Source organism: Natator depressus, chromosome 10, assembly GCF_965152275.1.
Source record: "Natator depressus isolate rNatDep1 chromosome 10, rNatDep2.hap1, whole genome shotgun sequence".
Lineage (NCBI taxonomy): Eukaryota > Metazoa > Chordata > Testudines > Cheloniidae > Natator > Natator depressus.
In genome coordinates, this window is record NC_134243.1 from 65,258,989 (window position 1) to 65,331,077 (window position 72,089).

The window sequence follows — 72,089 nt, forward strand, 5'->3', positions numbered from 1 at the left end:
CCGCCACATTTGAGCTTCAGCCCTGTCTTTAGCCCGCCACTTACTCTCTTCAGCCCGCCACCTCTCCTCCCGGTCATTTTGTGCTTTCCTGCACTCTGACATTATTTGCCTCCACGCATTCGTCTGTGCTCTGTCAGTGTGGGAGGACAGCATGAGCTCAGAGAACATTTCATCACGAGTGCGTTTTTTGTCTTTCTAATCTTCATTAGCCTCTGGGAAGGAGAAGATCCTGTGATCATTGAAACACATGCAGCTGGTGGAGAAAAAAAAAGGGACAGCGGTATTTAAAAAGACACATTTTATAAAACAATGGCTACACTCTTTCAGGGTAAACCTTGCTGTTAACATTACATACATAGCACATGTGCTTTCGTTACAAGGTCGCATTTTGCCTCCCCCCACCGCGTGGCTACCCCCTCAACCCTCCCCCCTCCCTGTGGCTAACAGCAGGGAACATTTCTGTTCAGCCACAGGCAAACAGCCCAGCAGGAACGGGCACCTCTGAGTGTCCCCTGAAGAAAAGGAGGGACATGATAGAGGTATATAAAATCATGAGTGGTGTGGAGAAAGTGAATAAGGAAAAGTTATCAGAGTAGCAGCCATGTTAGTCTGTATTCGCAAAAAGAAAAGGAGGAGGGGCACCTTAGAGACTAACAAATTTATCTGAGCATAAGCATAAGCTTTCGTGAGCTCCGATGAAGTGAGCTGTAGCTCACAAAAGCTTATGCTCAAATAGATTTGTTAGTCCCTAAGGTGTCACAAGTACTCCTTTTCTTTTTAAGGAAAAGTTATTTATCTGTTCCCATAATATAAGAACTAGGGGCCACCAAATGAAATTAATGGGCAGCAGGTTTAAAACAAATAAAAGGAAGTTCTTCTTCACTCAGCGCACAGTCAGCCTGTGGAACTCCTTATCTGAGGAGGTTGTGAAGGCTAGGACTATAACAGGGTTTAAAAGAGAACTAGATAAATTCATGGAGGTTAAGTCCATTAATGGCTATTAGCCAGGATGGGTAAGGAACGGTGTCCCTAGCCTCTGTTTGTCAGAGGGTGGAGATGGATGGCAGGAGAGAAATCACTTGATCATTACCTGTTAGGTTCGCTCCCTCTGGGGCACCTGGCATTGGCCACTGTCGGCAGACAGGATACTGGGCTGGATGAACCTTTGGTCTGACCCAGTATGGCCATTCTTATGTTCTTATAAAGGAAAGGGGACCGGATACTTAGTACTTAGTACAAATCATATCTGAAACGTGTAAAAAATGTACAAAGCAAATAAAAATACGGGTTCCTTTTATTACACTATTAGGGCAAAGTATGATTACTGACTATAGCACAAAAGGCTGTGAAAATAAGGCATCTGGGAAGTCTATGAAGACAACGAGGACTTGTCTATAGAGGGGAAGCACACTACCTAGGCCACAGGACATCAGCTGCAGCAATAGTGTACACACAGGACAGCTGTGTCCTATTTCAATTCACACCATTGTGTACACATGATGGGGGCCTGGTGGGCACAAAGTGCATAGCATTCTGGGTGAGTATCCCATGGTCCTTTGTTTGGGTGCTGAGCTGTGGGCACTCTGAAATTTTTCTTGCTGTGCATGGTAGGATACATAGTAGAGGCCAGTGGAATTTTAAGACGTGGGGTCAAACTCCAAAAGTCCAATGACTCTGCTCCCTCTGGCCCGTGGTTCCTCTCTTTCCGGGCAGACAAGCGCCGTTCTGAGCAAAATCATCATTTTTGAATTTGCGGTCAGGCTGACTCTGATTTCTGTTACACTGATGGCCTGATTCTAACTTCACACTGCTGTTACACTTGGCCAACCCCAGTGATTTCATTAGCGTTACCCGTGAGTTGCACCGGTGTCAGAATCAGGGCCAGAGTTTGCAGCCATGTTACTTCATTGATTTCAGGCATTACTGCTGATTTGCATTGCTCTAAGGAGACCGGGTTTACGATGGTCAGCAGAAAGTTGATAAAAATGTTAGTGTGAGAGAGCAGGAGAGGGCAAAGGGTGGGATTGGAGAAGGAATTTTGTGTTTCAGAATACTTACAGAGTAAAGGATTCAGGGACATGAATGTGTATTGCTGAATTGCTCCAATACCATAATTTGAAAATTAAGATCTTGCTTTTTGAGCACAGTCTAATGTACATGCCAGCTGTAGGGGCTCAGACAAGGCCAAGTGAAGCTTCTATAGCAATCAGGCAGATTCTCTCTTCCTTTCTGGGACCCCAAAGGAAAAGTGCTAGCTCAGTGACTGCAAATTCATTCAACCTGACTTCAGCTGTGCTTACAGCGTGTCTGGCCACTCCTTCTGAAGGGTAGCCAAGTACAGTAGCTAGTTCTGCCCTCAAGCTTAGAGAGTGCTAGTGTCAGCACTGAGCTTGGATACTGCACAGGTATGTTGGAAGAGCCACCCTCCCCAAGCACGCCCAGGCACAGACAACCCAAAGTTAGCACTAGTCCTTACAGATAATAATAATCAGCTGTCTAGAAAACAGAAAGCCTCCGTCAGCTCATTCATTGGCAAATCCACCAAGAAGCTCCCCAAATAACTGTAGTAATAGTTACAGGAGTGCATGCCCAAACTGCCACAAACTACAATTTCTGGAACTGCTTCTGTGTCAAGGAAAATCCAACACTATTTCTTAGTCTCCACTCCTGTTCAATAATTTTGTTTGGGATATGGGGGGGGGAGGGGGGAGGGATTTGTCAGATAGTTGCTCAGTGCATATCGTTGAAGCTGTATGTAGATTAATTGCTTGGACAGAACTATGCACTGCATCCAGTCAGGGAACAGCAGTCCAGACTAGCACAAGGATTATGCACCACCTAAACCTATGTAATCTCTCAAAATAAGGCTCACATGGGATCATAGGCACTGGAACTAGGAATGTTGGGGGTGAAAAACAATTAGCAAATGAGAAATGAAACAGTGTCTGGTCCACACACGATTTTGGAAAGGACAGCCAGGATCAGGGGAGAAGGGTTCCAGGTAACCAGGCATATGGCAAAGCATGAACAGAGGTAAGCCATGGGGTCTGAGGAGTTTCCCAGGGACTCATTGCAAATGCAGGGGATAGGGAATTGTTTGGCAAATGTGTGCATGTTAGAAGCAGAAAGCCAATAGACAGCGAGAGGAGCAGTCTTAAGTGTGGCCCTGAAAGGGTGCAGAGAGGGAGAGAGCTCCTTGGGGCACAGGACTGACTGGAGAGGCAGGCTATGGAATTGTGAGCCTGATGCTGTTTGTTTCTACTGTGTTCTACTGTGTTCAGGGAAACAGGATTTTATTTACAAAGAATGTACAGAAACAGGATTGCATCAAAGAAGTACTTGACTCATATCATCAGTTTCTTCTCTTGAAGGAAACAACTTGGCAAGGCTCTAAGTACTGGCTTACTGCTCAGGTCAAAGGGACAATATAATGCGGAAGAAATATTGACACTAAGAATACTAAAATATAAGGACTGCAGAGTTTAAAGACAGTACATTCTCTAGTTCATCCTAAGCTCTCATGCATGCATAAAAAATTAATGAAAATCACATGCCTACTTGTTTTATATTTTTTTCTACCAGGAAGAAAGTGAAAAATGGACTTTTGTCTCATTCTCCATAGCAGAACACATAGGTATCTCAAGTGGGGTACCGCAGAAATGGGTGCTTCCAAAATTAGTGAGCATTTTTGAAAATATGATCCTTAACCTATTGGTCTCTGAGGGTATGTCTACACTGCAATGAAAAACCTCTGGCACCGAGCCTCAGAGCCCAGACAGCTGCGTGGGGCTCGGGCTGTGGGGCTAAAAATTGCTATGTAGACACAGGCTCCGCCTGGAGCCCGGACTCTGAGATCGTCTCCCATCATGGGGTCCCACAGCCCAAGCTCCAGCCTGAGCCAACTGCACTGCAGTTTTATAGCCTCACAGCTGGAGCCCCAGGAGCCCAAGTCAGCTGACCCATACCAGTAGGATTTCTATTGCAGGGTAGACATATCCCGAGGGCCCAGTCCTACTCCCCATGAATTTTGCTATTGATTTTAATAGAAGCAGGACTGAACCTTTAGTTTCCCCCTCTGCAAATTAGCCTAAGTATATTAGCTTACCACGGGGGGCTAGGGCAAGGATTAGTTAATAACATTTGCACCGTACTTGGAAGAGGCAGAGTGCTAAGTACAGTATTATGGTTATGTGACAGTGATTATCAGCCTGATCCAATGCCTGTTGAAGTCACTGCAGATTCTCACTGACTTTAGTGGGAGTGGGATTAGGTGGCAAGAGCTCAACCCTTATTTATACTCAACCTTGGACATTAGAACCTGCCTTATTGACAGAGGACGCATTGTCTAGGTAGTTTATTCACTGCCCTTCCATACTCTGCTCTAGTGCAGGACTCGCTCTGTTTTTACTTCAGGGGGTGATTTTAGTTATTACTAATTTCAATGATCCGTAGAGGGCTTGTTGCGTTAGCACTCCGGTGCTTATTTACAGAGTTAGTTACATTATCCACATATAACTAGGATAGGAAAAAATGAAAGAAAAGCTAAACCAATGAATTAACCCTTGCATCATGCCCCAAAGTTTGCTCTGGTGAACTGCTCACTGTTTTATCACAAATAAAATTACTGTTCTTTGCAGAAAGCACCGTGTCATATTTAACTTCCAGCAGAATGGTCACCAGAGTGGAGCAAATAGTGCTTTAGTCAATACTGTACTTGAAGGGCTCTGTGTCCAGCAGTGGAGCTGCCCCTTCATATTGCTCTCCTGTGTTAGAGCCTTGGTGGGAATTAAACTCAAATCCTACAGGCCCAGAAGTGAAAATGCTGCCAGCTAAGCGGTACAGATAACCCCTAGGCTCAAAATAATGCAGTTATTTAATATAGTAATGATCCACCAGGGGTCGCTAGAGGGCAACTTATGCTAGGCAGGTTTCAGAGTAGCAGCCCTGTTAGTCTGTATCCGCAAAAAGAACAGGAGGACTTGTGGCACCTTAGAGACTAACAAATTTATTTGAGCATAAGCTTTCGTGAGCGACAGCTCCTCACTGTATTTTCCACTGCATGCATCCGATGAAGTGAGCTGTTGCTCACGAAAGCTTATGCTCAAATAAATTTGTTAGTCTCTAAGGTGCCACAAGTCCTCCTTTTCTTTATGCTAGGCAGTTTATGTTAAGGTAGAATTCAGGACATATGCAATTAAGGGGATGGTGTGGGGACAGAGAGCCCCGGGAAGCTATAAATTCCCTACATCTACTTACCACATGAAGCTCTTGGCTGGAACTTTCTGTGGAAGCTCCTAAGTGGAAGAAAGCTGTGGTGTCAGCCTTCTCTCTTGTATTTCTTTCCTTAACTGGCTTGGTCGGGGGTCCTTACATTTGCCTGCAGATTGAACAAAGGTTAAGTCAATTTCAAGTTATTTTTAATGTCCAGTTTGGAATTGGCTTTCAGATAATTTATGGCTGTGAGTAGTTCTTCCTAAAAGAAACTATGTTAGCCATAATGAAGTTCATCTCAGAAACCTTAGAGGTAACTGATATGAAACCCTAGCAGCCCAGTGATAATGTTCTCACTGCCATATGAGAGGTGCCAGCTTTAACCCCTGGCACTGGACTAAGACTGCATTCCTGGCACAGAGCCTCTTGTGCCTTGGATGGGCAGGAATGAGATTGCTGCAGAGTTGGTGAGCTCCTTTAGAAAGGGGAGGGCAGTTTCCTTCCCCCGAAGAGTGTGATCACAATACAAGGTGATAAATTGTGGAAACCTTGTTTGAAGCCACAGGACAGCCAGGGAGAAAATATAATACTGGCATTATCAGATACCTCTTGTGCTAATTTAGTGTAATGTTACAGCTTGAGCACATGGCAGTTTTAGCTTGGTCTATCTGTTGTGGCACTAATTCACCTTGCAGAATTCCCCCTATTGTTGCAAGATGGTGGCCTTGCTTTGCTACATGTGTCTGATTCTAGGAGTACAATTTTTTTTATGAATCAGGAGATGTTAATCATTTAGACAGAACACTGAGAAGAGGTTTGCCCAAACTGATCCTTTCAGCAAGATTCCACTGTACTATGACAGTTTGAAATAGCTATTGAAATTGATGGGGCCAGGTTTTTAAAACAGCTCAGCTCATTTAGACACCAAAATAAAGGTCTAGATACTCAAAAGAGCTCAGCACACCAGTTACTGAGTTCTTTGAAAATCTGCCCATAAATGTCACAGTCAGAGGCGCTGCATGCTGAGCACTTTTGAATAGCTGTTCCCAATGTGGACAATGACCTCTTTTGAAAATCAGGCCTCATTCTGTGTGGTATAAATATATCATTAAGATAGTTTGACAGTCGTTGCTTTAGAGAATGTGTATTACCCAAATCTTAGCAACAATTCTTGGTTGACTGTGTTAAAAAAAGATCCTACCTAGGCAGGCCTAGCAGTATTTTTCTTATAAAGATATTTTCATTAGGTTAATTAGGGTTTGAAACTGTAATTTTGTTATAGATACAGAGCCAGAGTCACTCCAGGACTATACCAACAGGCACTAGGCTACATACAGGTGTAGGAACCCCAGTGGTAAAAAGTCCCACCATAGAGTCTATGGTAATGCAAGGCACTTGCAACTGTCTCGGGACCTTCATGTGTGTGGAGAAGCCCCAATTGTGGTAGATTGGGGAGGTCTAGGGCAGCTGACGGTACATGGATCAGAGCCATCCACATTGCAGAACTTAAAGCTGCCCTCCTCCAGCAAAAGTCATCCTTGTCACTTTTTCCATTGCTGTCAATAAAGGCAGATGACATCTGACACGTGTCCAGTACAATGTTATTTTTGAACTGAGACCAATGTTAGGGCCTAATTCTGAGCTTCTTACTCAGGCAGAACGCCCACGGAAGCTAATGAGAGTTGTGGCCCAGCAAAGTGTTCTGGATCAGACCATGTGTGTAATTTGTTTCCAGCCTACAATCAAAGCAGGCTTCTATTTTAGCTTAGGTAACTTTTGCAAGGAGCAGTAATATTAACCATAGTCACAGAGGCTGCCAGCAGATCATCAAATAATGGAACTGATTTATCAAAGTACGGTATTTTCTAAGAAAAAGAAAGGTGGGGCGGAGAAGGCTTTAGTCTCACAGCCAGATTTACTGAGCTGTAGCAAACCCTATTGAGACAGCTTGTTATAATTCCAATTTAGTCATACAGGATGCATGGTCTGTGGCAATTAATGGGTGTAACAGGCCTGTGCATCATCAGAGTATAGTGCTAAAGTACCATGGGTTCCCATTCAAGGTAAAATTCCCTATCCTATCAAAGGAAGGAATTATTCAGCTGAGTGCGTGTTACTGGCTCTGTTCCTTCTCAGGGCCCTATGCTCCCACCCGCCAGGAAGTGCAGAGTGGAGCAGAGATGAATAGATGAGGCAACAAAGCTGCCAGGAGTGGGGAGAGTGGTGGTGGCTCTGCCTTCCTAGAAGCCTGCAGTGGCCCCTTCCAGGGTACTGTGTATGTTCAGTACTGACGGGGTATGTCTACACTGCAGTGTAAGTCCAGGGTTTGAGCTCAGGCTCAAGCCTACCTCCTCCTTCTGTTTACACACAAATCATGCTGATCCAGGGCTTGGACCCAGGGTCCCAAGTCTCCATGAGGGTGGAGGATCTGAGACTCAGTGAAGCTGGGACCCAGGGCTCAAGCCCTATTATTTTGCAGTGTAGACACAACCCCACTGGACTTGTGCTCTTGGAGTCTCCCAAAAGTATTCCACAATCTCTCGGGCTGACTTCCTTTGTCCTCCAGACAGTCAAGTTTCATGGACAGTCAAGTTTCCCACACTGCATCATGTAGAGAGGCCACATTTTGGGAGGGCACTAGGAAGTCTGGGCTATGAGTGGTCGAACTCAGGCCCACATAATTCAGCATAGGTACTTGAGCCACAGGTTGGAACCCAGGGTTCAACAATTCCTAACCTGGGATTACAAATAAGTGGAGAGGCTCAAGCCCTAGGTTAACAAGCACAGGTCTGCTAATGCTGGTCTTACATTGCAGTGTAGACATACCCTGTGGCTCAGTATAAGGGAATCGTATCAGGATGGGAGGAGGAAGGAAAAAAGCTGCTCTTTGTAGCATGCTCCCCAGTGGAAATAGGGGAAATACTTCTGGTGCTTTGTGCTGTCCCCTCCCAGCAGTGGAGGAGTAGGTCTCGGGCTGAGTGGGGAGCCAATGGCAGCATGGTTCCTCAAGAAGGGAACATGTATTGCTCCTCTGCAGAGTAGTACAGAGGTTGTGTTGCCAGAGCTGCAAACTCCTGCAAAGACTCTTCCAATAGGAGGGATGGTGATTTGCTTCCAGCTCACTGGTTAAAGGAAGATAATACCATTTTCCTGGACTCCAGCTGCTCTCAATGACACTGCTGTAATTCTGGACTAACTCCACTGACGTCATTCTGTATTTACTCATGAGTGAGAACAGAATTTGGTCCACTAGCCATATTCTTTACCCAGCGGCTCCCCAGCTTTATTGGGTCACATCTGACCTTCTTAAAAACTTGGTGTGCAGTGACTGGGTAGAACATCAAGCTCATTTCCCCCCAAGTGATACACATGCTACAGTTTGGGAATCCTTGAGTCCACTTAATGGGCACATTATGGAAAGGCAAATAATTCCCATGAATACCCAGCAGAAAACAAATCTGAGCACTTTGCAAATTTTAGACCCAAACATGCTGCGGAGTATGTCAGAAAGAGGATATGTATGAGATTTTATGGGATTTCAAATGTCCCCGCAGCCATGAAGTTCTCTTGGCAGCCCTGACAGAAAGTATTGTTGATACTGTACTGGCCACTGGAAAGTGTAGGCAGTTCATGTTACTGGGAGCATGGGAATGTTGGTATGAATGAAATATATCCCACTGAGTGACTTGCCTTCTGCTGTATGATCTGCCTGAACGTTTCAGCAGTCGGTACTGTAGTGTGGTAGAGGGTAAAATGTCACATATGATCACAAACTCTCTTCGTGTTGGAATACACTCCATCTCTGTCACCTCGCCCTGTAGTAGAAGCTAAACCAATATTTACATGTTTTTTAGAAATAATGTTTACATATATGCACATATATTAATATTGAAATTGATACACAAGTTTGAAGTATACATCTTGAAATGTGCTTTATATGCATGCTTTGGTTATATTTAATAATGAAATTGAAGAGGTACAATTATAAGGCAAAAAGGTCTGAAGAAGTAAAGCAATAATTGTATAAAATATAAAGTAATACAATTAGAGATATCTTTATCATACTACTGGGATGAGTTAAGAAAATTTTAACTTACTGCTACATAACTTGCATGTAAAACACCTGCAAAGGAGTCATCCCCTATAAGACAGGAGAAGATTTAACTAGTTTTTCTCCTTTTTACTTCTTAAAGATAAGAAGGAAATTATAGTTTTTTCTTTATGTAATTTAAACCTTCTAGAATGCAAGGTGAGAAATATTTTGCCTTCTCCAACTGGCACACATGCTGGTTTGCCTTGAAAAAGTACGGTAAAGTTTTTCAGCTCTATTTTTCACTTGTATTTTTAATAAATTACAATAAAAGAAGAGCTCTTTTTCTCTGATTTTCCTTTTTATATGCAGGGTAGTTGTAACATGTCTGTCCCAGGAGATTAAACAGACAAGATGGGTGAGGTAATATCTTTTATTGGACCAACTTCTTCTTCAGAGCTCTGTGTGGCTCGAAAGCTTGTCTCTCTCACAATAAAAGATGTTACCTCACCCACCTTTCATTTTTATGAGTGATTAAGAACAGGGAAGTAAAGAAGTTTCTCTTAAGGTCCCCGTGAAGCCTACATAGTATTATTTCCTATATGGCTTTTGAGCAAGGTTTTATATTACATAATGCTTGGATCAAATGGGAATCCCGTTCCATGGATTTTGAAACATTTAAATAGGAATGCTTTTTAAAGATTGTGTTTTCATAAGAGTCACAGATAAAATATATTAAATTAATATATTTGGTTTTAAATATTGCATAATAGAATACATGCAGTGATTATTACTAAAATGTATCTTTACCTATTGAAATATGAGGCTAAAAGGGAAATTGCTTAAACTGCAATATTGAGATTCTGAGATACATTTTGAGCAAACTTGGGCATCCCAAAGAAACAATTAAGGATCTTCAGGAAATTTGAAACTAGATCTTAAATATACAAGTAATTAAAGCAAAAATATGTTATTGTTTTTTTTAACTGCTAATCCTGAAAATTCAACCTGGAATCTGAGAGTCAGGCAGAGTTCTTTCATCTTGCGCCATATCTCCAATAGTAAAGGTTCTACAGGCCAAATTCTGTCCCAAGTGACATGTGTTCAAACCCTCAGGTATAATTGGCTGGAATTTAATAAACAATTACAGTGACTATGCACTAAAAAGACTTGAACCCCCTCACAGTGGTGCTGGCTCTGCAGGGCTAAGAGAAGAAGAAAGCTGTACAATATGATGGAATGCAGGTGGAGAAAAGTTCTGTTAAGTAAGTAGGTCCCATTTTCATAGTAAAGCATTTTTAAGTTGTTCAGCAAAAGAGAGTGTTCTCAATCTTCTTGAATACTAAAAGCCACTTAGCTCAATTTAAACTTCTAAAATAAATGCATATAAAAACATGACTAGTTGAGACAAGACGATTTGACACCAGGTTCTTTAAATTAGTAATACAGCAAAAATACTGGTCAGACAGGCTCATCTGTTGCTTGGCCTTTCACAGCAGGCGCCACAGGGCACATCAGGCATTGCAACTGTAAATGGTTACAGGTGTGCTCACCTGCTATGGTGCTGTGGAACATATGTGGGATAGATATTCTCATTAGCCAACAGTGCATTCCTTTAAGACTTCTGTTTCTCTAACAGGTATATCTTTAACGGAAGAATCTACTGACTCCAGAGGGAAAGACCATACATGGTGATGGTGAAGGACAGCTTGAGTTTATACTTAGAGCGTCACTCACTGTGACTCTTGCAGTCAAGGCTAACACCAATATGATAAGTATCTGCAACCCTTTCATTACAAGGATGTAATTCCGAAGCATCTTTTAACTGGAATTGTAGTATCACATCCGACTCACTATCTAAAATCCATCAAAGTCTGGTGAGATTTTTACTTCCAATTCTATCTTTCATTTTGGGAAGTAATATTACTTCATTTTCATTCATTTGTAAAACGCTACTATGAAAACTATATTGTATTATTTTTAACAAGGATAATTGCAATTTGATACAAGATCCTTGTTTTTAAAAAATTCATACAAACATGTTGATTTATATGTTAAATATTGTTAATATAATGTTAAGGTTGCAAACCAAGTACTCGTAAGTCAGGAATGCTAGAATTTAGATTCCACCTTTTGTGCACTAAATGAGGCATAAACCCTGTAGAAAAAAATGTGATTATGTAATTGAAGACTACCATAATTCATACTTATCAGAGGGCTGAATTAAGTTTACACGGACAACCTTAATTCAGGCATTTCCTAACTGTTGAGAACTTGAATTTGCAATCTTACTAACATTATTTTAACATTTTTTTGGTATGCAATTTCCTAGCTCTATTAAGAAAGAGTTGCACGGGGTTTTGTTTTCTAACAACCCCATCACATATCATCAACAGGTTTTGAAACCTGGACCTTCCGCATTGATCACTACTACTAGAGCTAAGAGACTAACAACAATGGAGGGCAGCAAGAGGAACCTGCCTTTAGAAGAGGATGAGTAGGACAATGAAACAGTGGATCAATATGGAGGAGTGTACTACTTCTTTAAGGAACAGACTGGAACCTGCAACTAGAACAGCTTGGCTGTGATCAAAGACGTCTCCTGCCCAGCCCTGGGCTATTAAGCAGGAAGAGGAAGCTAAGCAAGAGAGAGAGAGAGTGTTAACAGCTGTATTGGTTGCTGTGGTCTCTTTTTTTTTTTTTTTTTTCTTTCTTTCTTTCTTTCTTTCTTTCTTTCTTTCTTTCTTTTCAGACTTTAGGGAACTAGCCTGCCAAGCTTAGAGGGTTTGTTTGCTGACTCCAAGTTTAGGAGCTCTGAAGTGGGGGCCCTGAGGTAAGGGTCTAAAGAACCTTGTTAAGGCTGCTCTGTCCCTGAGATGTTCTTAAAGGGGATACATTTGTTTTGGTTTCCCCTTGTTTGGATCCTTTATAATTATATATTCCTGAATAGCTGCATTTTTACAGACCTCCTAACCAAGGACATGGATTTGGTAGATTAAAAACAGCACGGCTGAGAGCTGGCTCTGCCACTATAGAGATTTGGGTTCCAGTTGCTGCTTGTGTGACTGTTTAGTAATGCCTTTCTTGAATAATGAGTGCTATGAAAAGTATAGCACTTATTAACAGTAGTGAGACTTATACTCATGACCTTCTGGTTCCCAATCCAGTGAATGTTTCCCTTGGCTAAAGCAACAGCAGTCTGATGATCAGTTTTGTCTGTAAAACTTTTGGCACCTGAGAGACTAACAAATTTATTTAAGCATAAGCTTTTGTGGGCTACAGCCCACTTCATCAGATGCATAGAATGGAACATATAGTAAGAAGATATGTATGCATACAGAGAACATGAAAAAGTGGAAGTTGCCATACCAACTATAAGAGGCTAATTAATTAAGATGAGCTATTAGCAGCATGAGGGGAAAAAAAACTTTTGTCTCGATAATCAAGATGGCCCATTTCAGACAGTTGACAAGAAGGTGTGAGGATACTTAACATGGGGAAATAGATTCAATTTGTGTATTGACCCAGTCTCTATTCAAGCCCAAGTTAATGGTATCTAGATTGCAAATTCTAGTTCAGTAGTTTCTGGTTGGAGTCTGTTCTTGAAGCTTTTCTGAGGCAAAATTGCCACCTTTAAGTCTGTTACTGAGTGACCAGAGAGTTTGATGTGTTCTCCTACTGGTTTTTGAATGTTATGATTCCTGATGTCAGATTTGTGTCCATTTATTCTTTTGCATGGAGACTGTCCGGTTTGGCCAATGTACATGGCAGAGGGGCATTGCTGGCATTTGTCTGTGTTGCAGTCTAAAACTCAGGTCTGTGTGGCATGCTGAAGTGAAATAGAATATTCAAGGATTTTAGTGGTCAGCTTCTAGCAAGTTCTATGGAGCAAAACATGGTGAGATGGCAATTTTTGACATCTTATATTTAGACAAATTATCAACAGATTTTTTTTTTCATAGGGAAAGTAAAAGTGACCTCCCTGACCCCAGGATTATCCTGCTGCCAAACTTCAAGTTCATGCAAACCATGGAGGTGCTGAAAATCTTAGGAAACCTAAATATAGGGATGGCTACTAATTGCCCTTAGAAGCTTTTATTTTTGATAGAACTGGGGTGTGGAGCGGGGAAGTGATTTAGAATAGAACAAACTAAACAAACCAAAACTCTGAGATAAAACAGTACAGATTTAGGGCCTGAGCCTGCAAACGCTTTATGGATTAAATTGCAGAATTATAGGTAAGGAGCAACATCTGTAGCTCACAAGTCATAAGATCTGACCTTGCATTTGGGGGTGGAAAGAGGGATTAACCTGTCAAGTCCTAATAATAGTTATAGAAGTTGTTAGAAAAATACCATAATATAATAGCTTCCACAGTAGGCAGTTTCCAATCAGGAAAGAAGAAATGTTTCTTGTCCTGAAGAGCACACAGTCTCTAAGGCACCTGAGGGGAACATAAAGGTAAATAGAATTGATTCACCCAACTTCTTGTAAAATTCAAAAGTTCTAGGGCTGCTACCTTCCTTCTTATCCAGCTTCTGGTTACCTTTGTGATTTATAAAGCCAGTTTTATACATGGGTAAAGTCCTGCTTTTTGCTGTGTTAGGGCTCTATCTTGCTCCCAATGGAGTCAGTGGCAAAAGTTCCATTATCTTCAATGGTGTAGGATCAAGCCTTTATTGTGCAAGAGGCAGGGGAGGGAAGGAGGGTATAATCATACAAACAGGTAGAATCTCTCCTCTGTGCATAAGAGTATACTGGGAGGAATGGCCTACCATGATGTTAGTCACAGCTTCGCCCCTGCCAAATTACTGGGAAAGGTGCACACACACCAAGTTGGGTTTTAAGGTATTGTTTATTAGGTGGCCATCTTGGTCTGGGATAAGAACAAGGTGATCTCCATGTTGTGACAGGTTCTTGTTCCCCTACGCTAAGCAAAAGGCGGGAAAGTAGAAAGAGCGGGAATCTGTTGTTGGTAAGCAACCAGTTCTCATAAAGGCAGATGAGGGGAGGGGCCAGGGGCTCTTGAGTCTTTGGGGGCTCAGGTGTCCAACGCGCTCTCTCTGTAGTGTGGTACCCCCTTTCACACTGGTTACTGGCCTGTAGTAGCCACTCACTAAACAGAACTGTAGTTTTGGGGTTTGCTTTTCTTTTGGGAAGCAGACCTGCATGCGTGGACTCAGTCCAATTATTTAGTTCAGACTTACAACCATAGAAGATGCAGCGAGGGATGGGGGGGGGTGGTCTGAGATAGGATTACATACCTGTCTTCTACACCTGTGATCCACTGTTGGTGTCCATCACTGACTTCGCTGATCCAGATTCTGCAGCCTCTCCATCAGCATCACCTGTAGAAGGACACCTTTGCCTTATTGAGTGTTTGTGCATGTGCATGTGTGTGTTTCTATTCCAAATCTCCAGAGTCTTAATCCATCCTCCCTCCCCTTCCTTCGCTCTCCTTTAGTAAATAAAGTGTTGTTGTGAGTTTACATTCATGTGGTGGTTTCTTTTGTTCCAGTTCTGATAGATGGACTTAAGGGGGGACCCAGTGGGAGGTATACTGTAAGGCTCTCCTAAGTCATCTTGTCAGATAGGCCCCCTAAAAATCCTTAAAATTAGCTTGATCCAATGCCCCCTGAAGTCAATAGAAGAATTACCATTGACTTTAATGAACATTAGATAAAGGCCCATGCTCTAATGAGGGTCTAGCCTCTTGGAAGAGGTATGAAGGAATGTAGGGAGTGATGAGCAAAGAAATACAAGAGTGACTGGTTCCTGTGATAGCATTAAGTTGAAGAGTGAGATTTTTTTGAAGTGTCCTGGAAGCCAGTGAAGTGAGGGAAAGATTGGGGAGATAGCATTACAAGTATCAAGGCACAAGTGCATGGCCCAAAGAGGGCCCAATTCTGCAATCTTTAATATTTCTTCATATGAGTAGTGCTATTTAGGACATTGGGATTACTTCTGCAGGTAGATGCTATTCAGTGTGAATGTAAGGGTGCAAAGTTAAGACCTAAGAGAGACAATTGGGAAGGGAAATAAAAGATTTTTATCTTGGCCGCACTTAAATTAAGATTGGCTTTCATCCAAGAGGAAGGGAAGGCAAGACTGAATTATGAGGCATAGGCAAGAGAGAGCGCCATTACTACAGACTGTGAGTAGGAAAAAATGTCACTCCGCAGGAAAGTATATAGAGAAGTGTACAGGATTCAAAAAAGCACCCACTGCAAGAAGTTGGCTAGGATTGTCTTCCATTAAAGACAAACACAGTAAGTAGGAGAAGAAATACTGCAGTGCTGAGTCAGAAAAACTACCTATACCAAGTTGATAAAGAGTAATCCAAAGTTCCAAAAGTAGCTGATAAGTCAGGAAAGACATGAAAAGAAAAGAGACCTTTGGATTTAACTGCAAGCCAATCATTAGCCCTTTTTAAAGGAACTATCTGAGTAAAATGACCTGAGCAAAGACTGAATTGGGAAGGATGAAAAATCTAAAAACTTGAGAACACACAGAATAAACTTAATTTCTAGAAATGAACTGGAGAAAGGAAATTGGTTGGTAACTGGGACAGAAAGCAAGAACAAGAAAAGGATTTTTTTGAAGCTAGTGGGAAGAATAGCCTTTTGGAAGCAGAAAAGATAGAGCCTGAGAAAAGGTGGGTATTGATGAATCGTGATATAGAGTTAGATGAGATGCAGAATGCAGTTTTGCAGTTGGTATAGGGCAGGACAAAAGGTCAGCGTCATGTCAGCTAAATATGACTAAACCTTGGTCCAAGCAGTCTTGGATCTTATTTAGCTGATGGAAAGCTGAATGTCATTTGCTCTTATCTATACTGATCACTAAGGCCCCAATTCAGCACAGTATTTAAAATATGTGAAGGGAGCAATCCCACTGGCCCTTTCTTCACTAGGAAAAAGGTGTGATGTTAAAGTCCTAGTGCTGACAAGGCAAATTGTAGCTTTAACACTCTATCTGGTAGAGGTTTCAGAGTAGCAGCCGTGTTAGTCTGTATTCGTAAAAAGAAAAGGAGTACTTGTGGCACCTTAGAGATTAACAAATTTATCTGAGCATAAACTTTCGTGAGCTACAGCTCACTTCATCGGATGCATTCAGTGGAAAATACAGTGGGGAGATTTATATACATAGAGAACATGAAACAATGGTTGTTACCATACACACTGTAACGAGAGTGATCACTTAAGGTGAGCTATTACCAGCAGGAGAGCAGGTGGGGGGGGGGACCTTTTGTAGTGATGATCAAGGTGGGCCATTTCCAGCTGCTGGTAATAGCTCACCTTAAGTGATCACTCTCATTACAGTGTGTATGGTAACACCCATTGTTTCATGTTCTCTATGTATATAAATCTCCCCACTGTATTTTCCACTGAATGCATCCGATGAAGTGAGCTGTAGCTCACGAAAGCTTATGCTCAAATAAATTGGTTCGTCTCTAAGGTGCCACAAGTACTCCTTTTCTATCTGGTGAGGTAAATCATGTTACCTTGATTAGCTAGCACATCTTAAAACTATAACTGACTTGTCTCTGCTAGAATTTTAGCATATTAGATTTATTTGTAATGTATGTAAACTTTTTTTCCTAGTGTTGACATGGCCATTGATTTCAAGGGACTACTCATGTGGTTAAGTGCTCTGCTGAATTGGGGCCTAAGTCATGTTCAGTATCACATCAGTAAACTCATTTGTTCAGAACCATGTCCGAACAAGGTAAAATTTTATAGTGTAGATGAGGCTTAGGAGAGACATGAGGGCATAGAGTGGAGGGAACATGTATTAGGTCATGCCCTGGTAAATAAGAGACACTGTCAAGGGATTAAGAGTGAGAGAAGGATGGAGATTCATACTACTTTTGCAAAATAACATGGGGGGGGAAAAACATTTTTTGCCAAATCTGATCTTTTCTTCTGGAAGGCAAAGACAAATAAGATTTAAAATTTAACTTGTCTTGTGTAAACTTGAAGAGTGAGGACCTGCAAAAGAATGTCATCAGGTCAGGTGAGAATTACAGGTGACAAGAGACGAAATGGAGAGTTGGAGGGAAAAACTTTGAGGTAACAGTTCTGTTGAAATCAAAATGCTTTGTGAAATTATGTTGATTTTTCCACAACTTTGTTTTGGTGAGAGAGAATTCTAATGGTGGCAAAACTTCCTGACACTCCTGGAATGAAACATTTCAATTTTTCCTTTTGAAACATCTTTTTGTTTTGAAATCATTTATTTTTGCATTGTTTATAGTATGATGTAAAGTAGAAATCAAAACAACATTTCAGTGTTGTAAAAATGAAAACTTTAGATCAATCCAAAATAGTCCCCCCCCCCCCCCGCCCCGAATTTTCTTTTGCAGAGCATTTCAGCCTTTTGGGGTTTTGTTCCTAATTAGACCAAAAACAAATATATTTGAAAATCAGAATCCTCCATTATACGGGACAGCTCTAAGTAAGAGCACTGGTATTAGTTGATCGGGCAGAGACTAGCATGAGAGACTTCTGGAAAGTGTATGAAATTGCAAAGAGGAGCAGCGTGAAAACAGACCCGAGGTTCCTCCTCTTCCCTCCAACCCCCCCCCCCCATCAAAATATTTGGCCCGGACTCGCTAGTTGACAATACATTGGTCTGTTTCACTTCAATCAAGCTGTGGGGAAGACACCATAGAGAGCAACAATAAGGATCGTTAAGGGGCTGGATGACATTGACCACAGGGGCTGCCTTTCATCTTGGGAGAGCACCAAGCACCCTAGTGACTAAGGAGACGGTGTTGTTAGTGCTTGGGCCAAAGGGATGTGCCCTGGGGCTGGCAGGGAAGGTTGGAGGGGGCCTCTTCTGCGTCCCCTTCTGCAGCCCGGCTGCACAAAGGGAAGGAGCTGGGGGCCGCTCTGCTGACAGCGGCCCCGCGGCAGCCAATAAGGAGGGAGCGGGAGGCGGGAGGGTGGGGGAGCTGATATAAAGGCCGTGGGGAGCGGTTTGGTCCCTCGCTGGGCGCTGCGCAAGGGCTGGGCTGGGCTCGTTCCCGGGGCCAGCTGCGGAGCGATGCTGCGAGTGCGGTGCCTGCGCGGAGGGAGCAGGGGGGCCGAGGCGGCGCATTACATCGGGTCCCGGGTGGGTACCGAGCCCACCCCTGCTGCAGGGCAGAGCCCGGGGGGCGCGGGCGCTCGCTCTGTGGACCGCGGTGCGGGGTGTGAGCTGGGGGTGCAGAGGCGGCTCTCTGGGTGGGCCGTGTGTGCAGAGTCAGACCGGGTGCTGTCGGGGGCTGCCCTGGCGATAGGTGGTGGTTATTGGGGGTGTGTGTGTAGAAGGAAGTACTAGGGGGTTATTGAGGGGGCTCTGGTGGGGGTGCAAAAGGGGGCACTAGGAGGTTATTGAGGGTGCAGAAGGGGGCACTCTCGGGGCTGTGGTAGGGGTGCAGAAGGGGGCACTAGGGGTCACTGGAGCCGCCCTGGGGTTATTGGGGGTGCAGAAGTGGGTACTATGGGGTTACTGGGGGTGTGCTGGGATTTATTGGGGGTGCAGAATGGGGCACTAGGGGGTTATTGGGGGTGCTATGTGGTTATTCAGGGTGCAAAGGGGACACTTTGGGGGCTGTGGTGGGGGTGCAGAAGGGGGGCACTGGGGTTACTGGAGCCGCCCTGGGGTTATTGGGGGTACAGAAGAGGGGACTATGGGGTTACTGGGGGCTCTCTGGGGGTTATTTGGGGTGCAGGAGGGGTACTTTGGGGCCTCTGGTGGGGGTGCAGAAGGATGCACTAGGGGTTATGGAGCCATCCTGGGGTTATTGGGGGTGCAGAAGGGGGCTCTGGGTGGGTTATTTGGGGGTGCTAGCATGGTATGCATAGTAGGAGCAGTGAGCGCTCCCCTTGAACCCAGCTGGTTCATGGTTGTTATACAAGCCACATCTCTCTGGCTGGGAGGAAGCCTCCTTTCTCCCCTTAGCAGCTGGGCAGAGCCCTCCTGGTTATCACTGGGGCTCCCGGTCCTTGAGCAGAGCCCTGTTTCCATTCGCTGCCTGCGGGGGCCAAGCTACTCAATTTAGGGAGAGAAGACCCTGGACCAGAGCCTTATGCTGAGCTAACCTGGTCTGGAGCAACCTGGCATAACCAGCAGCAAGGCAATGACCCTGCTGCCTGCTGGAGCTGGGAGCCTGATTCCCACCCTGCATGGTGCCTTGGGCTGAGGAGGGGTTGTGCTGATCCAGCAGCCACCCAGACCCCCCACCCTGTAATGGGGTGTGTGTGAACATTAGCAGCTCCCCGCAGGCTTTGCCACATTTTGTGTTTTTGCTATGGCAGGAATAGACCGACTGGCTGGCTAGCAGCTGGTAAGTGAACAGCTGGGGCTCTGGGAATCCATCCAGGGGACTAGTTCAACTAGTGGGGTTTAGGTGGCTAGGGAATTGCTTAGAGCACTGTGAGAGTGGGGGAGAGGCAGTGGGAATCTAGGAGAGCCAGGTATTAGTGCCAGCTAAACTTTAGTATGCAGGGTCCAGGCTAATGTGACTGAAGTTTCTATGTAAATCTTTGAAGGGTGGGGAGCTAGTTTTTCAGATTATAAATTTTTCTTTCTGTTTTCGAGCCACAATAGTCTACGTTTTGATGTGGAAGTAACACAATTAATGGAATATGCTTAACTTGCTACAATTTCACTTCCAGCTTTGAAAAGCTTTATTTGTATTGTGCCCAAATCCCAGTACTTTACATTCCCAGTCGTCCCCAGTTCTGCAGGGCACATACAATCCAAATTAGTGAAACAGGTACAATAGCAGCTGTTGCAAAAATAACTTTGCCCCATTCATCACTCCTGTTTCTGCCCCTATGAACCTAGAGGGGGCCAAATTAGCTGTAACTGTTGAAGCTTGACCATTAAACAGTTAACCATTGTCTACCATGAGTGTTTTTTCCTTTAAAGGTGAAATGTCCTTTAAGATTAGTGGTAATAAAGAACCTTTATGGTGTAAAAAGCCTTTTGGGTAAAGCAAAGTGCACTGAAAATATTCTGTAAAATACACTGGGTACTTAATCCTTCTCTTATTTTTGTAATAGAGTTGTGTGTTAGAGCTGATTTGTTCCTCCCCCCCTTTAAGCTTGGAAGATCCTTTACAGGATGGGTGCAGCGAACTTTCCAGAGCACCCAGGCAGCTGCCGCCTCCCAGAATTCCTGTGCTGTTGATGACAATAAGGCCACTGCCCCTGTTCCCGAGGACTGCCCTGTCTGCTCATACAATGAATGGGACCCCCTGGAGGAAGTAATTGTGGGGAGAGCTGAAAATGCCTTTGTCCCTCCTTTTTCTGTGGAGGTTAAGGTAAAATTCTTATACTGAAAAAAATAAAATGCCTTTTTATGTTTAACATCTTTTAGTTTTCAGGTACATGAGTACATACAGAGTTAACAAAAATAAGTTTAAAAGTAGGATTCAAAATACCTTAATACCAGTGTTTAACCAACGTGCTGCTACTAGAATGACTACATTTTTTAACTCAAATGCTAGAGTTGATAAAAATTGTGGCAATTATTAACTTGATTATTATGTGCATTATTCAAGTCTCTTGTGCACAGTCTGAAAATGAACTAAGGTTGCAGAAAGTTCGAAAGCTACCTTTTTCTTCTCTTCTACTGATGACCCTCATTTGCTCTTTGGCCAAAGGCATGTGCTAAGAATCAACACCTGTATTACCACTTGCTTGTTACTATAACCCAGTGTAATTAGGTTCTCGTTTACTTCCAGATTCTGGACTAGCCAGGGCATCATACTGGAGTTATATGTACTGTCTTCAAAACAGCCATGTGATAAGGGTTCAGGCAGCATCCAGATCTGTGTACATAAAAGTTCAGTATTTTTCAGTATTGTGGCTTCAGGTTTTGATCCTACTTCTGTTCTGATGTACTCCCTAGTAGAATTAGTAAAGCAGTTTCTGCGGTATAAGTTAGGCCAGATGAAAACATAGAGTAGGAGGATTATTCTGGGCAGGTGCATCTGCCTTCTGTTCCTTCTGGCTGAGTGCATGGCTTATAGTCATAGCCAGTCTGGCCACTGACACTGTAGGCTTTGAGACAGAGTATAAAGTTCTATGTGCAAGTTAGGATGATTGTTTTATTTAAATAGAAAGCTCTTCACTGGAAATCCCAGACAGTAGATACAACAATGTATGGAAACGTCTGTTTTCCAAGTGTATTTTGAATTAAGGTTGTAGAACAAACATGATCTAACCCTTGGCTCTCAAATTTAGTTCTATTTTCAGGTGCTTTATTCCAACTTATTTTTTGGTGTATATGTTTAAAATCTTCCATTAATTACAAATGAACTGAAATGCTTTAAAAAGAGGAATTAAACTACTGCGATGCCAAACTTCTAACAGGATTTCTGCTCACTTACTTATTCTGAAAGTGGAATGAAAAGGTTTTTAATCTTCCAGAAATGCAGTTTAGAGATTAGACCATCAGGTTTCAGGAGAACTGTAAAGAATGCTCCTCCCCACCTCCAAACATAAGATTCATTCACTACCCCTGTCTCCTATCATGTGGACGCTTGGGGTAAAACCCTGGCACCACGGACTGGTTAGTGGAAATGTTGCCATTGGTTTGAATGGGGCCTGGATTTCATCCATGGAGAGCAGCAGCTTCCAGCTCTTCATCTTCCAGTTTTGATATCCCATTTCTGGCCCTCCAAAAGATTCCCAGTCTTCCAGGAAAAGAAGGAAATCAGAACATGCTATTTATAATGTAAAAGAAAAAGCAGACAACGTATTTTAAAAACATCTGAGGTCATATCTATATGTCATGAAGGAACTCTAAAGGGCATGAAGAAAAGTTTTTTGTCTTGCTTTGTTGCTGACTTTTGATATTATGGGCAAAATTCTGTCCTCTTAACACTTGCCAAATCCCCTTAACTTCATTAAAACTACTGTATTTCTAAGGCTGGTAAATATTAAAATACGTGCTGCTGTTGCTACTACATTTTAATCCAGTTCTAGTGCTTGCTTGAGCATTTAGTTTTAGTGAACAATTTTCCCCATGTGTCAGCTGCAATATCTATAGCATAGTGAGGTATGTCAAGTATAGAATTTCATCCATAACTCAAAAATTTCACATCTTTGGTTAAAGTACTAAATTCTCTGGAGGAAGTGCAGACATACATACTATATGTTGTTGGAAGCATTCATTGGCCTGTTGTTCTGAAAAGCATCATAGTTCCATGTATTTAAACAAGTCCGCATAGAACATAGGCAACTTTCATAACACTGCTACCTTCAAGAAATTGAAAGTATAGTGTAACGAGACTACTCTGCAAAGGGAAGACAGGGGGCTTATAACCCACTTGGGAAAACTCCAAGAGTATCTGGAACATGTCTAGTGAGCGAATACAGAACTCCCAAGTAAGACACATTTATGCACATGTATTTTGCTTCTATAGTTTTTCTTTCCTCACTGCAGTTCAGCTGCTGATATACTGTGTCTCAAATATTCATGCAAACTACTTAGTTGTGCAGTAAACCCTGGCGGCAGTCACTGTATCCTATTGCAATTTGTGAGGCTTGCTTTTGGCATTCACGTCGGTCTTTTGGCTGTAATCTGTAAATGATGTGCATGGCCTAAGAAGGAGGAAAGAATGAATAGAAGCATGGTACCGCTACATGTCTGAGATGAATATAATTAGAGCTGGCACTGAATGAGCACCTGGGTGGTATAAAGCATGTGGAAGGATCTCCATCAGTGCCACATTTGGGATAGCGTTAGAAGGGTAATACGACAGATTTGCTAATTCACACTAATAACAGGGAGATCCTTTGTGAGCTTAAAAAAAAAACAAAAACTCCTCACATCCTGGATGTGGTCGCATGTGGTAATTCAGTTTTAAACTAATATTTGAACCCTACAAGTATTTTATACTTCAGCATATGCTAGTAAATATTTTGTAGTATATTTTGTGAAAATAATGAATTCTTAGTAAAGAGGCCTTGTTACAGCTCTCTGATATATCTTTATTAAGTAGAGAAGAAAGATTTCACTTTGTGCTAATTATAAAATATTGTATTAACAAACTTCTGCATTATTTTGACATGAGTCTCTTTCCTCTTTATGGAATGTCTCTCTTAATCTAGTTTGAACATATAACTGGAGAACATTAACTTTACATCAAATACATAACTAGATATGAAATGTACTAAATTGTATTCCTTTTCTTTACTCAATGTGAATATTTATAATAGACTTTCACCAGTAATGTACTTCCCGTTTATTGCTTCTCAGGTAAGTAAATATAAATTTAACCAGCTGGAGTCATTAGTGAGGTCACAATACCATGATTAGAAACCACAGTTCACTACACAGGAAGTGATGTCAAATGTTGGCTCTGACATCACTAAATCTGGTAGAAGCAAGATGCTTAGAAAGGATAGAGCTTCTTTTTAAACAGGTTCTGACAGTGTGAAATAAAAATAGGGCAGTTTAATAGCGTTTTGGTAACATTTTTAACATTGTAGCCGTGACTCTTTCAGGCTCTACTGAAGTATCCTAGCTTTTATGTAGGTAGCCAGAAGTAAGAAGGTATAGCTGCTTCATCTGCATATCTGTCACCTGTCTTGCAATATGGCTAGCACAAGTATTACTCTCCCATTTCAAACTTGGTAGCAGGGAAGGGAAATGTGAACAGGCAAGGCTGGTGATAGAAGGCAGAATCCAGGGTCCCATGTACTTAAGATGGCCGCAGTCTCCCAGGAAGGCTAGATTCAAAACTTCATGGGATGCCTTGTTTCCAATAGTGAAATCTTTGTCAGTACCCGGGTGAGTGTGAAAGAGGGGGGGATGCAGAGGAGCTCAGGAGGCGGAAGCTATTCAAGTTCCTCTGGTATGGTTATTGAGATTGTCCTGCCTATGAACCATATTTCTTGCTTCTTGAGCTGTATCATGAGAAGCATAAAGATCAGTGTAGCTCACAGGAAACAATGTCTGACTGGACTTGAAGGCAGGAGTGGCTCTAGCTGTGTTGCTGGCTAGAGCAGAAAAATGTGTTTGTGGGCCCCCGCCGCCTAGTGGCTGAGCCAACCCACCCTCCCTCCCAAAACCTGCACTAGGCTGGCCAATCAGTGGAGGAGGAAGGAGGCTGGGAAGGGAAGGGGGGAAGCTGACCAATCAGAGCTGAGCAAAAATGGCTGGCCAATCAGAGCAGAGGGAGAAAAAGTGCAGTGGTGTGATGGCATCCTCTGGAAGTTGGTGCCCAGGACAACTGCCCTGATCATCCATCCCTAGAACGGGCGCTGCCTGATGGTATCAGAGGACTCAGTGTTGTGGCCAGCTTTGGGAGAAGGCAGAGGACTATGCAGAAGTGTGCAAAGTGCACCTACACATTCTAAAAGCACTTGGTCAATTTCTCAGGTACAACAGAACACACAGAGCACAAGTCATGGGGTGCTGTGCAAAGACATTCTAAAGCTCTTTGCTCGTCTCCGATTCTGGTGCTGCCCTGCCAGCTGTTCTCCCTGTGCAATCAGAGCAGCCCTCAGACTGCTCTAAGTTTTCACAGGGACTGAAATCTCAGTGCAGAGTCATTGTGATATAGGGACATTCCTGCCATGCACTCTTTTCCCCAGCTATGCTCAGAGCAGGGATGGTGTGTGGGTCAATACAGGATCATCTTTACACTAGGGTGATCTAGGCTGGTTAAGACAGTTTTGTAACCAGATTATGCTATCAGTGTGGTGATCCATGCTCATAGGTCTGTTCTGTTATTTCTTGGGAAGGGGAGAGAGGGAAACAGAGTGAGACACTGTATAGCAGGGGAAAAGGGGCAAGGACTTTCTAATCTTCACTGTGCCCAGATATATTCTTGGTGGCTCTGGAAATAACTTGCATGTATCCTGTATGACAGACTTGTCTTGTTAACTGAACTGGATTCCATTGGAATGCTGAGCACTTCACATGATCAACACGTGTCTTCTGAACAGCTGGTAAAGTCTGAGAGGTGATCAAATTACCCAGACCTTGCCTGGAAAAGAAAATAGCTTTGCTCACAAAAGGAAGCACTAGGAGCTGCTTGAACCAGTGGGTAGGGTGGCCCTGCAGAGGCCTCTGTCCCTTCCATAGCTGGGAACTGAGTAGTGTGTTTGGACACATAGAATTTTAAAACTTCCTTGTGAGTGGCTGGATTTTTTCCTTCACTGCTGTAGGACCATGGCAGGAGTAAGTAGGCAGGCAGAGCGTCGAGCGGCAGGGTTGGCTAAAGTCAGTCTGGCAAGCCTCCGATGGGCACCATTGCCTATCCCCCTCAGTGTGGTCACAGCCCCACCTCCAGGCTGTACCCCACCTGCTGTGGCCCTGCTGCTGCTCCTTGGGGAGGCAGTGGTAGGGACTGTTGAGGAGGGCTCACTGTCACTTCTGGTCAGGCAGGCTGGCCGGTGGTATCCCATGAACATCGTTCCCTGTGTGCAGGGGAGCTGGAGTCTCTTGCAGAGGAGGGAGGTCCCAGCTTCCATCCACTCCTCTCTGCATGACCTCTCCTGACACCACTCCAGAAGAGCCACAATGGGTTGGCAGCTGTGAGGGCCCCATACATACAGTCCCTTACTGCGTAGGCAGTCCTCTCGGAGCAGTGGGTTTCAGAGTTAACAGCCTTGTTAGATCAATAGGGCAGTTCACACCCCTCATAGCTGTTGTTTCTGGCTGTTTGCAGCCTGAGGCAGACCACAGCACCATTGATCCTCTGGTTATGTTTTCTAGCTTTTTTTTACCATCGTGAGGGCTAGAAACATAATCCTTCTAAAATGAAAGCTGAGACTTCAAAATCATCACAGGCTCAGGGGCTCCAGGCACATGGCTATAGTGTCTGTGTTAATCTGGGTCTGACAAGCAGAAGTGAATTAACCTTCTGCTCCTTCCCCCTCCAGAACACTTTTCTTTCCCCAAAGTATGGGCATAAATCCCCTTCTGCCCCACTGGGGGAGCCAACTATCAGCCCTCAGGATGCTTTCAGAATCCCTGACATCAACAGAACTAGTTCATGACAGTACTGAAGTGAGAGACTGAGATGTGGTGGCTGAATGGAATAAAATAAAATTAAAAGTAAAGTAAAAATTTCTGTGGGGTGAACAGGGTAGAGGGGAGCACAGTAAATCAGTGAAACAAGTAACAAAACCTGTACCACGGGCATTTTCCCTCCAGGTCATTCTATGACTGTTTGTCTGTTGGGCCTTCTTAAATTATAAACTCTTCAGGGTGGAGTTACATGTCTGATGTGTTTGCACAGTGTCTGGTATAATGAGGCCTCTGTCTTGACATGGACATTTGGGCAATGCTGGAGAATAAATGTTAAGTAATAATAAAAAAGCAGTTTAGAAGGATGTCTGCTCTTAGTCATTTCATTTTGCACTCACGTAGGGTTCAAGTCTTTGTTCAGACAGACAACTGCCACTACAGCTTTTCAAAGCAGTTCTTTGGTTTTTGCACATGTACAGAGTGCCCCCATCTGTAGCAGACACAAGTGTTTGCATATGTGAAAGAAAAGTGAACCCCAATACTATGTTCTTTCTTTCAGTGGAGTGAATATTTTTTCAAAACCCTCAGTCTTGGTGCTGTCTTAATGCTCCTACTCTGAGAGAATCTTAGATTTCAGGCATGCGGGTTGAGATGTTTGTAAAATGAAAAATGGTAACAGATGGTATGGATAAAAGCGTCATGACTGAACTCAGGTTGCCATAACGCACAGATGGATTTATTTATTCTTAGGTATGTGGCTTTAGTCAGGACAACCAGTGAGGTCAGCCAGTGTGGTGCTAGCCCACTGGGGGCTCTAAGCAGGAATATTTTTGCTCCCTCCCCCCATACGAAAAAAGGCTGGTTCTTATAATAAAAAGCAAGTAGTAGGTCCCTTGATCTGCTCAGGCCCTAAGCAGTTGCTTAGTAGGCTTATGCCTAGCGCTGGCTCTGGAGGTCACTCTGAGGGGAATGCTTTCTGAGTAGAGGGAAGTATTTCTCGACTTAGATTACTGGTCTCCTTTTATGGTGACAAGTAATAAGGTCACATGGAGTGGACACATCTGTATAAAGAGAAGTAAGATGAATGGATGAAATAGCTTGAAAATTCTCTCTGAAAGATAAACGCTGAACTTGCAGGTTGTGAAGAAATTTATGCTCTTCTCACATTCCAGGCCACTTTTATTCTCAGGTCTCTTTCTGCTATTTGTAGATCTCTTAATCTTGGCAGCAGACAGTACATGCAGACTGTAACTGGTGTTGGAGCTATTCATCTTCTGGATGTCTGAACCTTCTCAACATGTACTACTGAAATTTAACTCCAGAGACAGATGTAACTGTTGGCTGAGCCACACACCTCACTGGCCATTCAGAGGCAGATTGCCAAAAAGTGGTCTTCACGGAAGCACATGCTTTTCAAGAACTGACATGTGCAAATGGCAGGCCATAGAACATAGATGCACAAACCACATCAATTGTACACACAAATAGTATTTAAAATGTTACACACGTGTTAAGTGCTGCCAACTCCTGTCCTAGTGGCATTATCGGCAGTCATGAGCCTTCTCCTATTCCCTTGTCTCGAGTCCCTAGATGCTAGAGGGTCCTGTAAACCACTGACAGTTCTTTCTGTGCCTCCTTGGAAGTACTGCAGAAATAGCTGCAAAGCTTTTTGAGGCACAGATGGGGGATATGAGTTGGCAAATGTGGAGTCAATAGAGAAACAAGGTTGAGAAACCTTTCACAAGAACAGTAATGTGTAAATACCACAATCAGCTGCACTGTATAAAGTATAACCAAATATTGCAGCGTTCTTATGGCCACTTCTGTCGTCGTCTTTTATTTTCAGGCCAACACATACGAAAAGAACTGGGGATTCTATCAGAAGTTTGGAGGACAGAGCTTCCCCAGAGATCACTTGAAAAAGGCTATTGCTGAAATTGAAGAAATGTGCAATATTCTGAAAATGGAAGGAGTAATTGTTAAGAGGCCTGAGCCAATTGACTGGTCAGTCAAATATAAAACACCTGACTTTGAGTCTACAGGTAAATAGCATTCTCCAGCTGAGGTACTTACACTATATCTGTTGGGCATCTAGTCCAAGGAGTTAGATCCTTTCCATTTTACTGTGGGATGGGCTAGCAGGCCTTTGAGATCCCCCCTCTAGTTCAAGAGCTTCTATGAAATCTAAACACTGCTTACAACATGGATCAAAATGACAAATAGGGGAAACTCTTGCACCACTTGCTGTTAGTGGTGACCGAGCTGCAGGATCTCTCATTATTTTAAATGTCAAATGTGTCCTTAGATTTATTTTTGTTTGTTTGTTTCTATTTTAAACCAATATTTCTCAGGAATCGGGGAGTGACAGTGAAAACTCCTAGCATCTTAGACAGGAAAATGGTTTTTCTTGTAAAAGGTTTTGTCCATCTTCCTGCAGTAGAGTAGGATTGTCTTCTGAACTGGTCACCTCTTTTGATGGTGCTTTAGTGGTCTGGTTTGGTATGTTATACTGACTTCCTACTTAGAAAAATTGTCTAGCATTTTTAATTTGGAGTTTGTGCTCACCACTTACTCAAATGTAATTCCTCAATATCTTTCACTTCTCTCTTCCATTTTTCTATTTTTATAAAAGGGGCGAACCCCTCTCTCCCCTAAATGTTTTAAATTAGGCATTTGGGGAAGTTCATTAATAATTACCCCAGTTAAGTTGCATTAACCCAGTGATACCTTGGACATTTGTAGATTGTGGGTAGCTTTGATTTGGTAATGAAACAGGCTTTGGGCAACTTCAGATAGCACACCTCACTGCAGTTAGCAATCTGGTTTAAAGGGACACTGCCATTGGGGAAAAATGGGGAAAATAATCAGGAATTGCCCTTCCAATTTTTATGGTTTAAAAAAAATTCTTTGTGGCTGTTTGAAAGCCCACACAAATAGGGGCAACAGTAACAAAATGACGGCCCACAGTGCCATCCAATGGAGAAAGTGAACAAACTGAAAGATTTGAGAAACATTTCTCTAATCTTTCAATTCTAGTAATTTTAGGTGTGGTAACAGAAGATTTTTAAAAGTTTATTTTTTTTATTTTTTAAACAATCTTGTCTTTTTTAAAATAATAGACATTCTTGCCTGTAGCACGCAGTATAGTTGTCAGTCCCAGAGCAGTGAGGTAATCTTTTATCCAGCCAACTTCTGCTGAGGAGAGACAAGCTTTCAAGCCACATGGAGCTCTGCTTCAGGTCTGGGAAAGGATTGTTTAGCGTAAGTAGTTAGCATGTATTCTAAGGGATCATTCAAGGTAGAGTGGCCCATTAACACCTTTGCAGTCATAGGACAAAAAGGGGGGATTGGTGGGTTGCAGATTGTTGTAATAAACCATAAATCCATTGTCTCTGTTCAGTCCATGATTTTAATGTCTAACAAAGTTATGAATTTAAGCTCCAGGCTTGTCTTCTGAAAGTGTTGTGCCAATTTCCTTTAAGTATGAGGACTGATAGGTCAGACATAGTGGTCGCTTTGTGAAAAGTGTTCATCCACAGGCAATAGTGTTTTAGTCTTTTTATCATTTTCCTGTGAGTTCATTCAGGAGTGCAGTGATTGTCTCGGTTGTAGACATGCATCCCTAGGTTGAAATAACTGTCCCAATAGCCTAATCAGTTCTAATGTGTTTTTTTCCTTGTAGGTATGTATGCTGCCATGCCAAGAGACATCTTGTTGGTAGTTGGAAATGAAATTATCGAAGCACCAATGGCTTGGCGTGCTCGTTTCTTTGAATACAGAGCATACAGGCCAGTCATCAAAGACTACTTCCACCGGGGTGCCAAATGGACAACTGCACCCAAACCCACAATGGCCGATGAACTCTATGACCAGGTATCACTCTCACCTTGTCTTCATAACGTCAGGGGACGTTTTCACAAAATTTGCTTTGGCTAGTTTCAGCCTCCAGTTTAGGTTTGGGAAACTTTACAAAACTATTAACATATTTCTTTTAATGTTGAAATAAAAAAAAATCAGTATTGTAGGTTTATTGTGTGTGGGAAGTTTGGTGAGGCTTAAATGTTCTCATGCAGTGTTCCTAGCCCAAACTCCGTAGCAAGAGCTGCCCTAAGTGAGAACCAGATGTGAAACTGACAGTGGTTATAGCTAAATAAGTGAACCAGTCTATTTTCATTATCCAAAGGGGGAGAAATGTAAAAAATAGCATAAGTGGTGAAAAGTAATCTAGACTTCTAAAACCTGCAGACCTGATTTAAAATATCAGGTCATATTGTTGTGATAAGTAAAGAATTTCTTTTCCTTTTTAAAGTTAACCAGGCCTTGTCCTTAATACTTATCAGCTAGAATAATCCATTGTATTTTCCATTATTGAAGACTCTTTGGCCCCTTCTCTGTTCATTAAGGTGAAAGATGTTCAAAATTAAAACGCTTATCAAAATATTCTTTGCTGAAGAAATTGGTTGGGACTTTTGACATTTTCTTTTTGAGTTTTGTGTAATGACTTAAATCTCAAACTCAAGGAATTCTATCTTAATTTAGGGTGTAAGCCCTCCTTTACTGCAGTTACAATATAGCAGAAGTCAGTGGATACATAGCATGCAGCTGCTTTCCTTTGAAGTTCTGCAATGACTCTTTCTACTTTATACCCCACCAAAGGCCAGTTTCTAGGCAGTTTTACATACTGGCTTTCACAGTGTTGGTAGTTATCTGAAGTCCTGAATATTCCGGGGCTGACTACAGAAGAGAAATCTTTTACCTTCTGCTTCTTTGTAGTAGGTAAGATTGGTTGTGGGGTGGCACTTTCTCAGTGTTAGTGGCCTGCCAGAGCTGGATTAGACAGCCTTCACAGCATATTTCAAGACATATATTTATTCAGCTTCTTTTGTTCTTTGCGGTATATTCTGTCTTTCAGCAAAGGCATCAGCACTTTGGTGCCCACTCTGGGTAGTTTCACATGATTTGTTTTTAATGGTACTATATCTCTTTGATGCTATAAGTATTTAAAAAATCTCAGAAGGTCTTACCTTCTAGGTTAAAGTATTGTGTGTTTGGCTAGGGGGTTGTGACTTCTCCATTCTAAAATGTGACAAAAGCACAAAGTGCAACTTTGTTAGACTTTTAAGCCTGCAATCTATTTACTCACACAGTGTGTGCAACAATTTGTTAGGCTGGCAGTTACACAAGGGCTTTTTGTTAACTGAGCCACATCCTGTGTCAAAGTTTGGTAATCTCAGTCCAGAGAGAACCACCGTCAAGGGCAGTCCATTTTTTGTATGCAACAACTGACTGTATTTCTTTATTTAAAGCACCACCTGTTCCTGAATGCACTTAATAAGCTGCTGATTACTCCAGCTACTTGAAGGTATACGCCAATGATCCTCATTCATGCTTTCTTTGTTTTCACTCCAAAAACAAGAAAACCACTTTATCTTCAAGGAACATGCCAGATACCAATATAAACACAGCTATTTTCTGAACTCCAACATACGTGTAGCATCAAAGCTTTCCCACTAGTAATTCAACCAGGCTAAATTTGTTATGTTTGCTTTGTCTTCTCTCTTACAACCAGGATTACCCCATCCGCTCAGTACAAGACCGACATAAACTGGCTGCTCAGGGAAAATTTGTGACAACTGAATTTGAGCCATGCTTTGATGCTGCTGACTTCATTAGAGCTGGAAGAGATATTTTTGTGCAGAGAAGCCAGGTAGACTGTCTGCTTCCTATAATTTCTCTATATTTTAGTTACTGAATTTCTCTAAAGGTAAAAGAGTATAGTTGACAGTGAAAGTGAAAGTTATCCTACATAAATAGGATGTCTGACATGCAAGATGAGAACGCAGCATAGCTGACATGATAGGTTGTTAGTGAGTGCACAAATTGTTTTTATAATAACTATATCAAATAATTAGCATTTTTTAAGTAAGCAAGACCAAATGTTCGGTATGTTGTAGCTTATAAAGCTAAAACCAAATCTACAATCGGTCACATTTCCAGGTTACCAACAATTCAGGCATTGAGTGGATGCGGAGACATCTTGCACCAGAATATAGAGTGCATACTTTGTCCTTTAAGGATCCTAACCCCATGCACATTGATGCCACGCTTAACATCATTGGGCCTGGCCTTGTGCTGTCCAACCCAGATCGTCCGTGCCACCAGGTAAGACCGTAACAGCGTATGGGGGTAAAGAAACAAAACTATATTGCAGTCAGCTTGCCTGGAGTGAATGGCAGCCGTGCAATTACTGATTCATAACCGCGTGGTTCTTTTTCAGTCATGTAAATTCTTGTGCTCTAGCTGCTAGATGCCCTCAGTCAATCTGAGGGCAGGGATTTGCATAGTGATTGGGTGGCTGTGAAGAATGTCTTTTTTAAATCTGAATTCTGAACTGAATCTGAATTCTTTGGAACTCCACCTCTGAGCACAACAAAAATGATCCAGTTCAGCTCTTCACTCCCCGCACCGCTCCTTCTTCCCCCTTTAGAAAGGACATGTGGGATACATGTAACTTCACCCTTTTATTATGTGGGTAGACTGTAAATATATGAAAGTTGCCCCTTGCATATTAGGCAGCATAGAATCTCAAGGAAAATATATAAAATAGCTATTCTACTTCTGTAGCATTTACACGTTACTTATATCATCTCCTGGGTCCAGAGACCCCTTAGCTCTTCGGCTGGGTATTTTTTCTTTGTATTTATTCTAAAAGTCGTCTTGTCTGTCAACAGTTACTGAACAGTTATTGAAGCTGTACCAGTAGGAAGAGAGTTCAGAAACCTCTTCCCCATTCAGCTGTGAAATAACCCCGAGAAATACTTTGAAGGGAAGGAGCCAGGACAAACATAGAAACCCAGCACATCCTTTGTTATAGGATTGGGGGTTAATACTTCTAACCAGTGCAAGGGCAGAGGGAAGGAGGGCACATTTCAGTTTAATAACATACATATTTGTAATGTGCTTGTACCTGGGGTCTGCAGTCAGAACTCCATTGTGCCAGGTACTGTACAGGCACAGAACAAAGATAAGACTGCCCCTGCCCCAAAGAGTTACTGAGTTTACAGAAGCATTTTAGATTGTAACAACCAGGATGTGTTGCCAATATTTGAAGGTCCTCCCTCCCCTCCCCACAAAAGTCTCCTGCAGCTTAGACTGCCAAGCCTGTGTACTAGAGATGAATGTACACACAAAGATTGGAAGGTGAAGGAGCAGGATTTTTTTTCTCATAATGCTGACCACAAGAGGAGGCAGTGCTACTTGGTCAGTTTATGTAAGTACACTTGCTGGGAATGTCTGTCCTTTTGTTTCTGAAAACTCTGCTGAGTATATTGATGGTATTACACAGTCCCGTGTAGGACAGAAGCAGAGCTCCTTTTTAGCAAGGAGATCCTGCAAAAGCACCCTCCAGCATGTGCTGTTCTGTGTCCTGAACTAATAAATATCTGTCAATCTCAAGCGTTTTCTTTAGCCAAATTGTCCCATTTGTTTTGGGACGACATTGTATAGTTAGAGTAAATATTGTGTAGTAAAAATAAACTATTCCCTAGAATGCCCATAGACTGGTGCTGTTTGTTAAATAAGCTGAACCAGGATTCAATTTATTCCTGCTCCATGTTTTCTGTGAAGCATGATTCATAGGAAGAATAGCAGTATATTATTCTGCAAAATTCCATGTCCTTAAAAAGTCTCATTGGGGGAAGGGATAGCTCAGTGGTTTGAGCATTGGCCTGCTAAACCCAGGGTTGTGAGTTCAATCCTTGAGGGGGCCATTTAGGGATCTGGGGTAACAATTGGGGATTGGTCCTGCTTCAAGCAGGGGGTTGGACTAGATGACCTCCTGAGGTCCCTTTCAACCCTAACCTTCTATGATTCTATGATATAACTAGTCATTTGTGCAATAACACAAAAGAAATACTGCTACAAATATGCAATGAAATACCATTTACTGTTCATAAATCCATTTTAATCAGTGAGGCTGAACTGTTTTTACATGAAATCTCTTCTCTTAAGCTGTATATCTGTAGTGTGCAAAATCCACAAAAACTAATGCTGATACTTTAGTGACGAAACTTTGAAAGAATTCGTAATTGTGCTTACATGAAAAGTGGATATGTAGAAGGAACTTGAATAAGGAGAGGGTCGTGGCTTGGTAAATTGGGGAGAGGGAGGGTGTGCTATGAAGAAGAGCATGGACAAGATGCACAGAGTTGGGGAGGCAGTGATAAAATACTGAGTGTTTAAACTGAATATCTTTCAGATTGAATTCTTCAAGAAAGCAGGCTGGACAGTGATTCATCCTCCATTGCCACTTATCCCAGATGGTATGTTGAGTTCACTCTGCTACTGCTTCTTTTTAAAGACACATTAGTTTTCAGTGTGTAACACAAAAACGATACAAAATGTATAACTGCAGTACTGAGAACCATTTTAATGCTTTTAGACCACCCACTATGGATGTCTTCAAAATGGCTCTCCATGAATGTCTTAATGCTGGATGAAAAACGAGTGATGGTGGATGCCCATGAGACTCCAATTCAGAAGATGTTTGAAAATATAGGTATGTCCTGATTTTGTTTACACACTAAGGTTGAAATGGATTATCTTAAGAGGTCAGTTATGTTTGTACCTATGAATGAAGGTTGCACTCTTAACAGGTGGTACAGATAGCACTGTACCTTTAAATGAAAGAACTCAACTGCTGAATTCATGAGTGAGAACTGGTCATTTAATTACTTACAGTACACCACTCACTTACATGAATGTGGTTAAAGAGATTTTTGTAAAAAACATAAGCACACAACTAACATCAATGCATTCCAATAGCCTTATTTATCCTTTGTAGCCAAACTCCATTTAAAAATTTAGAGTTTCAGTTTGAAACATTCTGTGTACTTTTGAATTCTTTTCAGAGAAGCTGAGAATACTTGACAAAGGTATTTCAGCTCCGTTAACTGTCACAGGAGTGACAGTTTCTGGGAATAACCCTGTGGCAGGGCAAAGTTCATTCCTCCAACTACTGGCATGTGGAAAAGAAGAGAACTCACACTAATTATCTAAAATGAATTTTATTGCATATTAAGAAGGGGATGGGGAACATCCTGTGAAAATTTGCTGCCAGAGAAGAGATGGAGTCAATGAATCCAAGTACCTCAGTCACATTTGAAAAAGGGTATGCAGAAACTTAAATCTTAGCAATAAGCACTGGAGACACATTCTATACTTGTGAGGAGATAGCTGGCAACTAATCATGGAATCATAGGACTGGAAGGGACCTCGAGAGATCATCTAGTCCAGTCCCCGGCACTCATGGCAGGACTAAGTATTATCTAGACCATCCCTGACAGGTGTTTGTCTAACCTGTTCTTAAAAATCTCCAATGATGGAGATTCTACAACCCTGCTAGGCAATTTATTCCAGTGCTTAACCACCCTGACAGTCAGGAGGTTTTTCCTAGTGTCCAACCTAAACCACCCTTGCTGCAATTCAAGCCCATTGCTTCTTGTCCTATTCTCAGAGGTTAAAGAGAACAATTTTTCTCCCTCCTCCTTGTAACAACCTTTTATGTACTTGAAAACTATCATATCCCCGGTCTTCTCTTTTCCAGACTAAACAAACCCAATTTTTTTTCCAGTCTTCCCTCATAGGTCATATTTTATAGACTTTTAATAATTTTTGTTGCTCTTCTCTGGACTTTCTCCAATGTGTCCACAACTTTCCTGAAATGTGGTGCCCAGAACTGGACACAATACTCCAGCTGAGGCCTAATCAGCGCCGAGTAGAGCAGAAGAATTACTTCTCAGATCTTGCTTCCAGTACTCCTGCTAATACACCCCAGAATCATGTTTGTTTTTTTTTTTTTTTTTTTTCAACAGTGTTACACTGTTGACTCATATTTAGCTTGTGATCCACTATGACCCCCATATCACTTTCTGCAGTACTCCTTCATAGGCAGGCATTTCCCATTTTTGTATGTGTGCAACTGATTTTTCCTTCCTAAGAGGAATACTTTGCATTTGTCCTTGAATTTCATCCTGTTCACTTCAGATAATTTCTCCTGTTTTGTCCAGATCATTTTGAATTTTAATCCTATCCCCCAAAGCACTTGCAGTAGTAGTAGCAGTCACGGTTTCTGAATTGTGACAAAACTACAATATTTTGACTGAAGCTGTCAGGTTGTCTTTTCATCTCTCAGTATGTTTTTTGTTTGTAAGTGTTCGGACTCACCCGGCAGCACCTCCTGCTGGTCATCCTTGGGAATTAGCTCGATTTCCAGCCCAGAGCACCCTCCACAGGCTGGTGATCCGCCTTACCACTGGCCCCCGGTCCATCCCAGGACCCAGTGCCCTTGCCTTGGGTGCTGCCACCCTGGCAGTACCCCCACTCCCTGGGTCTCCCCACCCACTATCCTCACATTGCCTCAGTCATGGCTACTGCCAGTGACTGTCTAGCCCCCGCACGCTGGGGCGGGCTGCAGTGTAAAAGCCAATCATCACAGGCAACAAGGGGTTTGGACTGGCTGCCTTTACCCACCCTCAGGCTGCCCCTCTGCAACCCCAATATCTATATGGGCCTGGGACCGGGACCAGGCCCTGCAGCCCGGGGAGTTGCTGGCCTAGGGCTTCCCAGCTCCTGAGGCCTTTCCCAGCCCTGCCTTACTCTAGGTCCCTAGGTGAGTTCCCCTGCAGCTAGGCCTATCTCTCTCTCCAGCCAGAGAGTTGGACTGAGCTTCTGGCTCCCAGCCTTTATAAGGGCCAGCTGGGCCCTGATTGGGGCATGGCCCAGCTGCGGCTACTTCCCCAATCAGCCCAGCTTCTAGCCCACAGCCCCAGCACTCTCCTGTACTATTTTAAGCCCTGAAGGGCAGGAGCAGGTGACCACCCCACTACATTGTTTAATTTCTGTTAAACAGACTGGAAAATAAGGCTTCAGTTTGATCAGTGAATTGGATTCTGACCCCACTACAGCTGGACAGAGTCCAGAGGACAGCAACAAACATGATAAAAGGCTTAGAAAACCTGTGAGGAAAAGTTTAAAAAATTAAGCACATTTAGTCTTGGGGGGGAAAAAACGACTAAAGTGGGACCCGATAAGTCTTCAAATATATTAAGGGCTGTTATAAAGAGGATAGGGATCAATTGTTCTCCATGTCCGCTGAAGGTAGGAGAAGAAGTAATGGGCTTAATCTACAGCAAGGATACCTTAGGTCAGTTTTTAGGAAGAACTTTCTAACTATAAGGGTAGCTAAACCCTGGAATAGGCTTTCAAAGGTGGTTGCAGAATCCCCGTCATTGTTTTTAAGAACAGGTTGGACATACAGCTATCAGGCATCGTCTAGATTTGGTTGGTCCTGCCTCAGTGAAGAAGGCTGGATTTGCTGACCTCTTAGCATCTGTGAGGAGTTACTATATAGTGCTTTGAAAACATAAAGCTCTTTTGGTGCGAGTCAAGGATACATCCTTCAGACTTGAGCTTCACTGACTGAGTTGCTGGACTCAGAACAAATAATTTCCAGTTCACAAACTTGCTATCAGTCACTTTATAGTGGTGCAGGGAAAAAACCAAACCTAACCAGCTCTTCTGAGCAGTGCTGCAAATTCATGAGCTATTGAAGTCTCTGGAGTGAGAATGCACACTTGAGAAGTTTTCTGTGCACTGATCTCAGTCTGCCTTTTGGTGTTTTGTGTGAGCAGAACTGTAGCTCAGAAATGAAGCTCAACTTGTTCCCAGGAAATGAGTTTAACTGCCTCTTTCTCTTGCAGTGCACCAAGGAAATGTGTTGTAAGCTCTGAGCACATTTTGAATATCAGATTTTAAGGAAGTCACTATTTTAAAAGAGCATATTCTGTATCTACTAAACTCCAGGTTTCAGAGTAACAGCCGTGTTAGTCTGTATTCGCAAAAAAGAAAAGGAGGACTTGTGGCACCTTAGAGACTAACCAATTTATTTGAGCATAAGCTTATGCCCAAATAAATTGGTTAGTCTCTAAGGTGCCACAAGTCCTCCTTTTCTTTTTACTAAACTCCAGTCACTCATGCTGAGACACCTGTAGAAAACAATCCTAAATGCATATTGGCTTTTCTGATTCTTCACATTCCTACAACAAAGGCTGATTTTTTTGTTTTTGTTTTTTGACCAGGACATTGTAACACACACCAGACAATGTCTCACTCCCGGCACTGTATATGGCTGAGGGTGTGGCTGGAATAAACAGACTATGTTCCTAACTTTCTGTACTTTGGCTAGAGGTTGCGTCAGTACTGAGCAGAGGAATTCTTAACAAATGGGTATGAAATATTTCATACGACACACATGCAGCAGTGTGCGACCTCTGAGCATTGTTTAAAATTCTAACCAGTGCCTAACGTGTCAATCTTTTTTTTTTCTTGTTATGTTCTCCAATGTATATTTTTCACTTACAGGCATTTCTACAATTAAAGTGAATATTCGCCATGCCAATTCCTTGGGAGGTGGTTTCCATTGCTGGACATGTGACATTCGCCGCCGTGGTACCCTACAGTCGTATTTAGATTAGTCTTCAGCCAGATGAGCAACCATGGTTCAGCTTGTGTGAAATAAGCATAGGAAACGAACAAACTTACTTCCACTTTTCTGCTAAAACGAATGCATGAGCTGTAGTGCTTGAGCAATGGTGTCCCTTACAGTGGTCTGAACAGGTATTCCACTCTTCATAGTAGGTAGATGCATTTGAAACTACTCCCATCAGCACCACAGGTCTTCTGGCTGACTTTTTGAAAGATTTTCCTCTGTTTGTGAAGCCACTTCAGCTTGGCTTCAAAAGTAAAAACTTGATAATACACTTAAGGCTCTTGCTAGAATAGCTTGACCACTAATATTAGACATCTACCTCTATTTAATATGCTATCAAAAAGGCAGCTAGAAATGTTAGACCTGAGTTTAACATTCATTTTTCTTTCCAATCAGTGTTTGTGTGATATATCACAATTTTTAATACTATTAAAACATACTTAACCACCCAGAGCTTACATGGAACCAGATAATTACATCATTATGTATAACACTCTTTAGATTAGTTGGATTATACAAGCATTAAGGGAAATTCTTCAGAATTATATTAATCTCCTCAGTTGTACTTTGAAAAAATCTGGGTTTTTTTACTTACCTCCCATGTTCCAAAAGTTTCTACTATGTTTTCCTCTTCTAGAGTATTTTATCCAAATGTATAATGCTTCACTGACCACTTTTATATTGCTGTAACTGGTTCTCTTATTTAACTCTTTACGTGTGCCCACGTGATACCTGAGATGCTATCTCTGCAAGTTTCATCTTGTGAATGTGTTTACATAAAATGTATGGTTTCTTAATAAACTAAAGCTAATGAGCAAATGCTGGATCTGTAATGAGAGCACACATGATGCTGGGAAACAGTTTTAATGTTGATTACTGGACATGTATTTTTTATGCTAATAAACTTTTTTGCATTCACAGTTTAAGCTCTTGTTGCAAGTTTTACACAGAGATGAGTAAATGTGAGGTGCTTATTCTCTAGCCAAGACAGGATAGGCTTTTCTGTGTATGATAAACTCACAGCTGATTTGAGCTATGAAGAAATGCCCATTTATTAAGAACTGTATTTCAACTTGTACCTTACACGGGCAATGCATTTTGTCCTCTCCTTCACATCTGTAGTCATGTTTCTTTATCAGGGAGTTTACTGAATTAATAGTATCCTCTAGCACAGGATAAGGGGAAAGTAGGCAAAGTTAAATGAGTCTATTTTTCTTGGCAAACCAGTGCTGCTTAGAAATGTGCTCTAGTAGTAACAGGGATCTCTGGATTTTCCTGGGGCTTGACCCTACTCATTTGATAGCCCCTGAGAGTTTTGCTATTGACTTCAATGGAAGCAGGATTGGACTTTTAGTCAATTGAGGTAGGTGGGTGGAGAGAGCAGGTAACAACCATTCTTCTTTAAAATCTCTCTGCATGGCCCAGTACTGAAAGTACACATCTGCATTGTACATTGTCTAGAGAGCTTCATATGATCATAAGATATGACTGAGGACACCGTAAGCTCCAGGTGAATGAAGGTGGTGCACCTGTACATGTGTATGCCTTATGCCTGCAGCACTAAGTGATCTACTGTACATATTCACATTACAATGTACTATAGGCATGAGTATTGCCACCTACTTGATCAGAGACTATCCTCCAACCCAGCCCACCGATGGGCCAGCAGTGCCCCTTTCTGAATACACCCAATACCTATTCATCCCATCCCATCCCATTGCATCTTCTTAATGTGGGTCTCCCATCAGTCCTTTGATTTACAGACAATTGAGGATGTGCTTGAAGCTGTAGCTTTGCTAAATGGATTGCAGGAACTCCGTGTGTCCCCAGTTTCCCCTCTTTTGGCTTTCTGATTGTCCCCAGAATCAGTAGAGTTCAGCTTATTGATACCTAGAGCATGCTATGTAATTTTGGAATTGATCGGATGTGACATTTAAAAGTTACTGCATCGCAGACAGACAAACTGAAATGGTGTCGAGTTGAGTGTAAAGCCAATGAGGAAAGGCCTAAAAAAATTAACCTTTGTGTTCATTTTGCAAATTTGTTTTACTTTCTAGCCATTTTGAGGGAAAGCTCTAGACTAACTTTGACCCTCTGTGTTCGTCTGGACTGTAATAACTGTGTTTCACATACTCCCTTGCTTGCAGGCTGTTTCTCTGTAGACGTGATATATCTCCATGAAACCTCATGCTCCTATTTGGCCCTAGCCAGATAAGAAACCCTAACTAAGCTTTGCTGAGTTTTAAAGAAATAGCAGGGCACATATTTCCCTGAAGACAAATATGTGAGCGCTAATGCTGCTTCAATCCTGTCTCTACAGTAGGTTTGTAAAAGCTCCTTATTGATTTTTCTGCTCAAATGAGGAAGCTGAAACTACTCGCACATCAGGAGTGAAAATGCTGTCTGTTTTTTTCAGGCTTCCTTTTTTAATATTAAAAATTTTTTCACCATGCTTTCACTTTTTGACCTTGGCAAAAGCATATTTCAAAGTTTCTCATGCAATGGTTTGGCCTTTGGCTTTGATTGCCTACTTCTGGTTTGAAGGGCAACTTCAGGAATTAGACAGGTTTTCTTTTTCCTTTTTTAATCAGGAATCTTGTAACCTTTGCTTAATGCCTTGCTTTTGTTCAAGAGAGAGACGGTACAGATTGGCTTTTCATGAAACTGAGATTTATGCTTTCCTGGCAGGCTCTGGCCTTCCCCCAGCCACAGGGCTTCATGCTCTAGCCCCGGGATCACCCTCCCGCCCCATGTCACCCTCGGCCCCCACTGCCTACTCCAGCCTCTAGCCATGCAGTGGGACCCCATGGTCTGGCCTCAGGCTCACCTCCCACCATTTCCCTGACCCCTGCTGCCTCCTCCAGCCCTCCATCCAGACCCCCAATTGCCACTGCACCCCGCCTCCCTACCCATGTCCCCATGCAGGGCTTAATTTGTCCCCCAGCTTGCCAGGCCTGAGTAAGTTTGCTGTGAAAAGTGATTTTAACAAATTTCACTTTTCAGAGTAGCAGACTTACTAGCTAACAAGTCTAAAAAAAACCCCAACAACCACCAAAAAAGCAAAACATGCAAAGCACCTTATTTGTGTTTCTATTCTGGTTAGGTCCCGTAAAGAATAGAGACAACTATAGATTATTTTGTCTGCAAAAAAACCCTCTACATACATAAATTACAATGACTTGGACATGTATCTGTGCAGACTTATTTGTTATTCCTAAAGTTAATTGAGTATTTTAGAAAAAATGGTTAGATTGGCCACCAGTAAGAGTTGGTGGCCGCACTCTGAGGCCACCAATAAATTTCTTGTGAGACCCCCAGCTCTAGTCTATAAGTGCACTGTGTTGTTTGGAAGCCTGTACTAGAATTCAGGAGCATATTATGGGTTAGAGGAAGACATGATTGAGAACTCTTGCACTACACAATCTATTTTGTAACTTATACGGCAATGTTTCCCCACCAAATGACCTTGTTTCTACATCTGTTTAGAAATGTAAATAGTGTAAACAGAGAGCAAGAGGAGGTAATGTCTTTTATTGGACCAACTTCTGTTGGTGAGAGAGACACGCTTTCGAGCTACACAGAGCTGCCCTTCAGGTCAGAGTGCTGTATAGCTTGAAAGCCTGTCTGTCTTTCACCGACAGAAGCTGGTCCAATAAAAGATATTACCTCACCCACCTTGTCTTTCTAATAGCCTGAGACCAACACAGCTGCAACAACACTGCAAACACTGGTATAAATACACACGTCTGTATCACCCTGTTACCAGTGTAAAACCACACTTATTCTCTCAATCATTTCATAGGTGCTGGAACTAAGGCTGCTGGGGGTGCTGCCAGCCCCGGACCCCCAGGCTTGAAGTAGTAATAACAACCCAAATACATGGTTTCCACCTTCAGCACCCACACTATAAAAATTGTTCCAGCACCACTGAATCATTTCTTTCCTTCAATAAGTGCCTATATCAGATACAGAACATTGCTCTGTCAAGCTCCCTAGCATAAATCTTTATAGGAAGGGTGTTTTAATGGAGCGGGGTGGAGGGCAAACCACCAAGGACACATTTTAGAGCTCTGGCATCTATTCTAGACTAGCCAGTTCAGTATTTCAAGTGTGCAGGATCTCTCCATGAAGGGCTAGTAACATTTTTTGAGCCAAAAATGCGAATTAGCACTTCAGGTTACGTAGAAAAAAAGAAAAGTAACTGATTCTTTGGAGGCTGAAACAGTAATGCAGAGAATGAAAGAGAGAGTGAGCAAACTGACTGAAGGGCCATAATGTATATTATTGTTATGGCAGATGTCACCAGGTGGCACTGTTACAAATAATCTTCCAAGTTCTTTTTCTTGGTGTGCAAGCAACTGTTTATTCTTGAGAAGTCAATCTGTGTTGCTTTACATTTTGATTGTGCAAGGGAGTTTGCTCCCAGCTTTGGTGTCTGATTACAGATATTTCTTGAGGCAGAGTTGTCCCTGAGACATGGGCACTGGCATTGGGTTGAGGTTGCTAAAGAAAAGATTGCCCAGATGTTGTTTGACCCACCTCTGTTCCAGGACTAATGGATGTAGTGTAAATAAAACAAGTTTCACTTTGATTATCCCCAGATTCCATGTATTTGAGTTCTCCTCCACTGGGAAGCTGACGTGCAAGGCTACTTCTACTGCTCAACAGAGGGGCAACATAGGTGTCAAAACTGAACAGTGATGTCAGAAGAAAGAGCAACAGTATTAAGGAACATGGGATGGGAAGTTAATTAGATGGAAGGGTTTCAAGTTTGTACTTTTATCTTCTACTTTACTTTCTTGCTTTTAATGCATTGTGTGCTACACCCAACACACATTCTCCACTTTTGTCCCCCAGATTAAACTGTAGGAGGTGTGTTAAGGAAGAAACTAATCCACTTCCTCTGGTTAAAGGAAGGATCATAGTTACCTGCCCTGAATACAGGCATTTGCAGCATAGCAGGGGTGAGATGAGCTGAGCCAGCCAGCTCAGCTGCAGAGAATCAATTAATCCAGAGAGCCAGTGTTTTTCTCCCACTTTTACTTTGGAACTTGTCTGAAGCAAGCTTCACTTTAGCTCTTTCCCTTGGACTTTGGCTGTAGGAAGCTTGTTGTATTTGTGCTGGTGCTTAAAGAAATTGGATATGCTTTACACTTGGATAATACTGATGGTATATACCCTAAAAGTGTAAAAACACCTTAAACTCCACCAAAGAGAGGACATGGAGCGAAGGTAATCTCTTCAGGGCAGAGATTGTCTCTTACTACATGTTTTAGACCTCTAGGCATTAATGTAATACAGATATGAAGAATGGGTAACAGTTGAAAAGACTGGATTGTCTGGAATATGTTCAGTGTGTTGGTGTATTAGAAGAGGGAAGATAGTTTTAGGCTGAGCAGTAGTAGAGGAAGTTTGCCTTTTGGTTTATGTGCCCTTGTGGGTATGTTTTTCCTGATTGGTTTAGGTATTCTTCCTCAATTTTGTGTCTTTGGGCATCATTAATATTGAGTACCCAAACTCCAAAATGCTGTCTAGATGCTTACAATGGATACTTGAGTAGGTAAGTGCCCAAATGTGAACCCAGTTATCCTAACCTAGATGCCCAAGTTGAAAACTGGGCCAGTTATAAAAATAAATTCCTCTCTTGTTGTACACTGTGCTGGTGGGGAGTGACCCAGTGGGGTGCACAAGACTTCTCTACACCAAGAGAGAGCATCACTGTATTGCATTGTCTGTCCTAGTCTCTCCCAAGCCAGTAGGATCTTTTGGAACAGAGAAGACTCTTTCAGTGTGTTTATATAAAGAACCTGGTATCATCTGCTAACCCATTTCTAGCAGAAGCCCTGTTCTGTGGCACTCATTATGTCTCAAAAGTATCATAATTTGGGACAATTTTTTCCTGCTTTGTGTCTGCAAGAAAATGACTAGGACTGAATTTGATGGACAGGAAAAGCTTTTGTGAAAACTAATTATGTGTATTTACCAGACACATTCATTTTTAAGTGGTCTACGGCTTATTAGTTAATAATTTTGGATATGTGGCTGACTGACAACATTTTCAAACAGACCTCTTTGTGAAAATACCAGTAACTCATCAGCGTGACAAATCCCATTGCCACAGTAGAACCAGCTCAGTCTGGTGAAGTAAGTACCCATTGTACAACAGGTCAAACTGTTTCCTTGCTGTCCCAATATCTAGCAGTGATAGGGAGATAGATGGAAGCTTTTTAGGATGAAGGTAATTCTTTCTGCTGAGAAGAAGCAGTTGGCGGAACTTGCAGGAATCATGGCTGCTTTCTGTTGTGGGGATCTACCTGTCTATTAGCTAAGTGGTTCATAATCTCAAGATCTTATTAAACTCCCTTCTATTCCTTCAGATTCCTGGATAGCAGCAGTGGCTAGAAAGACATCTCTTTTCTTTTCGGACATGGTCCTTACTTACGATTAGCCACCTGCCACCTCAAAGATAAAGAATGAAGGGTAGAGGATTGCATGCCCCGGGGCTAACTTTGAAGGCCCCCTGGTAGCTTCAGACAGTGCAGAAAGCACTGCTCCCCCTTTGAGTAAGCACCTTACACTTGTGCTCTGGACAGGTTTCCCGTCCACTTCCAATTGCCAAATGAAACTCAATGTACAGGTTAGTGTCTCTTTAAGAGGGATTTAGGTGCCTAATTGCATTGTCAATGGGAGTTAGGCACAGAGGTGCCTTTGAAAGTCCCACTAGTCACCTTCCTGCATCTTTAGATGCCTAGCTACCTTTTAAAGTTTAGTCCTAGTGTCCAAGTTATTTCAGAATTCACAATGCCCCGGCATGTCCCCTAAACCCACGGGGATTGCTTTGAGTGAATTGAGCATTTTCAGTGGTGGGCACTCATCGCTGGCATTTACTCTTGAGAAAAATATGCTATGAGGGGCATGAATCAGACAATCAGTCCCTGGTTACAGTCCCAGCAGAGTGACTCAATATTTCTGAGGAGAATCGGGAACAAAATAAGATTCCCACGGTAGTGGGGTTAGTTGTATTAATTATGTCAGTCAAGTCAGAGATGAGTGACAGTTTGCTGTTAATTAAACTGAGAAAGTAAATAGACCCTGTATAACAATTTGGCAAAGGGCTTGATCTGGTTATGGCACTGTTTGAAGGAAGGAAGAAAATGTGTTGGTTTCCAGTTAAGGAGCTTTAGAGTTAAAGCTTTGGGCAGCTTTGGCTTGTGGTTTCGAATACAGTTAGGACATGTGAGTCAAACATGGTCTAGGGTTTTTTAAGGACTAAGGCAACAATGAGAGGTCTTCTAGGAATCCAGAAGGGAATTTGGAATGGTGCAAGTAGCTGCCATCCTTCTTAAAAAAGAAATGCACTGAGAAAGCTAAACCATTGCATTGTACACTGTTCCAGAGAGCCCAGGATTTAGACTTAGGCTGTGATTTCTTTGCTTTAAACAAAGCAAAAAGACTTAAGAGGATTTCTAGCTATGGGTAAAAAGAAAAGGAGTACTTGTGGCACCTTAGAGACTAACATAAGCTTTCGGGAGCTACAGCTCACTTCATCGGATGCTGTAGCTCACGAAAGCTTATGCTCAAATAAATTTGTAGGCCTCTAAGGTGCCACAAGTACTCCTGTTCTTTTTGCGAACACAGACTAACATGGCTGTTACTCTAAAACCTGTAGCTATGGGTAGTAATGGTTGTATGTGGTAATTGGTAAAGTGCTGGAATGCAATTTAGAAGTGTGACCTGCATTATTCTATGTGCTAACCTAACATTATTCTGTAAAATGACGATAAACAACAAAGCTTACCTTCTTTTATTTAAGATAAATTCCCCAACATCTTCCCAATAAGTGATTGGGTAGTTCAGGCAAACTTTGGGGGAAACAAACAGGCACTGCAGCAAAAGTTTAAGGTCAAGTTATAGGCCATGATTCCCATGGTCCTCCACCTTGCTGGATGTTAAATGCTACCAAATCAGATGGCACAAAGCAGTGGAGAATCAAGCCCATAACGTTTCTGCCTGAGCCCACCACTTTGAGAGCACAACTATAAGTTACATCTCATTGTGTATATTCTTTCCACCCAAACCCACGCACAAAAAACATATTTTTCAGACTATTTCAGATGGCAAAAAAGCAAGTGGTTTCTGTGCGTGAGAGTACAAATGTGTGCAATGACTTGCTCTGTAATGTTCTGCCTCTGAACTGAACCTCTGAATGATAGCTGGCCCACAGCAGCAGGGAAACGCCGCAATATTTAAAGGTGTAGATGCAGAATGCCAACTCCCTTCACTTGCATAGCTGCATCCACCACACTTGGAGCTATCCACTCGTGGTAGGTTTGGAATCTCCTGGTACAGCGTTATTACCCATCCCTAGTGTCTTCAGGGAACTAATTCAGTTACTGCAGGGAAGAGAGGTGTATATACACTTCCTTATTTATTAATATTGTAAGCATGGTGTTACCTTCTATTTGAAGCTGTGGGATTGGAACTAAGACTGTTGGAACCTGCCTTGAAGATTGGGGGTAAATATGGAAGGGGGAAGGACTGGCTCTGTAACATAGTCCCCCCTCCCTCAGAAGCCTCTTCCTGAGAGCTCTGTGGCACTTGGGTTGTATGTGAGTAGAAGGTGCAGCTTGGGCTAGGATATCCTGGAGCTAGGGAGCAGCCGCTCTTAGAGGCATGCTCCCCTGCACGCACCACACCTGTCAAGTAGGTTATGCATGCAGGAGTTCATGTGCTTGGAATTACATTAACTCCTCATGGGTTCCCTCTGCAGTTGCTGCTGCATGTCCATAGAGTAAGGCAGTCCATGCTGTCTTGAGCAGGGGGTTGGCCTTCGCAGCTGTATGGAAGGTGCCCGAAGGGGACTGTGTTGTAGAGGAGCTATTCTCCAGCCCAGTGGGTCCTGCCCCCAAGAACCAATGGAACTCACCAGCATGTAGCCATGTGGAGGGTATTCCCCAAGATTTTGGGGGTAAAGAGAGGGGGCTGAAGGAGACATACTTCACATCCTGGGTGTAAAGTATGGCGCTGCATTCCACACTGACCTGACACTCACTCCATTACACTGCACCCAATACTGTCTGTGTCCTCTTGTATCCAATATGGTTGCAGATGCATTTTAAAACTTGTCCCTGTGCTCTGGGATGGGAGTTAATGGATCTGCTGAAAGATCATTAATTTTGGTGTCATGTCTGCATTACTATAATACTCGTAAGCCTGAGGGGACCCCCTTTCATTTCTCTTCCCTTAAGCAATCAAAGGTGAATATCTTACTTCAAAAACATGCATTGCGCTGCTCCTTAGTTCCAATCTTTTGGGAGGCACCTACTCCACTTCTGGGTGCTGTTAATATAACAATATGGTAATCTTGATATAACTCCAGTTCCTGTTAGCACTGACACTGGCTTTGCTTCTACCCAAATGACCCAACTTTATTACCCCCCATAAAGGCATATAAACGGCTGCCTTTTATTTTCTTTCTTCATTCCATAGCTTTCCCCAGAGCTTCCTTGGTTTCCTTTCCCCTCTCACCCATTTCTCCTTTTTTCCACAAGATGGTTCCGATATTCTGTCCTCACCAAGAGCGCTGAACAGATGAGATGACAAGCTTTGTTGCACCATGTTCTCTCAGGCTCTGAATTCATCATGAGATAATCCATTGTCCCTTTCACTTGAGGATCTCAGTGCTTTACAAACATTAATTGAGCCTCACGTACTCCCCTATGAGATAAGTAGTGGATATAAAAGGGGTTCCTTACCTGCCACCAAAATACAGTTACCTCTAGGGTGGAAAGCAGCAGCGCAAAAACGCTACTACAACAATTCAAAGTACCATTTGAGACAGGAAGTGACAAACACATTTTACAACTAAAACTATAGGCAGTACATAAGTCCAGGCCTGTGAGGCTAACACCTCTACTGTAAGAAGCATTAAGGGACTGAATGAAGACACGTCATCAGTACATTAGTTTGATGTCTTCCCTGAAAGGTTCCCCCCACCCCAAACAACACTGCCTGCTGGAGAACTGGTTTAGTACTGGTGCAGAAGGCAGAGTGGCACCTTCTGAATCACCAAATCACTTCCTGGAGCACTGGGGTGCTCATGGGGAGGATCTCCCATTTGTTTTACTGACCTAACCCAACCTTTGGCTTGTTATGTCCAAGGGGATCATGGCCTATCAAGGTCTGGATATTTGCACATCGGTCTGTACCCAGCCTCAGAAACTAATGTAGAGACACAAGCTGGAAACAGGTGGGGCTCTTGACCTCTAAAGTGGATGAAACTGGGCTAGAGCAGCGAAATATATGGTTTTATAATGGGAATGCTGACAAATTCTCAATGACAGGAACACTAGAGGGTGCTGTGGTGATACCATTAACTTTCCCCAAAAATATCTCAGTGACTTTGTTTTTGTCTTGCTCCTTTGACATTTTAATCAGATTAAATGAAAATGTCGAAATGTCACTTGGAACATCCGCCCCCATGGTGGTCTCTCCTTGTCTGGGTCACTACGGTTCAGGTGTGGTGAGTAAGAGGTATCTCTGACTGCTGGAGAAGAGGTGGGAACCTTTTTATGCCAGCTCTAGAAGGCATATTTCTTCAGTTGAGCACTGAAAATTACTGCTGTAGTCAGGCAGATGTGTCCTGTAATTTAAGCTTCACGTAGGATGCTATTGTGATATACCCATGCAGGGCAAAATTCAGCTTTGACATGTGCCTCATGAACCCCCCACTGGCTTGGGGTGTAAGCCAGCAAAGAATTTGTCCCCTACACCTTTAGCTTTATACATATGGCCAACAACCAGATTCATAAGGGCACTACCCTCTTCTCTTTCAAAACTGTCCATAGGATTCATTTCTATCTTTATGTTTACAAGAAATTAATCTTGACTTGCAATATAGCTATATTATGACCAAGTCTACAATGAGTGAAGGATTTACTGAGCCGTTTCCACCCCACCCATCATGTCACATTTCAAGGGTATATGTTTGAGTTAATGTAAATGCAATTCTTACTCAGAGCTACAAAAGGAACTGACAGTGACCAAAAGTTTAAAGGATATATAATGAGAAAAAAATACCCTTAAGAAATTCCAGTTAATTAGGGCAGAACCCAGTGTAAATCTCCTTGGAGCTGAAATTCCCTGTGATTCACAACTTATTTGTTCTGCCAGCTGAAAATTCAGTTTGGTGGAACGTCAACTGGTGCCATTTTCAAAAGCAAATGTAGACTAAACAAGATCCATCCTTTTTGTGCCAGTCTGCATTATGGCCCTGATTCAGCAAAGTGCTTAAAAAATTAACCATCTCAGCTGACCCCATTACTACATGGCTTTTATAAATGTATCAGGAACAGGGTTTGGTCCTGCCTATGATGCAATACTGAGCTATTTTACAAGGAGCTAAGGTCTTGTAATTAGGTCTCCTTGCACAGCTGATTTCATAGAGAAGATGGGGGAGGGGCTTTAGTTACTCTGTACTTTGTTCAACAAGCAGAAATTTCACTAACAAATGTCTGTTAGTGCTGTGACAGACATTCAATGCCTGATGTTCTTTTAAGCTAACAATCAATAACAAATCCTTAATATCACATTAAAAGCACCATCTATTGTCACTTAAAATGTCAATATTTGCCTCATGCAAGTAGTACCTAATCTATCACAGACTTTCCCCATCCCGTGGTCAGGAAATAACTGCAGGATCTCAGATCCCACTCTGGGAACTGTTAGCAAATGTGGACTCCCTCCCCGACCCTTGCCCTTTTAAAAAGTTCTAATGATTTGTAAAATAGAAACAAACTTGGAATAACAGAAATTAATCCAAATATGGATATCTTATAATGTAGAGCTGAAGGGGAATCGGTTCTGACGTGTCAGAACCAATACAGATGTTTGACTTTTCAGTGGTGGCTGTTGTACCGTGCTATATGAGCGTGTATATGCCTGCCTCAAAGACCAAATACTACACTCCCCCCCAGCACACACTCACTTGCATAACTCTAACTGAATTCTGCAAGATAGTTTGCAAAATGTTCCGGAGAGGGACTCTGTCCTCTTTATTTGTTCTCCAAAGCACACTTCTGGTCACGGCTAAATGTTTTTCTTTTAATGGGTAGAACTGAAAGAGTTAATGATGGAGAATTTAAAACTCTGATTTAGATATGCCAGAATGTCATCTGATGTGGTTGCTCCTCTGTTGAAAATTTTCTTAAGGTATCCTCTTATGGAAGGGGGGAGAGAGAGAGAGACCTCTCTTTGGACCAAACCATCAGGAAGAGGTAACCTATTGGCAGTTCCATCTCAAACCTACAGGAAGCGAGGGCGAGTTGGCCAGAGAGGGTGAGAGAGAGAAGTCGTGTGATCTGCAACTCTTCTCCTCAGACCCAAAAGAAAGTGAGTTCAAGAGGAGGCAGACACTTCGCCAAACAAACACCTTCTCATTTCCTGCCCTGCTCTTCCCCTAGACCCTCACCACAAGAGTAGACCAGGGTGGAACATCACGATGACTAATCTGAAAAGTCCATCTTAGACTCTGTGCCAATTTAGTACATGGAGTTTGATACAGATACATATGGATGTTTTGTGAGCATCCATTTGCTTGTAACATGAACTGGTGCCTTCGCCGTTGTCTTTTTTCCTCCATCTGGGACTGAAATTCCAAGGGTTGTTAACGCAGAGCAACCAGTGCTGACCAAGGGTTGTTACTATTGAAAGACTTTGCCTTGGCAGTACAATGGGTATGCTAAAGAGTGCACCCAAAGCTGCAAGAAATCACTTTTTCCAGCCTGGATTCCAGGTGGGTGGTAACAAAGCAATAGGTCACCTGATTGGCGGGAGAGGGGGACTTTGAGGCTGCCCAGGAGGGTCAGACGACATAGGTGACTGGAAAATATAAAAGGATAAGACCTGCTCTTATGAGCTAGCTCTCCTACCAAAGCAATGAGACCAGATGGGGTAGGAAGAAGGATGGACGAGAGGAAGCTCCTGGGACCCTGAAAAGACACTGATCAAATCCCAAATTGAAAATTGAGGCAGGGTTTTTGCATGCTGTTATTTTTGCATGGATCTGTAACTCTCCTGTGGTTTGTCTGTGAGTAAAGTGTGTTTTGGTGTAGAAATCCCTAAACTTGAGTACCCCTGCAGGGAGCAATCTTCAACCCCTGGGGAGACTTGTGGAGCAAGGGGGGGTTCAGTACTGGTCCTGAGGCCCAGAGCCCCATTCCCTGGAAATGGTACCAGACAGAGAGTCTGCATCTCGGGAGCGGGCCTGAGAGGCCAGAAACCGGGACAGTGCCTGGATACTGCTCAGACTCAGTGGGCTTAGAAGATTGCAGGATCCAGGGTTTGGATCTAAACACAGCAGCTAGTGAGTGCCCAGCACGGGGAACTTGACTAGGATCTGACTCTTTTTCTAAAAAAAAAAAAAAAAAGAAGAAGATAAAAGGAGCTGGTAGAACACCCTGAGGCGCCTTTGAACATCCCAGCTGTAGCTTGGAGGCTGGTGATCCCTTGGCGGGGGGGAAGTAGAGGGGGTTACTTCACTCCTAGTGCTGTTGTAACTGTTGCAAACTTTGTGGCTCAGGAGCGGGGCCTATGCAGTCCTAAGTTCAGGAGTTGTGCAGGGGGTTCATTTGCATGAGCTTGTCTCCTCCCACCGCTGATCTGCCATTCACTGCTGCAGTGGACTCTTCTTTGTCCTCCTGGCCGGCTGGCCTTGCACCAGATGACTGACTTATTCAGCATTGGGTATCTAACTGCCCAGGGTTTGGTTTACATGGTTCCTGACCTACTGGGCATACCTTAAAAGGACAGTGAAAGATGGCTATTGTCCCTCCAATTTGAGCAAAGATGAGAGTGAGGGTCTCAATTGCAAGACCTGGCATTTTTCTGCAGAGCAACAGCCTGTTAAAATGACACATCAGCACTACACACACACCTGTTGCAGAGTGACTTTTCTGAAGGCCCAAAATAACGCTTCATAACGCTTCCAGTACCTTCCTTCCAAACCTGTTTATAAAGCACGATTCATCAGAGGAGATCAAAGCACTTCAGAATGATGGGAAAATATTATCCTCATTTTACAAAAGGGGAAACTGAGGCACAAAAGGCTAAGGAGCAGATTTTTTAAAGGTACTTAGTTAAGAGACTTGCCCAAGTTCATCCAGGAAGTCTGTGCCACAGCCAGGGAAAGAATCCAGATTGTCTGAGTTCCACCTTATGCCTTAACCCACAAAACCATCCTTCCTCCCCTGAAAATATGGTAAATGGACACTGGGCATGAAGGGCCAGGTCGCCTGGAATACAATGATTATCTGTCAGTTTTCACAATTCTACATTATCTTTTCATTGTAAAGCTACGTAGCGAATTACACTGTGCTATTTACAAATATCAGCATATTCCAGTTACCTTTTTACCCAAAGACAAGCTGTGCCTTTTTACTTTACCCAAAGACAAGTATGGTACAGCACAAAATCAGATTTCTTTTCTAAACAAGAAGAAATTCATTAATGCCAAAGCCATCAAAATGCTTTAGAAATCAAGACAGGGGGCACAGCAAATACTTAAACTCTACAGACATAGTGATTTCTGCTGTAGCTTAATATGTATCCCTTGAGTTCAGCTTGCAACACTTTTCTAATCAACAAACAGGTTTACATTACGTATCAGGAGACAGTGTGTTCCTGCTGCAGCTTATCTTGGGAGGGCGGAAAAAATCAAATCTTGGTTAGTGTTGACTAATGGCATTGAAGTTATAGCTGGATGTGGACTAAACTCTTCTGATACATGTGTGTACTTGCGGTAACAGCTTGCTCCCAAAAGGTGAGGGCCTCTTAGATAAATGGGGAATCTGATCAGGACCTGGAATTAAAGGCCTGTGTAGCCAGGGGCCCAAACCTCATGCATGTGTCTACCTAGTGGGCTGATCTTGCTCTTCCTCTACTACCCTGTGTTGCAGGAGCTTTCTCCTTGGTCTGGAGTGCTGTCAATGTCATTGACCAGCCAGCACTGCATGGCATTGGGCAAGCTTGAAGCAATTTCTTCCCTCCCAGCCTTGAAGCTCAATGTTCTTCCCTGAGCTACCTCTGATCTAGCGAGCTTGAATAGCAATTGGAGCGAAGCTGCAGCAGCATATGTGACGCATAGGCTAGCCACTCAACTCTATACCCGGGTGGGCTGCTGCAGATTCCCTGCTATTGTTATTCAAGCTAGTTAGATCAAAGGTACCTTGGGCCTGTCTGTGTATGCTGCAATCACACCTCTGATAGAAGTGCAGACATACCCTGAGTGTCTGTACAGGGGTTTCAAAGTAAGGTCACCCTTCTGATAGCGTACAGTTCCCATCAGGGCACTGTACCAACCCCAAATCATTTTAATGGAAACATAGCCCTGTGAACTCTTGCTGACTATGGTGGCAGATTGTAAGACTGGGGTTAAATTCCAGTGACTTGACTGTCTGACTAAAAAGAAGATATTTAGAAATTCATAACTGGAAAGAACTTGAAAAGTCAAACACAAAGCAAAAGAAAAGACTCGTTTACCCTCTTTTCTGCTCTTTTGTGATGGATAATGACAGCTTCAGAAAAATGTAGAAGGTTTTTCTGCTTGTTTTTTAGATTAGAAATCAATCCCTCTCTGCACTTCTACAGCCCCTTCCACCTGAGGCTCCACAAGTGCTTTCCAACACCCCTGTGAGGTGAATATTACCATTCTCAATCTACAGAATGGGAACCGTACCCCCAAAGAGACACTAATTTGCCCAAGGTAACACAAGAAGCTTGGGGTAGAGCTGGGAATGGAAGCCAAGTCTCCTGATTGCCAGTCCTGTGCCTTGCTGCAAGGGGGGTATCCTTCCATGCTGACTGTTTCTTTTTTTCTGGAGGCCTTTGGCAATCTTGGAGGATCTGGAATGTGTCACTGCAGCAAGAGGTAGAAGCAGCTTGGACTAAGGTCTCAATCCGCAGCTTTATAGCACATGGCAGGCTCTTCAAAGACTGCCTCAGTCCTCCAGAAAAAGAGAATTTGGATCTGATATTCAGCACTAACACCCACAGTGAGGTGGGGAAGCATTGTCATCCCTGTTCTACAGATGGGAAAAAAAAAGACACCCAGAGAGTAATGTGACTTGCCCGCGGTCCCCCAGGAAGTCTGTGACAAAGCCAAGAATAAAGCCCATGTTTCCTAAACTAGTCCTTTAATAAACTATAACAAGTAGGTTATCCTTCCTGCATTTCTGCACAATTGGAAATAGATTTCTAGTATTCAATTGAAATTTTGCCAAATTTTCAAAGTGGGAGCCTTTTATTGGTTTTGAATTAAAAGGTGGCAAATCCAAAATCAGGACAAGGAAGTAGATTTATTTTTTAATGTAATCCATAATTAAACTGTGGAACTCATTGCCATAAGGGGTCTCTGAGGCAAAGATGTTCACAAGATTCAAAAGAGGGATTGGACATCTATATGGATAGCAAGCATACCCACAGTTATAATACTTTATGCCAGCACATTTTGGAACCTAGATTAAACCTCATCCTTCAGGGTTTAAATTAAACTCTAAATAAAGGGATGAGGATAAGATCTAATGTGGGGAACAGATTCTCCGACATCTGCCTAATGCAGGGTTTTCTGTGCCTTCCTCTGAAGCATCTGGTACTGCCTATTGCTGGAAACAGGACACTGAACTAGCTGGGTGATGGGTCTGACCCTCTATGGCAATTCCTATGTTCCTACCAACATTTATGGAAGAATTCTATGATTATTAACATCATACTGGAGGGAGAGGAGGGGATCATGTGGCTGCTATAAGAGGTTGGATCACTTCTGTTGGGCTAAGGTTGTTAATGGCAGATAGTTTTTTGTAATCGTCTATTCATCCCTAGGGTGGGCTGGCAAACCAGAATTCTGTTTCACAGAAATTTTTTTTTACGTTTCAACATTTATTTCTGTTCCAAAGCAGAACGGACCCAAGGCCTTTCAAAATAGGGGGGGAGAGAGAAAGAGATGATGGAATAGCCAATAGCCCAGTAGCTAAGGCACTCGTCTGAGATATAGGAAATCCAGGTTCAAGTCCCTGATTTGGATCAGGGACTTGAAACTGGCCTTCCCACATGCCAGGAGAGTGCTCTGACCCCTGGGCTATTGGCTGTCCTGGGGTGGATTTGTCTTTCTGATTTTGACCAGGAATTTCATCCTGAACCTGGGAAACCTTCCTAACCAAAGTATTGTCAGAACTGATACATTTCTGCCAGAAGCTGAGTTTTCTACCAATTGACATTTTCTGACCCCCCTCACCACCCCAAAAAAAACTTTAGTTGAAAAGTTCCCAACCAGCTCTAGTTCTCACCTTCTGTTTGTGGATTTCTTCCTCACGAGACATATCAGTAGTTTTAATACAGAGAAACCTACTCCTACGCTTTGCTGGGCCCTGTGCAAAGTCATAAGAAAGGCCATACGGGGGTCAGACCCAAAGTCCATCTAGCCCAGTATTCTGTCTTCTGACAGTGGCCAATGCCACGTGCCCCAGAGGGAATGAACAGAACAGGTAACCATCAAGTGATCCATCCCCTGTCACCCATTCCCAGCTTCTGGCAATCAGAGGCTAGGGACACCCTCCCCACCCATCCTGGCTAATAGCCGTTGATGGACCAAGTCAGATGTATGGCGCTTCAGACAGATTTCTGTAGCTTGTGCAGCACGTCTGAGTGTGAGCAAGGTAGAAGGTGAGGGTTTGGCAGCTGAGCAGACTGGCTTCATGCGTCAGTTAGAAAGAATAAAATGCAATTCAACCCCTTTGTGTGGCTCATTGCATCAGTATCTTACACAGTAACAAGATGTGAAATGAATCAGCCCAACTTGGTTTGAATTCCACTTTCTTTAATAACCAACCAGCAACAGGAGAGCTCTGTCCCCTTCCTTCCTGTCTCCTTGCATCACAGAAGTCTGGAGCTTAGTGCACGGGATTAGCAATTTGGGAACCCGGGGTCTATTCCCACTCCCAGTTCTGATCTGCTGCATAGCATCAGGCAAGTTCCTTAACCTCTTCTTGTCTCTGTTTATAAAATGTGCTAGTGATACGTCCTTGTCCCTCAGGAGTGCTATGGGGCTTATTCCATGAACACTACTAAGCAGTTGTTTTGAGATCAGTGCTCCAGGGTAATGATGATACTCTTCATAGGTAGATCTCAAAGCTCTTTGCAAAGTTGTCCGTCTGTATCCCCAGGGAAGTATGGCACAGAATGGGGAAGTGACTTTCCCTAGATCAAACAAAAATCAATGTCACAACGAGGGATAGCTCTCAGATCTTTTAATGTGTAGGACCTACCCACTGGATTATGTAGCAAAAGCAAAAAGTTCTTCCAAAGAGGTCAGAGAGGAAAAATCCAGGCCATTACCTGCTAGTGCTGCCTGTTAAGTTCACTTTCCTAAGCAGGCAGTTATTCACTTTTCCCTACTATGTGATAAACTTGATCTCATTCTCTTGTGCGAAACAGGGAATTCACCTGCAGTTTCTTTTTGGCCTCTGCCATCCAGTGTTACAAGCAATACATTTCACAATTGGACATTATTAAGGCAGACAGACCCAGTGCCATGAATGGATGGGCTTAGTTTTCTAACAAACACTGAAACGGTTCAGGATTCTGTACATAATTATTCTGTTAAAAATTACCAGACATCTTTATGGCCAATACACCCATTAATTGTGTCATCATTATAATTACCCTTTTGCTCCCTGCACTCAGTGTAAAGGTGCCATTCAAAAATCAAAACATTACCATGAACCAAATAATGCAGCCAAATCTAATTAATTTCTTGCACAGCAGAAAGGCTGAAAAGTTTGTAGACTGATTCATCAAATGAGAATCTTGAACTGCAAATGACCTTTAAAGAGAAACCAATTAAACACAACAACAGAAACAAAGCAATTTAGAATTTCAGGCTGGCTCGCTGCCTCCTTTGTTTTTAGAATGAATGAATTCGGTAGGGAATTTGTGATCAAGAGGGAAGACCTTCCTCCACCCCTCCCACCCCACAGACAAGAAGCTCTTTATAAGGAGTGGAAGAAAACAGAGGGAATATGCCAAAGGAGTGAATTGCAGTGAACAGCAAATATGAATATCTGGACAATGACTAATTTATAAGGTATTATTATCATTTATATATATTATTTATAATATTTTTGTGCAGATGTCCTTTTTTCTCACACCAAACCCTCTTTGCAAGCTCTGCGTCAGGCTGATCTGTCTGGCCAAAATGGGCTGAATTAATACTATCCTCTCTCAAGTATCTGAGCTAAAGCTGGGGGAAATGCTAAAATGTTTTGATGAACATTCAGTTCAATTCGCTTCAGCATGCAAATTTCACAAGTGTAAATGCTCCCCAAAAGTGACTGGATGTGCAAATATTTGTGGAAGGTGAATTTAAAGTACAATTTCTGTGGGTATCTGCAGCAGCAATCTGACTGTAAGACTTGTATCATCCAGTCTGGGCACGGAAAGTGGGGGCCATCCAATCATAACTTCAGACAATAATTGAGACTAACTAATTCACGTGTGTTCTAAACTGTCTGCTGGCTGGCTGATCCCAGAGGTGAAACTTGTTCATTACCAACTATTTGCACAACTCCTACTGTTAACACTACTGCTGGGTCAGCTGATGAGGGTGCTGATGATAGTATCAAATATTTCGTGCTCGTAGAACACTTTTAACCGCCAAATGCTTTAGGTAGCATTGTGTGCTGTGACTAGGAAGATGAGGCCCTCTCTGACAAGCTGCGGTGCTCTGTCAACTGCATGTTGTTTTTCTTAACATAGCTACGCTTGTATATATTATGCGTGATTTTTATTTCGGGAGGTAAAACATTATTCTTAAGTGGGGAAGAAAGAAGTGGGCACGTTCCAGTAACCCACACTGGTGGATGTGTGTTACAGGTCCCTGTCTGAGCCTGATCCATAGAGGATGTGAATCATTTACAGCCCAGCTTCAGAGTCTTGGCTCTTCAGTTCAAGCTGTGGCAGCTCACGCTTTTAGCTGTCGAGGTCACCACTTCAATCTCTGGTGTGTTGGCCACGCTGGCGGCCATCACAGTCATTCACACTGGGTTTTGTTGACACTCCTGCATAGGTCAATAACAATGTGGCTGTAAAGTTGACCTTTTGATTTGGCTTCCACTGCCACATACTCTACCCAGCCCTTAATATCAACCGAACCTGTGGTAGAGATCATGCTTTCCATGCTCAGTGCCTCTGCTTTTCTTTCTGGTATAATTTGTGTGACTGGGCCACTTACAAAAGAGAACAAGTGCTTCCAAAATGGTAGCTCCATGTCCCTGCTTGTTGCCAACCTGAAATACAGCGATACGGCTGAATTAAACAAAGGGCCCTCTCTTTTCCTGAAAGGTCAAGAGTAGCTGGGGAGATAACAAGAACTAACTTGCAGCATGTGCTGTCAGTAGTGAGACCGAGGGTTTCAGCACAGGAGCCAGTCTAATTCCAGACTTGCCGATCCCCACGTAGTTTGCAGGGAGACCTACAGAATCTGACAGTGTCTCAGAAGGAGGATGGAGGGGCAGTGAGAGAAGTGGCTAAGGTACTACCTGTGGGCTAGGCTAGTGGATAGCTCTTTTTTGGTCCACGGGGGACTCGTCTTCACTGCGAAGTCAACTTGAGTTATAACTCAAGTGTTGCCCCTAACTTGAGTCCTGTCCACCCTCACAAACCCTTAATTCCACTACAGTGGTGCTATTAACTTCAGTTGGCTGGCCTGAGAGGGCATATAGGCTAAAACTCAAGTGAATACAACTAGTCAGCTGCTAATATAGCCACTCTGTAGCATGGAGGCAGGCTAGGGTCACTTGAATACCAGTAGTCCTCCAGTGCCTACTCACAATTCCCGTTATGTGCCCATAAAGGACTGATGGATTCTAACGCAATTCACAGGGAAAGCATTCACAGCGCTGCTTGGGTTACTGCAGGGTAAAAAACCACGAAAGGTACCCCCCAGAAATCTTCGACCAACACACAAGGGAGTGCAGAGCCCATGTAAGCACAGCAGCTCAAGGGTGGTTTCACAGTGTGGCTGCGCTCCATCGAGCTAGGCTACCGCGAGAGGAGTACTCGCGTTAACTCTGCAGTGGAGAGAGAGCCTGTGATGATTCATTCCTCCAAAAGATTTGGCTGCTGGTGACTAACTGGAAAATGCAAAAATGAAGACCCATGCACGTGCCTGATAGCTAAAGCTATTTGAGTGCCAGTGCTGGTCTGTCTGCAGTACACGCTACACCCCAGTTTTTCTACATCAGGTTGGGCTGGAAGGATGATCAAATAGAGGAGAATTTTCAGTAGAGTTTTCACATTTTCCCCCCTTCTTGCTGCCCTTTAATTCTCTCCTTTTTGCCTGAAAGCAAGAGGCAAACTGGACTTAACTAGGTAATTAAGGTTTGAAGAGGTGTAACCGGGGTCTCAATGGGAGCCAGTTGAGATCACTCAATTAGGGTGAACTGAAAAGAATGGGGCAGATAATCCCCAAAGCTGGTGGATATTTTCAATACTTAGATTTACAGCATAAAACAGCTTCTTTATTATCTCGCTGGTTGCCCAATAACACAGTTCCCTTGAAGTAGACCAGCCTCAGGCCTCCATCCAGGTACCCAAGTCAAATATGAAGATTTCTGAAAATCTTATTTCATCATATAAAAGAAAAGGTTCTACAAATCACAAAGGATCGGACACATTGCCTCCCAGGTTAATGAATATTCCAGATTTTACCCAAATACCACTACGGCCAATTCTTATTAACTAAACTAAAATGTATTAAAAAAGAAAAGAGAGAAAGTATGGTTAAAAGATCAATGTACATACAGACATGAGTTCAATTCTTGAGGTTCAGATACACAGCAGAGATGGTGAGCTTTGTAGTTGCAAAGAGTTCTTTCAGAAATAGTCCATAGGTTAGATTCAAATCTTTATATTTCCAGTCAGAACTGGGATCTCAGTCCTTGTGGCTTAGGCTTCCCCTGCGTGAAAGCTCAAGCAGATCTGAGATAAACAGGATCAGGATCTTTTATATAATTTCAGGTTTTCTTTGACAAGTTGGAGTTCCTTGGGGAACAATAGATAATCAGGGCATCTTTTGAAATGGGTCCATCACCGGTACTTAGCTATATGAATTAACATAAGACAATTGCTTGTTCCTCCACCATTCACTGATGATTTGCTATACATTTCAAAGAGAGATGAATACCGAGATATTGCATGTTTAAAATTCATTTAAATGCTACGATGTTTTTTTGATCTCTGAATGATCAGAATACAGCATAAACAGGGATTGTTGACTACTACCCACATATATGTAAATACACAAAAACACAAACTTTATCTCCCCACATGTCTTTAAGGGTTGAATTTGAGTCATTTATTTTGCAGGATGTTTAACCCTTTCTGACCATGCGTCACAAGAGGATATTGGAAATTGATCGGCACCTCCACTTACGATGTCCCATAGTGTGAACAAGTCCTCACTGGGTGAAGCTAATGAGAGCTGCTCAGATAGGCTGGTAGGAGCAATGTAAGAACCTAGAAAGAGGAACTCAAAGTCATTCAGAACAAGGAACAACCCCTCAGACTGTATAGTTGGCCTGTGGAGTCCACTCCTGCAGGAGGTGGAGTCAGATTCTGTAGCTGGATTGAAAGGCTGGCTATTGCTGTCCTCCCTCTCCCTCCCTTTTTTTAGATCTGGAAAACTCCCACATACTAACTCTGTTTTCCCTATAACCCTGCTTTGCAGGCAAGGGCTGTGAATGCAGCTCTGATGACATCTGGGAGCAGAAGTGATTAAGAGAGTGCCCAGGGGTAAAGCAGTCAGGGGAGTCCCAGCTGTTGCTAGGGTGGAACACTGTTTGTGGGAAGTTACAAGGTCTCTGCTTCCTTCACCTCCAAAGCAGCCAGCGTGGTGAAGTGGGGGGACTTCTGCAGCCCAGCTGCTGCCAGAGCCCACTCCTCATCTCATCTCCAAGTTTATCATGGTACTTTCGTTGGTTGGTTGCCTGCCTCTGAGGTACAGTGATACTCTGAAGTTTCAGACATAGAGCTGGCTACAGGAGGCAGGACACCAGATCGGATGGACCATTCATCTCAACTAAGTTGTCAAATCCTGTGTTCCTTATGAATGGTACAGAGCACAGAACCCTGGTTCTAACACATTGTGCGCACATGACTAGCTGAGATGGTGCATGCTCACCTTGAATTTGTGTAGGGCGATGGGGTTAGTAGCCTGCCTGCCCGTGGACAGAGGCAGCAGGTTTGATGAGAAGCAATTAACATCTTCAAACTGTTGTGCAGTTAACTAAGCCTTGCTTCACCCTGGTGAGATAATGGAGCACCACTAGCCCCATCGTACGGATGGGGAAACCAAAGATACAGAGAACTTAAATTTTCTACCCAAAGTCACACAGAGTCAGTGGCAAAAACAGTGCTAGAATTCAGGAGTTCCTTTCTCCCAAGATCACATCATAATCCTTAGATTTGCTTCCTCTATGGATTTTGTTTCTTCTTGTAACCTTACACTTCTGGTTTTTCTTCCTAGATTTCGTTAATTATTTGAAGCGTTTGGTTATGCATTTGTTTCAAAGAAATGCAGTCAATTTTAAAAATTTCATCCTGCTGTTATACACCATTTGCAGTATTAAGACTGCTTCATTAAAGTGATTTACAAGTGTCTCTTTCAGAATCCAGATTCAGCAACTGATCATCTTGTAAAGTTTAAACTTAAAACCCTAAAGAATGGTTTAAAATAAAACGAAACTGCCAGGAAATTGAAATTGCCCATGAAAACAAACTTGATTAATGAACGTAAGAACATCTAATCTATTGTGAGATCTTGGGCAAGGCACCTATCGTCTCTTGGCTTCAGAGAGTCTGCATGGCACAGGCAGGAATTAAACCTGGATTTCCTGATTCTTACTCCTTTGCTTCAAAGGGACACTCTCAATGTGAATATTTTCAAATTGACTGTTTTTTTAATACTCCATGTTTTGAGCAAGCAATATATAAATAGTATGTCCTGGCAATTAAAAAACAACCAACCAACCTATGTAAGGATTTTAATTGCTTCCCTGTAAATGTTTATAAGGCTCTGTTCAGTGAGGGACAAACTGATAAAAGTAACTAATTACAAAGAAGAAACAAGTGGCCTTAATTTTCAAAAGTGACGAATGATCTTGAATGCCTTCGGTTTTGGGTGCCCAACCTGAGACACTGAAAAAGAGACCTGATTTTCAGAAAGCGTGGTGCAAACAACCTCTGAAAATCAGTCCCCTCTTTAGGTGTCTCCTGTTGGGCACCCAAGATCACTAGTCACCTCTGAAATTTTAGGGCCCTGACTAGTCACAATGCGCTGCCAAATGCACAAATAAACAGACTGTTTCTCCATTCAGTCTTTTGCAAACTGCTTTACGTTAGTTGTGTTGGCTGTTACTTGCAACTACAGCAGGTACAACATTTTCACACCGAAATGTGACATTTCAAGTTGACCGTGTCCTTTGACAACAAGGCTGTTTTTCCTCCATATAAATATATTGCTCACGAAAGCTCACTTACTTCACCACCTTTTGACAGAGTCCAAATCTGTTGACCATCAGGCTGTGCTGCAAAGCCTCTCTATTTATCCAGGTTTTTGTGGAGGGGAGTGGGTTAAAGAGGGATTGTCTTTCTTAGGTCTGATTCTGCAAACACTTGTGCATGTGCATAAATTCACTCCGGTGCACAGTCCCATTCAGTAGAATAGGACTACTCACTTGAGTAAAATTAATCATGTGCATAACTCTGGCAGGATCGGGACCTTAGTGTTTGTGGAGTCTGGACATAACCTTATTGCCAGTAGGTGAATATTGCAGATTTTTTTGCCTGAGATTGTGAAGGCTCACTGCTGTTGGGCTGGCTAATTTTTTATAAATTGATCACAGATAAGAATAGAGGGTCCTCCCCCCTCCACCCCAAGTTACTTTAACAAAAATATTTACCAACCCAGGCAATAAGTTGAATGTAAGTTGACTTTATTACCTTTAGTGACGTGAAATGATTGGTTGCTGGGTGACCTTGCTTCTGATTTTATGGTCTAGACTAGCTCTAAGAGCAGAGGGGTGTGGCTATACTATTGAATTAGTACTGAGTTGTCAAGTTTCTCTTGAAGTGATCAGCGGTTCAGTGTCAGTGCTGTGGTAGTAATGGAGGAGCAATAATCTGATGATAAGCATTTTCCATTTGTTATGAGAGAGTTCTTACTTGCAGATCAAGGCTGAGGAGATAAATACCTAACAACAGGAGCTGTCAAATCCTGAGAGAGAAAAGGCCGTGCTTCTGTGCCCCTTAGCAAACCTGTGAAAACCTGCAAGGAACCATGATCTGAAATCTTGGATTACACCAAGTGAACATAAAAAGCTTGTGTGCTACTTACTGAAATGCTTTCCCAGACTGGAACACCATAGTCTGAATGGAGTGGTTTGGTTTTGTGCAGAGGGTTATTTGAAGTGTTTTCAGTGGAAATCAAAGCTTGTCAACTAAGAAGACATGGAAGAGAATGAAGAAGTGGGTACTTTGAAAAGCAGCCCTGTCTCTAACGGTCCTTGGTGCAAGGTGAGGAAAATAACTTATTTGTTTAATTAAAGAAAATACTCTATCCTTGTGGTGTTTACAAGTGACTTCAGCAGACCAATACCATTTAAATTAAACACACAACCTCTGTACCTGCCGTTCTAAACAACTGGGAAAAAAATTCCTTGGAGGAAGGCTGTGCTAAACTTTAGAAATACAAATTAAATGGTGAAGTTTGTTGTTACACTGGAAGCTTCAAATATCTGAGTACCTGTTTTTGTGCTACAGAAATTAATGAAACTGTTTTTCCAGGTGTCTGAACTCCAGGAAGCTCTCACAATTATAGCAAAGCTGCTCTTTGGCATTTACAGGTCAAATACGTTAAGTAAAATCCCAGAGAGCATAAAGTAACATATGCATTACTAATGCAAACAAGTCGACTACTTAACTTCATGTCTGAGAGCAAACTTCTAATATTCTACCAAAGCTCCCTAGACACAATTAACTTTAGTGGTGAGAACAGCTGGGCTTCTTGTCAAATCTTGTACAAAGACATTCTGAGATTGTGTTGTTTGGTTGTATTTGTAATTTGATAGCATGTAACAACATTGTCCTCAGTTCACATATAACCATAGCAGTAATGTTGACATCCTGCTTTGCTCCTTTATATTTAAAAAAAAAAAAAAGTCTTGTTTCCTGTGTTTGAAATTTGACAGATTTCCAATTTGGACAGGTGAATGCATTTATATTAATCTCATGCTGTTCCATGAGATTCAAAGATTAAGGCTTCAGGCGCTGGGCATTCAATCTTGATTTTGGTTTCCTGTAAAATATTGATTTTGTCGTCGTCGTTGTTGCCGTCCTTTAAGAGTCTTCAGGAGGCTAAATATGCTTGAAGTGACTCATGGTTGAGCAGGGAAAAAATATGAGCTTAGGGTATTGACTTGTTAGGAAGTCACAGCCCAATGCATTCGCAGGGTGTGAGATGGTGGGGATCGGTGGTGTAGTATCGCTGCAATTTTTTGAGACAATATTAACTAGTGTTACACTCATTCTTGCATAGTCCTATATAACTAGTTTTGACTCCAGTGCAAAATGGCATCAAGATACTTTTGCTGGTGGTAGTATTAAAGATTTTGAGAGAATGTATCTGGGAGGCTTGGACCCCAAAGAGTATTTTTGGTATTTGATACCGCCTTCAAAATGTTCGTATTGAAAACAGAAGCTGACTTTTAAAAGGAAAGGTCTCACTTCTACACCTGGTCAAATAGTTAAGAAACAGTATTCACATACGTTCATTCCCATTCTGAACAGCTGTTTGATTTGATCATCTTGTGTGTGTGTGTGTGTCTGTATGCAGTCTTCAGGTTTTTGTTCTCATGAGTTTTTAAGGAATGACTGCTCTTCAGGAGAATCCCCATATTTACATGCAAACAAGTATTTGTTGTTGTTGCCATTTACTGCTCATTATTCCTTACTTTCCTGTTTAAACAGCTTGATATCCAATCAGGGAGCAGAAACAAAACTATGTGACTTAGGAGACCAGTCACAAACTACAAACAGAGAATAGGGACTAATCAAAGTGAGCAACATTCAAACACACAGCTGAAAATTGTTCATCCGAACTATTTGGCAAACAAGTTACAGATAAAAATATGTTCACAGAAATCGGGATCAGTTTGCAAACAGAAAAAAGTCTGTATTCAGTGGATAACTTATTCACCAGCACTCCTGATATCTACAGAAAATATTAGGGTAATAAATGAATTAACTATTTTGAAGGCAACCTAATAGGTCATTCTACATCTGTCCCCCTTTCTCAGTAAGATTCTTTTTGCATATGCTCTTAAACTATCGGGAGCCTTTTAGGAAGGAAAATTTGAGTGCCTGGGAGCCTCAGCTAGATGCAAGATTGCAGTAGGAGTGAATATACTGAATAGTAATAGTGTTTTACAGGTCTGCAAGTTTGGAAAGCAGGTCAAGTTTTACATACTCCTATTTGTGACCTTTAAAATATGACATTCCCCTCTAAAAGTTATGGATTTTTATACATTTTCATGAAAAATAAATGAGAAAAACCTAGATGACGTTTTCAACTCTAGTTAAGATGTACTATGGTCTTATTAATTTTTCATAAATGTTACCGCACATTTTCTAACTAAACGTTGACCTTACTAGCTCTTTAAGACCTGATTTTCAGTTCTAGCCTTCTCCTGTAGGGGCAATTTTGCACCTGCAAATAACTGTCTGCAAATTGTTACTAGTTAGACATCTACTTGTTTGTAACCCAAAGTCAAGTAGTTAGAGATCTGTCTACTAAACTTTCACCCACAATTCATTATGGTTGCAAAAATGAATACAAGTGTTTTATAGGTGCAAAATTGCACCCTGGAAACTGGAGGCTGGGTTATGGCCCGATGTAAAACATGCCCCTGTATCTGCCAGTGTGCTCGTCACTGCATAAGGTGCTCCGAAAGATGCTCTCAGGAGCTGATAGTCTAAAACATTGATTGAACAAGATGCAGTGGGAGACGGTACATATTCCCTTTCTTCCCAGTTCGTATACTGTTAGTGCAGGGAGGCCATTTTGATTCCTGTTTGTGGGCCTTGCACAGAAATGAGTCTTGAGGGGTAATTTGAATGACAAACTCGGACTGGAAAGTTGTTTCATGGTATGGAGGAGCTATTGAGTCTGGCATTACAAGGCAGATGAAAGAAGAAGATCATCTGACACATAGGTTGAGAAAATTAAGATGGGCCCGGGGAAACCAGTGAAGTGATTCTAAAGATGGGGGTGCTGTGGTCTGATCAGGCAAGGGTAGTAGATCACACACTTTAATATTGCCAATGGATACATTTCATGGAGCTAGATATGATCAGAGAGGTAAGGATCATGATATTTTCATGAACTGGCCTTTTGGCTTTGGAGACAGAAGTTCAAATCCTGTTTCAAGTCACAAGTGAAAATCAGTGTGTTGGTCTTACTGGTCCTTATTTGTGCTTATTGTAAGACCATCAGATAATCAGGTAAACTGTCAATCTCCGCTCCAGAGAGATTTAGGGGAAGGGTTTTTGCAAGCTTGAATGGCTGTGATTTGGACCGCATGCATGGAGAAGCGTACACAGTATCTGGCTCAAGCCGGTGTTGTTAGTACCTCGATTTTATACATACTAAATGCACTTGCAGATTTTTAAATAAAAAGAAGCTGGCCATTTATTAACTCACTGAAACATCTGATTTTTAGGGAACAACAGATTACAAAACAAACTGGATTTTCAGTCTACTCAAGGGTGAACAGCAAGCTTGTTTTCAGGCATAGTTAACTTTCTTGTTACATCTCATTGCAGGGTGTTTGGGCCATAGTTCACTTAATTTTGTTTTCACCTTTAAATACTTCAAATGCACATTAATTAATACTTTGGAGTAAGTGTTAATTTGACACAAGTACACAATGGTCTTGGCAACATAGCTGAAGGCTGGAAAGATTAGCTTGCTAAACACCTTGCACATGCTCTTGAGGAAACTCTTCAAACATGAGCTCTGGCGCTTAATTAAATACTTACACTTTGCCGTTCTGTCTCAGCTCAGATGGAAGCAATAGCACCTACTGTGTTAGCTGCTTCACAGAATATCTTCCATATGAAACTGGTATAGTAGAAAAAACTTTGTGGTGGAAATGACTGTTTTCTCTCCCTGTTGTTGTTAATTAAGAATAAATGTGCATAGTAATGTTGTTCCTGTAAGCTGCTAGACTGAAAAAGTAACTACGTAACATGATTGTCCACCGGGCAGCACTACTAAACAGATGTTTACCACCCCACTGTAATTCCCTTTCCTGTGGCATTCATGGTGCTCCTGACACTTAGAAGGGAAACCCATTTTTGAGGGTCGTATGACAAATATTCCAACCCCATGCAGTATCTTCGGGGGACTGTGCGATTGTGGTGTTCTTCATGGGGGAGGGTTCTCACAGCTCCTCCAGGAACTAAAAGCAGTGGGGGATGAGCTAGGCTAGTTGCTGAAACTCTAAACAATTCCAGAGAGATAGATCCCCTGCCCTGGGTGATTTGCATATACTGGTTCAAACTGGGTTTCCCAGAGACTAATAGACAAAGGGCTTTTGGTATAAAAGGCATGAGTTTACACTGACGCTGAGCTTTCTTATCTAGCAAACGGATCCAAGGCAGCCCCAATCCTGCTGAAGTGTTGGAAGGAATTTGGCCTGCTAGGACCCCATAAGATGATGGGTGTTTCCATGGATGTTTCCATGTACCTTTAGTGTGCATTTAAATCTGTTTATTGTTGGGGGGGAGGTTACATGTTTTCTCTCTAATGCTTTTACCTTAAATAAAGGTACTGCTGAGAAACCTGTGTGGTGGCTTGTAGTGGCTGGCACATGCTGTTCATAGCTATGGGAGAGAAAGCAGCACACAGGTGCTAGCCATTAGGGAGATTGGCTTGCTGGGGATATCTCAGTGTATGATAGGGAGCTGCACAGCTTTAAACCCCCTGGTCAGAAGGGAGTGGGACAAGGGTCCCTATCCAGAGACAGGTGATGGCTGGAGGCCTGAGATCCGACTGGGTGGTCCTGAAGTGGACGAATACAGAGGCAGTTTACCCTGCAGGGATTTTCAGTACTGCTCACTGTTGGTCTAACTGTGCTCCCATTGACTTAAATCAGGCTTACATTGATTTTAGTGGGAGCAATAGCAGTGCTGAGTGCTATTGAAAATTCCATCCTAGGAGTCTGATCTGTGAGGTGCCGAGCAGCCTCCCCTCCAACCACTTCCTAGGTGCCCAGTGACTGGCAGGGTCAAATCCTCACTTATTGGTGGTGTTAAATATCCCAGGTTTAATGGCGCTCTTTGTCACAGTAGGAAAATACTCAGTTCTGATGATAGCTCTGTTCCTTGTAATGCTGAATTGAAGTCACTACGCTCAATCCAAGCTGCCATTCTATGGGAATTCGGTTTTGGACCTGTACTAACAGTCATGAGTAAGAAAAGTGAAGGAGTTTTGGGGACCTGATATGAAATCCTAACTAGAATGGAGGAGTTCTTGTTTTGCCAGCTCCATTGGAGATGGGGATGGTCGGTCATATAAAGGACTCTGGTCTTGCAACTAGGGCGTGCATTGAGCTTATACAGGCTGTGCCATCAAGAAGCCACCTGAGAGAGGAGCTAGCTTGTTCTCCAGAATCAAAAAGTTCACTCTTTTCAATGAAAGCCTCTAGCTGTTCGGGTTGTTGAGAGAGCCTCGAAAGCATGCACTGAGTGTAACTGATGCAGCGACATCTCACACACACACACGTCACCTGCCCAGTCAAGAAGGAGCCAAACCCAACGAGCCTATCGGAGTTCATCAGATCATCTGAGGCCCCCCCCTCCCAAAGGGGAGCCAAGTTGAAAAAGTCAAACTCCAGGAGCCCAGCAGAGCCCATGGGTACATTTGAACCTGGAGAAGAAGCTGAGCCAGCGGCGCTGGGACACTTTTTATAGTTACGGGGAGGGGGTGCTGAGAGCCAGCTAATGAAACTGTAAACCAGCTGTGTTCAAAAGCAATGGGAAAAAATGCAATTCCCACTCACACCACACGGGTGCAGCACAGCTCCCGGTTTCTCAAGAATTGCAAAATAATGTTAGCTTTGTTCTGATGGCACCAGCAAACATTTCACAGTAAAGCCTGGGGGTGCTGCAGCATCCCCTGCACCCCTAGTTCCCACGCCTATGAGGTGAGCCCAGACAGCAGGTGTGATTATATTTTGAAATCTCTACAATCTGCTGAGGATGGTCTCATGGGTGGGGCTTATTTTGTAGGTGGAGTTTGGAAAAGTACCATACTTCTCTCCCCCGCATCCCAATCTTTGCCACTATATAAAACAAGTTTAAATTGGAAGTTACAGTATCATCGGCAGCATAGCCACTTGCCTTTCCTCACCAGTCAGCAGCCACAGCCCAGATATTCCTTATGGTCCTTTCAGTCATTCATGTAATTTTAAAATGAGAGCAAGTGAAACCCCATCCCTTCTGAAGAGAGACAGCTCCTCCCTTCAAACAGTTGGTAGATAAGTGTGGCATGACACCTTCAGGTTTATCGAAAACTACTGGCAGAAACACTGAAGCCCTGCACCAGGGGTCTAACTTTACAGCTTAAGAGGGAAAATTTCCTTGTGCTTAGCTCTTGCCGTGAATCCTCTGTGGAAGGACAGGCAACTTCCAATGTACACATGTGTATTAGACATAAATAGCCATATGCAGAGAAGCTGGTGGAGTCTGACCAAGTGTCTACTCCAGGGGTGGGCAAACTTTTTGGGCTGAGGGCCACATCGGCAAATAAAAATTGTATGGCGGGCCATAAATGCTCAGAAAAATTAGGGTTGGGGTGTGGGAGGGGGTGAGGACTCTGGTTGGGGGTGTGGGCTCAGGGGTCGGGCTGGGGATGAGGAGTTTGGGGTGTAGGAGGGTGCTCTGGGCTGGGACCGAGGGGTTCAGAGGGTGGGAGGAGGATCAGGGCTGGGGCAGCGGTGTGGAAAGGGGTGCAGGTTCTGGCTGGGGTGCAGGCTCTGGGGTGGGGCTGGGCATGAGTTTTGCGGTGCAGGAGGGTGCTCTGTGCTGGGATCGAGGGGTTTAGAGAACGGGAGGGGGTCAGGGCTGGGGTAGGGGGTTGGGGCATGGGGAGAGGCTCAGGGGTGCAAGTTCAGAGCGGTGCTTACCTCAAGCGGCTCCCGGACACAGTGGCATGTTCCTTCTCTGGCTCCTATGTGTGGAGTGGACGCTGACCCTGCTGGCACCGGAGTGGGGCCATGTGGTTGCTTCAGGGAACCCCGTGGTGCGGCCCCAACTTGGTGCCCCAGCCGCATGGTGCAGCCCCCGACCCGGCGCCCTGGCTGGAGCACCGGAGCGGGACAAGCCCCAGACCCTGCTCCCCAGCGTGAGCTCGCGCACCAGCTTAAAACGGCTCGTGGGCCGTAGTTTGCCCACCCCGATCTACTCTAAAGGTAGAATTCAGCTCCAGGTATGGGGCAGCTAGTTCTTTAGACTGTGAGAGAAGGGAGCAAAATATATATTGCCCAGAATATGCCTTTCTCTGCACTGGGCCCGAGCAAAGCACTTCCATGTGTGCCTAGCTTGATGCATCTGAGTACTTCTGTTGAAGTCAATGGCCCTACTCATGTGCTTACGTTCTTTGCTGGACTGGGGTCTGGTTCTGTCCACCCATAAGCAATAGTGACAGCTCTGATGTAATCTCATCAGTGCTGAGGCCACTTTAAATTCCCTTACTGGGAGAGGTGGGCCTGAGCTATAAAATTTGGATTTGAACTTTCCCAAAGCTTTGTTGGGTCTGGATCGGGCCCATCTCTCAAAGCTGTGCATCCCTCGATGCATTTACCTGCACTGTTGTGTACGCCATAAAATCTTCCCAACACACTAGTATTTGACAAATGCATAAGCCCAGGCCCTATCCAGAGGTCTATATTCAGGTAAAGTTCTCCGAGACAGCCAAGAGATTTTTGCCTGAGCAAGGATTGCAGGATTGGGCCCCCTATCAAGAAAGCAGCACCACAGACTGAGATGTTTCTTTATCTGGGTAATGCATCTTCTGACTAGGTGGAGAAAATGCTCTCTATCTTCTCCCCTGTACTTCATCTCTGAAGTCAATAGGAGCCGGTATGCAGCACTCTGAAAACCAGGCACAAGTTGTCTCAGATTGAGCGCGCAAAATCTGTGGCCACTTGTCAC

At 42.9% G+C, this 72,089-nt stretch overlaps 1 protein-coding gene across 1 annotated transcript; it reads left to right on the forward strand.

Annotated features, from left to right (window-relative positions):
- Window positions 1–18,202: 18,202 nt before the first annotated feature.
- Window positions 18,203–39,694, forward strand: GATM (glycine amidinotransferase). The gene is made up of 9 exons (XM_074966411.1): window positions 18,203–18,358; window positions 20,337–20,555; window positions 28,068–28,263; window positions 29,904–30,094; window positions 31,791–31,928; window positions 32,219–32,383; window positions 34,479–34,542; window positions 34,662–34,778; window positions 38,642–39,694. Exons 1-9 carry the CDS (start codon window positions 18,290–18,292, stop codon window positions 38,752–38,754), a joined length of 1,272 nt encoding a protein of 423 aa, XP_074822512.1. The 5' UTR covers window positions 18,203–18,289; the 3' UTR covers window positions 38,755–39,694.
- The last annotated feature ends 32,395 nt before the right edge of the window (window positions 39,695–72,089 follow it).

Coding starts and splice junctions, on each gene's coding strand:
- GATM (XM_074966411.1), top strand. CDS start 18,290: ATGCTGCGAGTGCGGTGCCTGCGCGGAGGGAGCAGGGGGGCCGAGGCG. Junction 20,556..28,067: donor CTTTTTCTGTGGAGGTTAAG/GTAAAATTCTTA, acceptor TTTTATTTTCAG/GCCAACACATACGAAAAGAA. Junction 34,543..34,661: donor ATTGCCACTTATCCCAGATG/GTATGTTGAGTT, acceptor TAATGCTTTTAG/ACCACCCACTATGGATGTCT.